Raw genomic sequence first — 72,089 nt, 5'->3', positions numbered from 1 at the left:
AGAACGTGCATATATACTATGGTGGTAAGATTCTAAGCTGACACCACATGATTTATTGCATATTTGATCAGCTATACACATCAAGTAACCGGCCATGTGTATGTGCAAATCAGTTTGCTTTTCTACATTGAATCATGCCTATGCAATTAACAAATTTCAAATACTAAGCTTCGACATTTACAGAAAAAATCTTGTTGAAACTTAACTACACCAAATCATTGTATGAAGATCCCTAAACATCTAAAATATTTCCAATACCAAGACATGTCGTGCATATATATACTATGGGACTAAGATTTTAAGTTCGGACACTATTTTATCAGCTACACGTACACCAACTAACTGGGCTTGTGTACGTCGAAATCAATTTGCTTTTCTACGATGAATCACGCATTTGCAGTTAGTGAATTGTGAATACCAAGCTTTGCCATCGAATAAAAAGCACCAAACAAAGCATATTTAAGTGAAAATCAAATCAACTTTGTACATCCAATGTAGGTGCCACCTAATGTGAAAACTGGAAGCAATTGAGCATGTCTTATGTACAACAAATCGTAGGTCTGCAATTAGTTAACTATCAGAACAACCACTTCAGTTAATTAATCGGTTCTTGTTTGGTGAACAATCCTGGAGCTTGTCTTGGAGCATGAAGGCGATCCACTATTGGCCAGAAATACTTCAGCTCGTACCCCAACTATCATCTCGTACATGTGCAGTAATTATTCCAAAACAAAATCTTCGTACTTGCAGATTTAAGGTAACTTTAATCGGATCTTTACTGGCCCCTCCCTCAACCTTGTTGCCAGTTTCCTCGCTGTATAAGTTGGGTTCTGATAGACTGAATCATGCATCTGCAGTTAGTAAATTATATGAATATCAAGCTTTGCCATCGAATGAAAAAGCACCGAAGAATTGAGCACGTGTAACTGAAAATCAAATCACTTTTCTACATCCAATCTCGGTGCCACCTAATGCGAGAAAAGCAAGCAATTGAGCAGTACAACAAATCATAAATCTACAATTAACTACCGGAACAACCACTATAGTTAATTAATGGGTTCTTGTTTGGTGAACAAACCTGGAGCTTGCGGGGAGCATGAAGGCAATGATACTATTGGCCAGAAATCCCTCAGATTGTTCCCCAATCATCATATCCTTACATGTGGTTGCGATTACTGATGAAATAACTAAATCTTCGTACTTTCAGATTTAAGGCAACTTTAAGTAGATCTTTTGTGGCCCCTCACTCAAGGCCTCAACCTTGTTGCCCCTTCCTTCACTGTAGAAGATGGGTTCTAGTTGTAGGTGTTTCCTCGTGCAGTACTAAGAATGTCGGCGTTCTGGGAACGGGGGTCCCCAGACTTGCCTGCTTGCGGCTCACGGCGTGGCTCTGCGAGCGGGCCCGTACGGCCCATCTTCACCAACAAGCATTCAAGACCCTCGCGAGGGGCCAAGCCTCGCGAGGCGGACAACACAAGACCTCCTCGGGAGCGGCCTCACCAGGTTGGCTCGCGAGGGGCGGAGAGATCAAGGCAAGGCAAACCTCGCAAGGTTCTCGTGACGTGAGCCATGACGATCAAGACCAGACAGGCGCCAGCGCGCACAGTGTCCTTGTTTCCTCTTTGGTGCTAAGGAAGCAAGCGCAGGCGAGCAGTACCGAGGCGTCAAGCGAATGTTTCCATATCGGTGCAACGAGACCAAGACCAGCAGGACGGCAAGACGGAGGTCACCATGGAGCCCAAGTCGGCGTCACCACTAGAGCCTTTTGCAGGCGAAGACTGCTTTTGTCAGGACAAGCTGTACTAGCTGCCCCTTTCAAATTGGCCGTTGTTGGATCCCTTCTCGCTCAATATTTGGGGAGAGGACCAGAGCCTCTATAAATAGGACTAGCCACCACAGTAGGAGGCAACTGATGTGATCTTTAGCCAACCCTTAGCCACACAATGAGCACAAGAACACCTCAACCTCAGGAGTCTGTTATTCCCCTTGTACTGTTCATCCATAGCCCAAGAGGCAATCCATCAATCACACATTGGAGTAGGGTATTACACCACAAGGGTGGCCCAAACCAGTATAAATCTTGTGTCCTTTGTGTTGCGAGTTCGTCGAGTTAGTCCTTGAGATCGTAGCAAGCTAGGACACGGATCGGTAGGGGGAGATCTTCGTGCGCACCCCAGAGTTCGAACCTAAAGGGTTTTGCCGGAACCCGTGACCCGACATTTGGCGCGCCAGGTAGGGGTGCGCGTAGCTTTCCTTCTGTCGATCTGCGCTCCGCCACCACCGCGCTCCACCCTCATGGCATGCGTCCCGCTCCCGGCTCCGATGGCTGACGCCGCCGACGGGGCCATGGGGTTCCGAGCCCTGGCCCCCGCTTGCGACAGGTGCAGTGGCCGCCCAAGTTCAAGCCGCAGATGCCGCCGCGCTACGACGGCGCGGCGGACCCGTCAGCTTTCCTGCTAGCATACGAGGAGGCTGTCCTCGAGGCTGGGGGTGACGACAAGGTCATGGCCAACTGGCTTCCCATGGCCCTCACTGGCGCGCCGCGCACCTGGCTGCTCAACCTCCCCGAATCCACGGTGGCATCTTGGGAGGAGCTGTGCGGCCTCTTCACTGCGCGCTACGCGGCACCGCCGCACCACGCAGTCACGGCCCTGCTAGGCGGCTCTCAAGCACCGCCTTTAGATCGCTATATCAAGCCGTTCCTTCGCCAGATCGGCGCCGCTTACAAGCGCTCGGGGGCTCCGCCGGGCCGGGCAACGCCCGAGGCCGACCTCACCTTCGACTCAGAAGACCACCACGTCACCACCGCCGGCTCGGGTATGCTCCCGATGCTTTGCACGCCCACCATTTGCAACGTGGCTCACCAAGACCCTCATCGACGGCGGCGCCGGCCTCAACGTGCTCTCCGTGGAGGCCTTCAGCCTTCTTCACGTACCGCTCGAGCGGCTCCGCCTCAGCAAGCCTTTCTCAGGAGTTGGCGGCGGCACCGCCCACCCCTTGGGGCAGATCTGCCTCCCTGTCACCTTCGGCACGCGTGACAACTACCGCACCGAGCTGGTCAACTTCGACATCGCCCGCATCGGCCTCCCGTACAACGCCATCCTCGGGTACCCAGCTCCGGCTCAGTTCATGGCAGCGACCCATCCGGCCTACAACCTCATGAAGATGCCTGGAAGCAAGGGCGTCCTCACCATCAAGGGGTACGCCAAGGAGGCCCTAGTGGCGCTCAAGCTTGCCCTCAAGACTGCCGCGGCGGCACAGCCCGTCGGCGCGGGCGCCTCCGAGGCCATGGGAGCCGCACCAGCCAAGAAGAAGCAGCTGTTCACCCAAGATAAGGCGGAAACCAAGCAGGTGCCGGTCGATGAGGACGGGTCCTCAGGAGCCACCTTTACCATAGATGCTGACCTCGACCCAGACCAAGAGGAAGCATTGGTGATGTTCTTGCGCGCAAACAAGGAGATATTCGCATCGGAACCCAAGCAGTTGGTGGGGGTCCCGAGAGAGGTGATTCAGCATCACTTAAGGGTGTGCCCCAATGTACGCCCTGTGAAGCAGCGAGCGAGACGGCAGTCCACGGAAAATCAGGCCTTCATTGTCCAAGAAACCCGCAAGTTAGAGGCGGCGGGTGCCATTCGCGAGGTTCGGTACCCCGAATGGCTGGCAAACCCCATCGTTGTGCCGAAGAAAGGCGGGAAGGAGCGAATGTGGACTTCACCAACCTCAACAAGGCCTGCCCCCAAGATCCGTTCCCGCTTCCACGCATCAACCAAATCGTCGACTCCACCACCGAGTGCGACCTGCTGTGCTTCCTGGATGCGTTCTCAGGGTATCAGCAGATCAAGATGGCGGTAGAAGATGTAGAGAAGACCACCTTCCTGACCCCGTGTGGGGTGTACTGCTACACGTGCATGCCTTTTGGACTACGTAACGCGGGCGCGACCTTTCAGCGGTTGATGCACATCGCCTTAGGGCGGCAGCTCAGGAGAAACGCGGAGGCCTACGTCGACGACATTGTGGTGAAGTCTCGAGAGGCGAGAACCTTGATCCAAGATCTGGAGGAGACTTTCGCGAGCCTGCGCCAGGTGAACTTGCGACTTAACCTGGAGAAGTGCGTGTTCCGTGTCCCTTCTGGCAAGCTGCTAGGTTTCCTCGTGTTCCACAGAGGGATTGAGGCGAACCTAGAAAAGATCAAGGCCATTGAAGACATGAGCCCACCACAGACCCTCAAGGAAATGCAGAAGCTGGCTGGCCGGGTGACTGCTTTGGGGCGCTTCATCTCCAAGCTGGGGGAGCGCGCCCTACCCTTCTTCATGCTGATCAAGAAGAAGGGCCCGTTCGAGTGGACCCCGGAGGCCGACCGAGCTTTTCAAGACCTCAAGAGATACCTGACCAACCCTCCGGTGATGGTGGCGCCACGCCCCTCGAGCCCCTAGTGCTTTATCGTGCCTCCACCCCGTACTCCGCCAGCGCGGCTCTGGTGGCGGTTCGGGAAGAGCGCCAAGCCAAAGGCGCGTCGCACCGAGCTACGTCGCCAGCCGAGATGACGCAAGATCAGGAAGGCGCCGCAAGAGCCGTAGCAGCAACAGAGGACCAAGCCCGGCAGGACGACGTCGCCGAGATCCCGACAAGCGATCAAGCGTCGGGAGTTCCACTACCTCAGGAGACGCCCCGACTTCCGCAAGACACGAGCCTCACCAACGCGCTAGCTCTCATCGAGCACCCGGTGTATTTCATCAGCACGGTGTTGCGGGACACAAGGGCATGATATCCCATGCCTCAGAAGCTCTTACCCGTGCTCTTGGTGGCCTCGCGTAAGTTGCGGCACTACTTCCAGGGCGACCCCATCAAGGTCGTCTCAGCCTACCCATTGGAGAGAGTGCTCAGGAGCCCCAATTCTGCTGGAAGGGTCGGTGAGTGGAACATCGAGTTGCAGGCATTCCAGTTGGAGTTCAGCACTACCAGGGTCATCAAGGGAGCCGCGCTCGCTGACTTCGTGGCAGAATGGACGGATGCCCCGACTCTTGAAGTAGGTGAGGACCAGTCCACCTCGCCGGGAAGTGAAGCGCCTGACGGCTGGGTCATGTATTTTGATGGCGCCTTCGCGCATCAGGGCGCGGGGGCTAGAGCAGTACTCATCTCGCCCACCCAAGACAAGCTCTACTATGCTGTGCAGCTCTGCTTTCAGCAGTGCGAGAAGGTCTGCAACAACATCGCAGAATACGAAGGCCTCATAGCTGGCCTGAAGGCTGCGGTAGCTCTGGGGGTGAAGCGCCTCACCGTTAGGGGCGACTCGCAGCTCCTCGTCAACTTCTCCAACAAGGTATACGAGCCAAAGGACGAGCACATGGAAGCATACCTCACGGAGGTGCGCAAGATGGAGAAGCAGTTCCTGTGCCTGGAGTTGCAGCACGTGCCCCGTGGCACCAACAAGGAAGCTGACGACATCGCCAGGAGGGCATCCAAGCGGCAGCCACAAGACCTGGCGTCTTTGAGGAGCAGCTCTTCAAGCCATCAGCGACACCACCACTTTCAAGGACAGCTCAGCCTCGGGAGGAACTTCCGTAGCCGCCTGCCACAGGAGCCCCGGCCTGTGGCCCGACTTCGAGAGCACGCCTACTCTTGGCGCTCGAGCCCCAGGAGGGATGCTAGACCAAGGAATTTAAGGAATACCTGATGCAAGGGGTGCTGCCGGAGAAGGAGGAGGATGCGGAGCGCGTGGCCCGGCAAGCCACGACATACTGCATTCGGGACGGTGAGTTGTACAGGAAGCGACCAAATGACGTTTCACTGCATTGCATCTCTAGGGATCAAGGGAAGGACTTGCCATCTAACATACACGCCGGGGATTGCGGGCACCACTCGTCATCACGGACCCTTGTCGGCAAGGCATTCCGCAGCGGATTCTACTGGCCCACAGCGCTCAACGACGCAACTGAGCTGGTGAAGTCCTGTGAAGCCTGCCAGTTCCACGCCAAGCAGATCCATCTGCCGGCTCAGGGCCTCCAGACCATCCCACTCACATGGACGTTCGCGGTTTGGTGCTGGATATCTTGGGCCCATTCCCTCGAGCACCTGGGGGCTACCGCTACCTCTACGTCACCATTGACAAGTTCACACCAAGTGGGCGGAGGTGGAAGCCGTCCGCACCACCCCAGCGGGCTCCGCCGCCAAGTTCATCAAGGGTCTCGTGAGCCGTTTCAGGGTCCCCAACCGCATCATCACTGATAACGGCTCACAATTCACTTGTAATCTCTTCAAGACATACTGTGCTAACCTTGGAACGCAGATCTGCTACGCTTCGGTGGCGCACCCAGGAGCAATGGTCAGGCCGAACGCGCCAACGCAGAGGTCCTGAGGGGCCTCAAGACCAGGACCTTCAAGAAGAAGCTTGAGGCCTGATGAAAGGGCTGGTACGACGAGCTCTAGTCCGTGCTGTGGTCCATCCGCACCACCGCCACCAAGCTAACGGGCAAGACCCCGTTCTTCCTCGTCTGCGGAGCAGAAGCGGTCCTCCCTCACGAGGTCAAGCATCGCTCCGCATGGGTCCTGGCGTTTGATGAAGCACAGTAGGACGCCACGCGGGGGATGGACCTCGTGCGGGAGGAGGAACGCCGCCGCGAAGCCGCACTGCGGGCAGCAAGGTATCAGTAGGCGATGCGGCCATACCACTGCCGCAACATCCTTTCCAGGACGCTCGAGGCGGGTGACCTCGTCCTGAGGCAGGTCCTCTCCAAGGAAGGGCTGCATAAGCTCTCACCCATGTGGGAGGGCCCGTTCAAGGTCGTCCATGTCTCCAGGCCTGGCGCCGTGCGCCGGGAGACATAGGACGGGGTACCCATCCAGAACGCCTGGAACATCCAGCACCTCCGGAAGTTCTACCCATGAAGAAAGGCCCAGTGCCTATGAAGAAGGCCCGGTGCCTGTGAAGAAGGCCCAGTGCCCGTGAAGAAGGCCCAGTGCATGTGAAGAAGGCCCAGTGCCTGTGAAGAAAGGCCCAGTGCCTGTGAAGAAGGCCCAATGCCTGTGAAGATCGCCGCCCGTGACACTCTCACGTAATAACGAGTGGGGCTGTACACGCCCCGGAGTCTCAGGAGTGCCGCCCTCGGGCCTCGGGGCTCCCTCCCACGTCCTAGTGGCAGCACTTAGCTCCGCGCTGGTGAGAAGACTTGAAGACTAGACTAGGTGCCGGACGCGGCTTCTCATTTGCTTTCCGCAGTTGGCTCGCCTCCTTTTAATTGAAGTTTGCTTCTGTTGTTCCTTGCTGATTTGGTTCCGCCTCCTTTTGCTGTTGTTCCCGACTCCAGTTTAACCTGTTCTCTCTCTCGCATACCTCGCGAGGAGGCTAGGCAGGTGCGCTCGCGAGCGTTTTTCCTTTTCTCTGCCTTCCGTCTGCCTTTTCGTGAGGCACCATCGTTCGAGCCCACAAGCTGGCCCATCTCCCTTAATCCGTGCCCCTCGGGTACCGCGATATGGAGCACTGGGTCAAGGCTCGGGAGAACAATAAGTCTCCTAGCGATCTTCCTAACGAATTTTTTGCAGTTCCTAAGCGCCCACTAAGTCAAGGAAGGCCTTGACAGGCACCTGGAAACAAGTGCCTCGTGAAGAGGAAGCTACCCCGAAAGTGCCAAGCTAAGTTGTCTCTACACAAAACAACGGCACAACACAGAAATGATAAGCATAACATAGTGATTAAGGAATCATGGTTCGATACACGCCCCTCCAGGGCCCATACTGGTTTCTTTTTTGATATAGGAAGGAAAGGAAGAACAAGATAAAAGCAACGCCTGCCCCTGCAGTGGTTCACGGGGGCGGGCTCTTGGCGTCGTCCTGGGCTCAGCCAGACCCCTCCTTGCGCTTCACGAAGGCGCGGCGACAAGACGACGCGCTACCACCTTCGAAGCGGGTGCGGCGGTGTGGCGGCTGGTCGTAGCCACCACTCCTGGAGCTGTCACTGGGGGAAGAGCCACCGTAGCTGGACGAGACGCGGTCGGCACCAAAGGCGGGTTCGCCCTCATCCTCGTCTCGACGGTCGCCAAGGACGAGCACCTCCTCACCGTCGTTCACCTCGGGGTAGCACCCGGCGCGGCGACCATCTTCCCCAAACACCCTCACGTAGAGGGTCGCATCACCGTCATACTTGAAATGGAGGGTGCACCGCCTGCCTAGGCCACGCGCGCGGGCGAATGTCTGCCAACCGCGGGCCAGAGCTATGTTGCCCGCGACGGAGACCTCGACTGTAACCCAAGAAGCCCTTCTATAGCAACCGTCGGCTTGCAGCCAGAGCCCACCTGGACCGGAGGCTGGCAGCTCGTCGGCGAAGAAGCGCGGGAGCTGAAGCTAGTTGCTCGCTGGGTTCTCCGACCAGACGACGAACTCCGGTAGCACCTCCGCCGAGTGGAAGCGCGGCCGGGGAGGCCATGCAACCATGGCACGTCTCCCTTCATCGACATGGCTGCCATGACTGGAACGACCCCTACCACACGCAGCGGCGCCACTGCAGGAACGAGGGGGGCGCGGCGGGGGTCACGGTGTGCTTGCGGGGACGGCAACGTCCATGCTTGGTAGCCGGGGAGCCGGGCCCCTCGCGAGGGGCCTTCCCCTTCACCGCAGCAGAGAACCTCCTCGACGGCGCCATTGGTGTCGCTGCCGGCAATGGAGCAAAGGGAAGAAGCAAGCGGAATGGGAAGAGATGGGCGACGGGGGCTCCGCCCCCTCCCCTTTTATAGCAGGAGAAGGCCAACCAGCGCCCCCCCACGATCACAGGTAATGATGGCTTTTGCCTTACATGTCGCAGGGACTTGTCAAGTCGGGCAGTTGCCGAGGCAGCGTGGGGAAGCGGAGACGCCCATGTCCAATCAATCGCCATGCATCGACCAAGGCCGCAGGTTATTGGGGCCCGCGACGCTCCCCACTTGACCTTTGGCTTCGCCTCGAAGCAAAGCCCGAGCACGCCTTGGGCCTGGGGGCTACTGTCGGCGTTCTGGGAACGGGGGTCCCCAGACTTGCCTGCCTGCGGCCCATGGCATGGCTCTGCGAGCGGGCCCGTACGGCCCATCTTCACCAACAAACATTCAAGACCCTCGCGAGGGGCCAAGCCTCGCGAGGCGGACGACACAAGACCTCCTCGGGAGCGGCCTCACCAGGTTGGCTCGCGAGGGGCGGAGAGATCAAGGCAAGGCAAACCTCGCAAGGTTCTCATGACGTGAGCCATGACGATCGAGACCAGGCGGGCGCCAGGCCGGCACCAGCGCACACAGTGTCCTTGTTTCCTCTTTGGATCTAAGGAAGCAAGCGCAGGAGAGGAGTACCGAGGCGTCAAGAAAAGGTTTCCATATCGGTGCAACGAGACCAAGACCAGCAGGACGGCAAGACGGAGGTCACCATGGAGCCCAAGGCGGGGTCACCACCATAGCCTTTTGCAGGCGAAAACTGCTTTTTTTAGGATAAGCTGTACTAGTTGTCCCCTTTCAAATTGGCCGTTGTTGGCTCCCTTCCCGCTCAATATTTGGGGAGAGGACCAGGGCCTCTATAAATAGGACGAGCCACCACAGTAGGAGGCAACTGATCTGATCTTTAGCCAATTCTTAGCCACACACCGAGCACAAGAACACCTCAACCTCAGGAGGCTGTTCTTCCCCTTGTAATGTTCATCCATAGCCCTAGAGGCAATCCATCCACCACACACTAGAGTAGGGTATTACACCACAAGGGTGGCCCGAACTAGTATAAATCTTGCGTCCTTTGTGTTGCGAGTTCGTCGAGTTAGTCCGTGAGATTGTAGCAAGCTAGGACGCGGATCGGTAGGGGGAGATCTTTGTGCGCACCCCAGAGTTCCAACCTAAAGGGTTTTGCCGCAACCCGTGATCCGACAAAGAAGCCCTCTCCTTTTGTTATTGGAGTGCCGCACCCTACGAGTGGAACTCCATGAGGAAGATTCTTGGCATGCCCAACTTAAGAGCTCTGGTGCTGAAGGAGGACTATGGAGAGGTGAGACCCGTGGCTTCATGAAGCACAAGGGAGGGAGGCAGTCCATGAGGAAGCTGCGAGGTTGGCCGACGGCTGGTGTGAGATCCAACCTCACGAGTCACACATACGGGAGATAGAACGGTTGGAAACATGATTGTTCTTTTTAGGGTTTTTCTCCTCTTAGGTTTTTTCTAGAGAGATAAAAGAAACCATAAGGCTAGAGAGAAGTATGTCTCCTAATGGCAGTGGTGGGTAATTTTTTAAATAATCTAACTATTACGTGGATCCAATGGTGGTTATTTTATAATCAGTTAAATGAATGGTTGGATATATATAATTTTTATGGTAATTTCTAGTATATTTCTCTTTTTCTGGTGAGCCCGTAAATTACTTTTTATATATAAATAGATGTTTTGCATCTTTCATTTCAATAAAAATGTCAAGTATAGCCTTTACCATGCTTATTTTGCAAGTCTACATGTTGCTGTTTGAAAACAGAAAGTTTTCTATAATTGTATGAATTGTTCTGGAAAGTCAGAACCTGATAAAATCTTGAATTTTTTACACAATATGCTATGATAAATTTTCTACAGTATGGTAATTTTTCATAATTGTTGGAGTTAGAGAAGTATGAATCTTCTTGCATTCTTTACAGAGTGTCATGTTAGACAGACTGCTGTTATGTTTGCATTGTCTGCATATGTTTGCTTGTTTAATGATTCTATTTGAGGATAGGAGTATTAAATATGCAGAGGCATTTAGTATGCAATATTAAATAATAATTTTAGTGACTTGTTACACTAGAGAATATGATAAGGTTTTGCATTGGTTTATACTAACTTATCTCACGAGTTCTTGTTGAGTTTTGTGTAAAAGTTTTCAAGATTTACTGAAATCGTGATATAAAATGAATTTAGGAGACACAAAAGCTCAAGCTTTGGGATGCCCAATGCATCCGAAAATAATATTTCAAGAAGTCTCAAGCATCTAAGCTTGGGGATGTGTACCGCCTTTCTTCATCAACAATTATCGGTTAGTATCGGTTGAGCCTAAGTTTTTTCTTCTTCACATGATCTGTGCTATTGTTGGAATGTCATTTTGTTTTGTTTTGCTTGATTTTTTAATAAAATAATTATGATCTGAAAATTTTTAATTGAGAGAGAGAGAGAGAGTCCTCAAATAGCTAGCTATGTATTTAACTACTCATTTGATCTTCACATATATCTTGTTGGAGAAGTTTGTCCAACACTCTCATGCTTCACTTATATTATTTTGAGAGTTGATAATAGTGATGACAATTTGCACAAGCTATTAAATTTGTACCAAAGTGATGGATGTTCAAGAAGGATATAATAAAACTTTCATGTGGATCATTAGATATGAGAAGTTTGATTCCTTGTAATAGTTTTGCAATATGGAGATAATAATATGTGAGTCATGTTGGTGAGTAATTATTCTTTAGTAAGAATATTGGTGTTAAGGTTTGTGATTCCCTATGCAAGCACGAAAGTCAATAGTTATGCAATGAAATTACATCCTAGTGGTGCATTATTCGGTGTTAGTTATGCTTAATGCTCGTTTATGAGAATTCTTATTTCTTGGTTGGTTGCTTCTCAATCTATTTGCTAGCCTTCATTTGTACTAAGTTGGAATACTACTTGTGAATACAAAATCCTTAAACCCAGTTTTGCCATATGAGTCCACCATACCTTCCAATATGCGGTATTTCCGTGTCATTCCAAGTAAATTTGTATGTGCCAACTCTAATTTTCAAAAGAAATTTTCTTTTTGTGTGCCTGTACCGCTCATGAAGCGGCATGGGGTGGCCAATATTTCTCGTGCTAGATGCGTTATTCTCAAGATGAGTGTTTATTCACTTGTCATTGCACGAGAGTGTGGCAAAGGTAATAGGGATGGCCAGTCCTGAAATGCAAAAAAAATTATTTATGTTGTTTAATAATAAATTCCTTGGAAATTGTTGGTATGGAAGGCACTCGTGGATATGGCTAGCCATGGATTGTGAAAGAATGGTGGAAAAAGGAATAAACTTTATTTTCTGTTTGGGAACCACCTATGATGTATCTAGCATGGAAAGTGTTGGGATTTCTCGGTCGTTTTCGTTGACGGGAAAAGTATGCCTCTCAAAACATTTTATCATTCAATTTAAGCTTTGAGCTCTGGAACCTCTACAAATCTCTGCTTCCCTCTGTGAAGGGCCTACCTATTTACTTTATGCAATTTTTAGTTTTATTTGACTCTCCATCTTCTCTTATAAATCACCAACTATGGAGCACTATGATCATACCTATGCATTGGATATAGCTAATATTCGAGTGTGTTTCATGAATGGATCAATGATTGAGCATAATGGGGTAGGGATAGCTTTGTTTAGCATTGATATTTTGAAAGACATGGTTGATTGATAGTATGCTAGAGTATTGATGACTTCATGTTAAATTATAGACTATTTCTTTGAATCATTCAAGTCCAAATGTCCATGCTACAAAAGAAAGAGTATCTGATGAATATGATAGGTAGCATTCCAGAAAAAATATATTTTCAATTGCTACTTTATCATGATGAGTTTTATGAGAAAGAGTTGCTGTTATGATGCTAGGAAAAGTGATTGAAATTATCATTGATCAAACTTATGCACTTTGCTAGTATTCACACTTCATAAATTATTTCTTCTATCATTTACCTACTTGAGGACGGGTAGGAATTAAGCTTGGGGATGCTGATACGTCTCCTACGCATCTATAATTTATGAAGTGTTCATGCCATGTTGACAACAATTTTATATAGTTTTGGTATGATTTGAATGGAACTATCCCAGACTCACGCTATTTTCAGCAGAACTACCGTGGTGTTGTTTTTTGTGCAGAAATAAAAGTTCTCATAATGCAACGAAACTTTTTGATGATTTTTTTGGAACAAAAGAGGCACTAGAAGCTTCGTGGCAGGACCAGAAGGTGAAGGAGGTTAGAACAACCCACCAGGGCGCGCTTGTGAGCTTGCCCGTGTGCAGGTGGGTTGTGGTCACCTCGAGTCCCATCTTCATGTGAAACCGACGCCAAAAGATCCTATAAATACAGAAAACCCCAGAAATAACCCTACATCAGAAGTTCCGCCACCGCAAGGCTCTGTAGCCATGAAAAACCAATCTATACCCAGTTCCGGCACCCTGCCGGAGGGGCAACTCATCACTGGTGGCCATCTTCATCATCCCGGCGGCCACCATGATGAGGAGGGAGTAGTCCACCCTCGGGGCTGAGGGTTTGTACCAGTAGCTATGTATTTAATCTCTCTCTCTCCCTCTCACGTGTTCTTGAGATGTCATGATCTTGATGTATCGCAGGCTTTGTTAATAGAGTTGGATCACATGGTGTTTTCCCCTCTCTATCTTGTGGTGAATTGAGTTTTCCCTTTGTGATTTCGTTCTTATCAGATTGAATACTTTTATGGATTTGAGAACACTTTATGTATGTCTTGCTATGAATACCCGTGGTGACAACGGGGTATCATATTGATTCACTTGATATATGTTTTGGCACTCAACTCGCGGATTCCCGAGGTGACATTGGGGTAATCTATGCATAGGGGTTGATGCACGTTCTTGTATTTCTTTCTTCGGTAGAAATCTTGGGGCACTCTTTGAGGTTCTTTGTGTTGGATTGAGAGTTATGAATCTGAAATTATTTGGTGTTATCTTAGTATGAACTCTTGATAGATTGATCAGAAAGGATAACCTGGTGTTATTTTAGTATGAACTCAGGATAGATCGATCAGAAAGGATAACTTGGTGTTATTTTAGTACGAACTCTTAGATAGATCGGTCGGAAAGAATAGCTTCGATGTGGTTTCATACCTGATACGTCTCCAACGTATCTATAATTTTTGATTGTTCCATGCTGTTATATTATCACTCTTGGAAGTTTTATAATCATTTTATATAATTTTTTGGTACTAACCTATTGACATAGTGCCAAGTGCTAGTTGCTGTTTTTTGCATGTTTTTTACATCGCGGGAAATCAATACCAAACAAAGTCCAAACACAGCGAAATTTTTTGTGGATTTTTTTGGACCAGAAGACAACCAATGGGCCGAAGAAGCGCCTAGGGGTTGCTCCGAGGGGAGCACAACCCACCAGGACGTCCCAGGAAGCCCAGGCGCACCCTGGTGGGTTGTGCCCACCTAGGGTGCCCCCTGGACCGCCTCTTTACTCTATAAATACCCCAATATTCCAGAAACCCTAGGGGAGTTGACGAAAATTAATTCCAGCCACCGCAGAGTCCAGAACCACCAGATCCAATCTAGACACCATGACAGAGGGGTTCACCACTTCCATTGGTGCCTCTCCGATGATGCGTGAGTAGTTCTTTGTAGATCTTCGGGTCCGTAGTTAGTAGCTAGATGGCTTCCTCTCTCTCGTTTGATTCTGAATACAATGGTCTCTTGGAGATCCATATGATGTAACTCATTTTGCGATGTGTTTGTTGGGATCGGATGAACTTCGAGTTTATGATTAGAGCTATCTTTTTATCCATGAAAGTTATTTGAATCTTCTTTGATCTCTTATATTCATGATTGCTTATAGCCTCGTAATTCTTCTCCTATATTTGGGTTTTGTTTGGCCAACTCGATCTATTTATCTTGCAATGGGAAGGGGTGCTTTGTAGTGGATTCGATCTTACGGTGCTTGATCCCAGTGACAGAAGGGGAACCGACACATATGTATCGTTGCTACTAAGCATAAAACGATGGGGTCTATTTCTACATAAATAAATCTTGTCTACATCATGTCATCGTTCTTATTGCATAACTCCGTTTCTCCATGAACTTAATACACGAGATGCATGCTGGATAGCGGTCAATGTGTGGAGTAATAGTAGTAGATGTAGGCAGGAGTCGGTCTACTAATCTTGGACGTGATGCCTATGTAATGATCATTGCCTGGATATCGTCATGATTATTTGAAGTTCTATCAATTGCCCAACAGTAATTTATTTACCCACTGTTTGCTATTTTTCTCGAGAGAAGCCACTAGTGAAACTTACGGCCCCTGGGTCTCGCCTTTGCGATCTATTCTCCCTTGCTTTTATTTTCAGATCTATTAAACCAAAAATACAAATATATCTTGCTGCACTTTATTTTATTTGGCGTTCGATCTATCAATCTACTACAATTTATTCACATCCGTTTGCCAATTTCTGCCGCCATTACCCGAAAGGGATTGACAACCCCTTTAATACGTCGGGTTGTGAGTATTTTTTATTGTGTGTAGGTGTCGTTTACATATTGTTGCTTGGTTCTCCTACTGGTCCGATAACCTTGGTCTCATCACTGAGGGAAATACCTACCGCCATTGTGCTGCATCATCCCTTCCTCTTTGGGGAAATACCAATGTATCTTCAAGCCGCATCAAAAGGAATTTATGCTGCTGTTGCCGGGGAGGATCTTCAACATATACCAGGTTCCTAATCACAAACCTTATCTCCTTGCAATTGACCTTATTTTCCATTTGCCTCTGGTTTTCCTCTCCCCCACTTCACAAAAATTTGCTGTTTTATTCGCCCTCTTTTTCGTTCCCCGTTTTCTTGCCAGATCTGTTTTTGAGTGCAATCTTGTTGCGTAGTCATCATGACTCAAGAGAACACCAAGTTGTGTGATTTCTCAAATACCAACAACAATGATTTTATTGGCACTCTGATTTCTCCTCCCGCCACTAGTGCGGAGTCTTGTGATATCAATACTGCTTTGCTAAATCTTGTTATGAAAGATCAATTTTCCGGTACTCCTAATGAGGATGCCGCATCCCATCTTCATACCTTCATGGAATTATGCGATCTGCAAAAGAAAAAAGATGTGGATGTTGGATGTGGGGTTCCGGCAAACCCTTAAGGTTCGAACACTAGGGTGCACGCGAAGTCTCTCCCTCTTACCGATCTTCGCTCTAGCTCGCTAAGATCTCGCGGATGAACTCGACGAACTCGCAACACAGAAAGACACGGGGTTTATACTGGTTCGGGCCACCGTTGTGGTGTAATACCGTACTCTAGTGTGGTGGTGGTGGATTGCCTCTTGGGCTGATGATGAACAGTACAAGGGAAGAACAGCCTCCCGAGGTTGAGGTGTTCTTGTGCTTGTGTAGTTGAGGATGATCTGAACTAGTTCGGGATTAGTTGCCTCTTACTGTGGTGGCTAGTCCTATTTATAGAGGCCCTGGTGCTCTTCCCAAATATCGAGTGGGAAGGGAGCCAACAACGGCGGGAAAATTTAAAGGGGGACAGCTAGTACAAGCTATCCTGACAAAAGCGGTCTTCGCCTGCGCTGGCCTCCTTAGCACCAAAGAGGAAATAAGGACGTTGCGCGCACCGGCGCCCGCCTGGTACCGTTCGTCATGGCTCACGTCACGAGAGCCTCGTGTGGTTTGCCTTGCCTTGATATCTCCGCTCCTCGTGAGCCTGCCTGGCTAGGCCACTCCAGAGGAGGTCTTGCGTCGTTCGCCTCACGAGGCTTGGACCCTCGCGAGGGTCTTGGGTGCCTTGTTGACGAAGATGGGCCGCACGGCCTGCTGCTTGGCCATGCTGTGGGCCGCAGGCAGGCAAGTCTGGGGACCCCCGTTCCCAGAACGCCGACAGTAGCCCCCGGGCCCAAGGTGTGCTCGGGCTTGGCTTCGCAGCGAAGCCAAGGGTCATGTTCGGAGCACCGCGGGCCCTAAAAGCCTGCGGCCTCGATCGACGCGTGGCGGCTGATTGGACATGGGCGTCTCCGCTTCCCCACGCTGCCTCGGAACTACTTGCCCTGACAGAGGCTGGCGCGGGCAGTTCTTTCCTTCATTGCTTCTTCCTTGCCTCTCTCCAGATCCCCTTTCTCGCTCTTTGCCGCCGCTATCTCCAGATCTGCTCCATCCTCGCTCTGCAACTGCCGCCCATGGCGCCGCGCAAGGTCAAGACTTCCTCAGCACCAGCTTGGTATGAGCCGGCCCTCGAGGTGCCCACCGTCACGGAGAAGAGCCTCGCCTCCGTGCGCCTGCTGACAGAGGGCGAGGGCAATGAGTGGGGGAAGACGGAACTCCAGCTCGCGTCCGACGAGCCAGAGCCTGAGGGGAGCACCTTCTTCCCCTTCTTCTCGAGCAGCGTTGCCATCGGGTTGGTTCCTCCCTTCTCTGATTTCTTTTATGAAGTCCTCGACCACTACGGGCTGCAGGCGTTGCATCTCCATCCCAAGTCTGTCCTCCTCCTGTCCATCCTTGCCTACTACTGTGAGGCGTACCTGGGCGTTATGCCATCCGTGGCGCTCCTTCGCCATTTCTTCTTCCTCCGCGTCAGCGGCGAGCACACCTCCGGGTGCGCTAATTTCATTACATGCGGCAAGGCTAACTCGATCTCGAGCACCGGGAAGAGGGCCGACAACATCCGATCCAAATTGGTCATGATGGATGCCTAGCGCGCCGACCCGCGTCTGGCGTTGCCGACAGCGGCGCCTCCTCCCAACGGGGGGTGTCCCAAGGCGGAGCTTGTCGATGAGCGGGCATCGTTGGTGTTGGGGAAGATGATGACCGACCGGAGGCCAGGCAACGCGAGGGCGGCCGAGGTAATGGGGGCGGTGCTCCTGAGGGAGTTCCTGACGCTGCGGATTGCCCCACTCCAGGCGCGCGCGCCCCCTCTGGGAGCTTGAAGAAGAGGAGAACAAGACCTGCCTGAGGCTAGCGGACCTGCCTGGCGATGAATGGGACGCCGTCTTGCGCCTCATAGTCGGGGACAACCAGGAGTACCCGCCTAGCGCTTTCGTTCCCCTATTCCAACACAGGGACCAGGAGGAATTTGTCGCCTCAGGCCGACCTTTGATGCACGCGGGCTGGTGCCGCCAACGCCTCCGGGAGTTCCTACGGCGCAGAAACCGGTGGAGGTGTTTTCTGGTGAGTCCCGCGGAGAGGGAGAAGAGGAGGAGGACTCGGAGAAGACTCTGGAAGAGGTGGGGGAGACTTCCCCCCCGAGCAAGGCCGAGATTCTCCGCGCCCTTCCTAATGATGCCGAGGCCGACGCCTTCCAAAGGGAGAGAGAGCAACGCCTCATCCCGATGAAGGGTAGGTCGTCGCTGGTAGCCCGTTGTGCCACCCCTGTCCTGGCGCCTCCTAGGGCGGGCTCCGGTTCTGTCTCTACTCCGCCTGGCGCTGCCGGAGCCCGAACGCCTGCTGCTCAGGTCCCGAAGCTGTCAGGCATCAAGCTTCCCAAGCGGTCGGTGGAATACATCGCAGTGGATCAGTAAGTGTCTTAAGCTTCGCCTTGTGCTTGTTTGTACTCGTTGTTTCCTAATGCTCGCCCCTGGTTGATCAAGCCGACATCTTCGGCGAAGAGGAGGAAGGAAGACGCAGCGGCCGTGCCTCCCACGGAGAAAGGAGGCAACAACGCCCGCATCTCCCTGGCCCAATCGTCCTCGCGGGGCCAAGAGGAGCATCGCCGCGTGGAGTCAGCCCCCATGGCCCCGCTGGCTCCGGAGGTGCCGGTACTTGGCGCGGCTGACGAGGTCCCAGCTACTCTGGAACCCGCGGTCTCCCAAGCCCTGGTGATGATGTCGCTTCCTCCCACTGCTGCATCTCCACTCCCTAGTCCTTCTGCTCTTGCTGCTATCTTGGAGCGTGCCCTTTCGGAGATGACCCAGCTGCAGGCGGATGTCCTGAGCGCGGACCCGCACCTAGTGGCTGGGCATCTGGAGCTGGCCTCTGGCTGGCTTCACTCCGACCTGGCAGTTCGCGCAGCGCTGGGCCATGCTGCTGCGGCTTCCGAGAAGGAGAAGCAAGGAGCCGCCAATGCTTTAGCCGATCGTGAGGCGGCGGTAAAGCACACCAAGGCCGCCCGTGACCACTGCCAAGTGTAGGAGGGCGAGCTGCAGAGCCTGCGCGACAAGTACGCCAAAGAGGTGCACTGCCGCCAAGCGAAAGAGGATGAGATGAAGGCTCGGGAAGAAGCCGTCAAGAACCGTGGTGCTGAGTTGGCGGAGCTGGGGAAGAAGCAGGCCGCGAAGCGCAACCGGTTGGAAGAGTTGGAGCTGAAGATGGGGACGAGGGTGGCCGATCTTGATGCCAAGGCGCGAGTCCTGGCGGAAGACCGCGTGGCCTTTGCCAATCTCGAGAAGATGTCTCGCAAGGCACTGAAGACGCTCTACGAGCACGGCCTGGAGAAGCCTCTGGACACCAACGAGGACGGCCCCGCCCAGCTGCTTCCTCTCGTGGTGAAGGCGCTTGAGGAGGTGGTTGATGGTCTCGGTCCCATGGCGGAGGAAGAGGCTCGCGTCCTGTCTTCAGCCGCGCTGACTCGCGTCTTTAGCCACCTGCACCTTCGCGACCCTAATGCTTGCCTTGACGAGCTGCTGGAGCCTGTAGCTAAAGATCAATACGAGGTGGCTGCCGCGGCCGTGCAGGATCAGGTGGGGGCCTTGCTGAGGAGGTTCCACGGCTTCGTCTCCGCTCCTTTGTCTAGCGTCGTCGACCTTGCGGCTGGTGGTGAAGACAAAACCGCTCACGAGGGAGCGCCTTCCGCAGGCGACGGCGACGTCTAGAGGTGACCCACGGCCATTCTTCCCATTCCATTCCCGCGACATGTATCAGGCTTTTTAATTTGGTACTGTGAGGACAATATGCTTGTAATATTTGCTTCGAGATTTCGTGATTTCCCTCCTATTTGCTTTGCGTTTTGCGTTGGCAGAGCCCGGCCCCGCGCATACGTCAACCGCCATTGGGCCGACCAGAGACCAGGACAAACCAAGGAGTGAGGGGCTACGTGACCAGTTAGGCTCCTGAGTCGCGATGCTCAGGAGTCCCCCTTGACGCGCAAACAGCATATAGGGAGAGTTCGTGGGGGTAGATTAATGTTTACGTCGGCAGGGCCCGGCCCCGCGCATACCTCAACCGCCATTGGGCCGACCGGAGACCAGGACGGACCAAGGAGTGAGGGGCTACGTGACCAGTTAGGCTCCTGCGCCGCGATGCTCAGGAGTCCCCCTTGACGTGCAAACAATTCCCATACCTGCCCTCGCCGAGGCCTCGGGAGGGGCGCGCGATGCCCAGGTCCGGGGGACCTGGTTAGATGGCGTGCGCTTGGGCGTGACCCGAGCGCAGCCCCCGTGCCCAGCCCCCATGCGCGGCTTTCCCGAGGGGAGGCGTTGCGGTAAGGCTGGGCGCTGAGCTCTGGGCTCCCTGAGGTTGGCACGACCGTGGGGTCGCCCTCAGTTGTTTATCACCAGCGCAGAGCATAGTGCTTCCGCTTGTGCATGGGCATAGCTGCTCCTCGGCAGTGTCGACAGCCAGTGCGGAGCATGGTGCTTCCACATGGGCGTGGGATGGGGGGCCCCTCCGGGAGGAGCCCCCGGGGCGTATACAGCCCCACCCTGACACGTGGCTTGCACGGCAGGGCTGCGAGGTGTATCTGGGCACTCGTGAGCCAGCGCGGGACTCACGAGGCCCTACCTCAAGGCGGGTTGCGCCTGGTCTTGATTCCTTGTGACTGTGTGTTCCTGCAAGGCAGTTAGATGCAAGCACTCTACGTCCTCAGGTCCCGGCCCTCGAGCGAGCTCAGCCGCCGCTGGTATGCCAGGTCGCGATGCCGTGGTCAAGGCCAGGGGTGAGGGCTGGAGAGCCAGTAAGAGCTCCTGAGACGCGATGCTCAGGAGCCCCCCTTTTAACGTGCAAGCGAATTTCATAGGACGAACAGGCCCGTGGCGGGCGGCAATCGAGGAGGCGATAGCCGTTGGCAGGTTAAGCATGAAGAGCAGATCGACTTGGATAAATGCAGGAAGATACACGCCACCAGGTCTGGCCCGAGCAGCTTAGGGATGATGCAGCCTGAGGGGCGCCCCCAACAAGGTAAGTTAAAGACTTAAGCAAAAGGGATACATGCCACAGGGACGGACCCATGTGGCCAGGGAATAATGCGGCCCGAGGGGTGCTCCTAGCTTAAACGAACTTGGAAGATGTCACCTGGTTCTGTAGATGAAGTAGAGTTGGTGCAGCTTAAGCCGCGCGTTGAAGGAATGGCTCCTCATGAGCCACCGGGACCCTGAGGCTCGGGAGGCTCTGGGGGTTCAGGAGGTTCCCTGAAGACCGTCTCCATCTCCTCCAGGATGGCGTGGAACCTGGCCTCCTGAGCCGCCAGGACTTGCCGCACGTTGCGCTGATAGGCCGACGCCACTCTTGGCAAGCCGGAGGGCATGCGAACGTAGCTGTGTGGTGGGCCCTCACAGCAGCCCACACGCGATGGCCAGAAGCGCTCCTGAGATGCGACCCTGTTGAGCCCTGGGATGTCGATGCAGACACGCAGCCCGGCATCCTCGCCTGGATGGGGAGCTGCGCCTTGTGAGCGGCTGTGGCCGCGCATGGCTCTTGCTTCTTGCAGTTCCTGGGTGGTCTTGGTGATGAACTCCTGGGTGGTGGGCACTCCTTGCCTTGTGCTCTCCCGAGGAAGGTGTGCCGTGAGGCACTCTTCCAAGTGGTGCCCAAGCGCCTCCCTCGTGAGGTTGGCAAGGTCTGAGGCTCTCCAGAAGAGAGCCCCCGAGCCCTGCCTGAGGAGGGCGCCGGGCGCGCTTTCCTATGTGGTGGAGGGAGGCGCCCCTGGAGCGGGCGCTGATCCTGACGAGGCTCGTGCCGCGACGCCATCTTCTTGGGGTCCTGTGCGGCGCGACAACTTCTTCTTGGGGATGGTCTTCGGAGGGCCTTCACTTCTGCTGTCGGGGTTGCCGATTGCTGCGGCTTGAAAGGCGCGCTCAAGGGAGCACACCGCATCCCTTTCTTCACACGGGACTGTGATGATTCCTCCGCTTCCTGGCATCTTGAGAACGTTGTAGCCGTGATGAGTGACTGCCATGAACTTGGCCAGGGTTGGATACCCGAGGATGGCATTGTACGGCAGGCGGATGTGCGCGACATCGAAGTCGATGAGCTCAGTGCGATAGTTCTTGCGCTCCCCGAAGGTGACAAGCAGGCGGACCTGCCCTATCGGTGCGGTGGAACCATCAGTCACTCCTGAGAAAGGCTTGGTTGGCTGGAGCTGCTCATATGGCACTTGGAGGTTGTCGAACATGTCGACGGATAGGACGTTGAGCCCTGCGCCGCCGTCGTTGGGAGTCTTGGTGACTTGCACATTGCTGATGACTAGGGAGCATAGCATAGGGAGGGCGCCAGCGGTGGCTGCGCACTTGAGCTGGTCTGCCGAGTTGAAGGTGATGTCACATTGGGATCACCTGAGCAGGCGCATGGCCTCGAGCTTGGGGAGCACCGCGTTCACCTCGCGAGCGAACTATTTGAAAATGCGCTGAGAGGCTGGGGCCTGGGCACCGAATGCAGGCGATCGCACGCGGCTCCTGGAAGCCCCCAGCCCCCTCGTCCTGGTGGTGGTCGTCGTTCCTTCTTGGTGGCGGCAGCGGGGGAAGACCGGCGTTACCCTGGGGGCGATCCTCACGAGGCGGGTCCCTCCAGGCGCCCTCACGAGGTTGGTCCTGCCAGCGGTGCTCACGAGGCCGGTCGCGCCACTCCTGGCGCGGTCCATGGTCATCCGAGCGTCCACCTCCGCGTCCTCCTCCGCGGCCGTAGCCCCGGTCGTTGCGCTTGGGGCGTCGACCGTAGCGTCCTTCCCATATGGCTCTGAGCTCTTGGCAGTCACTGGTGTTGTGGGTGTTCAGGTTGTGGAAGGCGCAAAACGGTCGACCGTTCTTGGATGACACGGGCTGATCTCTGCCTCGCTTGGTATCGGGCTCCGCTGCGAGCACCACTGCCTCTTTGCGCTTCACGTCCTTGGCCTTGGCCCCTCCTCAGCTCTTGCACACTTGGTCGCAAGGTTGAACAGCTCCTGAGATGTGCAAAGCTCCTCGCGGATAGCGAGCTCTTCCTTCATTTTGACGTCACGGACGCCGTCCGAGAACGCGGAGATGATGGCTTTGTCCGTGACCTTGGGAATCTTGAGGCGGGTGTTCTTGAAGCGCTGGATGTACTTCTGGAGGGTCTCTCCTGGCTGTTGCTTGATGCGGCATAGATCACCCGCGGCCGGTGGGCGGTTGCGAGTGCCCTGGAAGTTGGCAACGAAGTGGTCGCGCATCTCGTCCCAGGAGGAGATCAAGCCGTGCTACAGGTTCAGGAGCCAGGAGCGGGCCCCATCCTTGAGAGCCTTGGGAAACCAGTTCGCCATGTCTTTTTCATCGCCGTTGGCCGCTTTGATGCTCAGCTCATAGAGCTGCAGGAACTCCGCGGGGTCGGCGGTGCCGTCGTAGCGAGGAGGCAGATCTCGCTTGAACTTGCCTGGCCAGGCGATGCTACGTAGTTCGGGGGTGAAGGCGCGGCAGCCGGCCGTGGTCGCCGGGGCCCGCTTCTGAGGTGGAGCTCGGTCTTGGCGAGGTCCGCGCTGCGCCACTGCAGGCGGCACGCGGTCTTGACGAGGTGGCGCAGGGAGCGCCGATGCAGCTTCTCGCGGCCGCGGGATTTCTTGGCAGCTTCTTTCTTCACGCGCGGGCGCCGGGCACGGTGGATCACGCCGCGGAGGCGCGCGCCTTGGTGCCAAGGCACCGTTTTGGGGTTGAGGTGGTGGAGGCATGCCATGAGCCCCGTCGCCCGCGGCTGGTTGAGGGGGAGGCAGAGAGTGGGACGGTGCCGGAGAGACCCCTGCGGCGCGGACGAGCTCGGCGACGCGGTCGAGCCACTCCTCATAGAGGTCGTCGACGGGGTGGTAACGCAGGAGCTCATTCGCCGTGATGGGCGCGGCCCGTGCATCCATGGGAGCGCGGTGCGCGTGAGACGAAGAACCGGCAGGGGTAAGTGATGGAGTAGCGGTGCGGCTGTCTTGCCGCACCGAAGGATGCCTGCTGCTCATTCCCCGCCGGGCCGATGGCAGCGTTGGCGGCGGGAGACGGAGAACGACGAGGTGGCCTGCCTACGGGAGCCGTCTGAGCGACGCGGGCGGAGAGGGCAGCCCGACGCTCAGCTCGGGCACGGCGAGCATCCGCCATGGAAACGACGGAGCGATGGAGCAACGAATTGATGGAAGGGAAACTACGGCGCACCCCTACCTGGCGCGCCAAATGTCTGATGTGGCGTTCCGGCAAACCATTAAGGTTCGAACACTGGGGTGCGCGTGAAGTCTCTCCCTCCTACCGATCTACGCTCTAGCTCGCTAAGATCTCGCGGATGAACTCGACGAACTCGCAACACAGAAAGACATGGGGTTTATACTGGTTCGGACCACCGTTGTGGTGTAATACCCTACTCCAGTGTGGTGGTGGTGGATTGCCTCTTGGGCTGATGATGAACAGTACAAGGGAAGAACAGCCTCCTGAGGTTGAGGTGTTCTTGTGCTTGTGTAGTTGAGGATGATCTGAACTAGTTCGGGATCAGTTGCCTCCTACTGTGGTGGCTAGTCCTATTTATAGAGGCCCTGGTCCTCTTCCCAAATATCGAGCGGGAAGGGAGCCAACAACGGCGGGCAAATTTAAAGGAGGACAACTAGTACAAGCTATCCTGACAAAAGCGGTCTTCGCCTGCGAAAAGCCCTGGGGTGACGCCGTCTTGGGCTCCACGATGACCTTCGCCTTGCCGTCCTCCTGGTCTTGGTCTCGTTGCACCAATATGGCAGCCTTTGCCTGATGCCTCGGTACTCTTCGCCTGCGCTGGCCTCCTTAACACCAAAGAGGAAATAAGGAAGCTGCGCGCACCGGCGCCCGCCTGGTACCGTTCGGCATGGCTCACGTCACAAGAGCCTCGTGAGGTTTGCCTTGCCTTGATATCTCCGCTCCTCGTGAGCCTGCCTGGCTAGCCACTCCAGAGGAGGTCTTGCATCGTCCGCCTCGCGAGGCTTGGACCCTCGCGAGGGTCTTGGGTGCATTGTTGACGAAGATGGGCCGCACGGCCTGCTGCTTGGCCATGCTGTGGGCCGCAGGCAGGCAAGTCTGGGGACCCCCGTTCCCAGAACGCCAATAGTGGACAATGATGTTGTGAAGATGAAATTATTTCTGTTTTCTTTGCATGATTCTGCAAAAATTTGGTTCTCTTCTTTGCCTCACAATAGTATCGATTCTTGGAATAAGTGCAAAGATTCTTTTAGCACCAAGTATTTTTTGGCCACAAAAATTATTTTCCTTAGAACCCAGATCATGATTTTCAAGCAACATTGAACCATGTGTTATGAAACAGAAAAACCCTCGAGGTGGGTAGATATTTTGTAGGGATGCAGGCGAGAATGGGAACAAGAAACATCGCACACGGTCCGGAGATAACAACCGTGTGTTATGAACCAGAAAAACCCTCGAGGCGGGCATATATTTTTGAGAGGGGAAGCCTCGTGGAGCCCAATGTACTTTGCGGATGTGTGCGTGACAGGTGCACCGGCGTGGCACACGGTTAGTTTGAGTGAACCGTGTCAGTTGCGTCATCCGACTTGTCCAATTTTCATAAATTTGGCGAAAAATGACGCGGGAGAGGGTCAGAACACGAACACACTTGCATGTGGACCAAATTTATGTATCAAAAGGGTGGTTTGATTTTCAAATACCAAATGCAACTTCGATGTGGCACCTATCTCGCAAAGCGCACGGTATTTCTTGCCCCCACCCCCCTCGTGTCGGCACAAAGGGAATCCTAAGCCATGAATGCATGCCCCCTCCCCCCCAAGCGAGGTTCACCTAGAAAAGTGCGAAGTAGCTAGCAGCCCCCCTCCTCCCTCGTGTCGGCACGAAGGGAATCCTAAGCTATGAATGCATGCCCCCCAACCGAGGTTCATTCACCTAGCAAAGTGCAAAGTAGCTAGCAGCCCCCTCCCTCGTGTCGGCATGAAGGGAATCCTAAGCTAGGAATGCATGCCCCCCTCAACCGAGGTTCACCCTAGCAAAGTGCGAAGTAGCTAGCAGCCCCCCTCCCTCGTGTCGGCACGAAGGGAATCCTAAGCTATGAATGCATGCCCCCCAACCGAGGTTCACCTAGCAAAGTGCGAAGTAGCTAGCAGCCCCCCTCCCTCGTGTCGGCACGAAGGGATTCCTAAGCCATGAATGCATGCCCCCCAACCGAGGTTCACCTAGCAAAGTGCGAAGTAGCTAGCAGCCCCCCTCCCTCGTGTCGGCACGATGGGAATACTAAGCTATGAATGCATGCCCTCCCCCCCACGACCGAGGTTCACCCTAGCAAAGTGCGAAGTAGCTAGCAGCCACCCCTCCCTTGTGTCGGCACGAAGGGAATCCTAAGCTATGAATGGATGCCCCCCAACCGAGGTTCACCTAGCAAAGTGCGAAGTAGCTAGCAGCCCCCTCGTGTCGGCACGAAGGGAATCCTAAGCTATGAATGCATGCCCCCTCCCCCCAACTGAGGTTCACCTAGCAAAGTGCGAAGTAGCTAACAGCCCCCACCCCTAGTGTCGCCACGAAGGGAATCCTAAGCTATGAATGCATGCCCCCCCCAACCGAGGTTCACCTAGCAAAGTGCGAAGTAGCACCCCCCACACACACTTTCAGTCAGCGGGCCAGAGAGGCATATATCTCACCATGATGGATCGTAAAACGGACCAAGAATAATCCACCTTGGTCGTACAACCTCTCTCTTGTTGTTGGTCAAAGTGATGGCCGTCCATGCGACCCCGGAGATGGGCTAGCTCGCCAATAATCATGCATGTAGCTAGCCCCCAAAGACAACCACTGCATGCATGTCGCCCAAACATATATATGGATAGGTGTGTTTTTGAGTAACAATGGAACAACTTTGATGTGGCACCATGATTTCGAACTAGAAATCCCCACACTGAGTGAGGGTTTGGTTGACGATGCATATGTATGTTACACCACACTTCAAGCCAACGACAGGGATTCATGCATGCATGAGTGCATAGTATATGCGCTCAAACTTGATTAGGTCTGAATCTCACTGCTACCACTTGAGCATGCGTTGGTTTTCACTTGAAGAGGAAAGGGTGATGCAGCAAAGTAGCGTAAGTATTTCCCTCAGTTTTTGAGAACCAAGGTATCAATCCAGTAGGAGACTACACGCAAATCCCTAGTACCTGCACAAACAATCAAGAACCTTGCAACCAACGCGATAAAGGGGTTGTCAATCCCCTCACGGCCATTTGCAAAAGTGAGATCTGATAAAGATAACAAGATAAATATTTTTAGTATTTTTGTTGTATAGATTGAAAAGTAAAGATTGCAAAATAAATGGCTACATAAATAGCTAGTTTGCAGCAGATTAATATGACGGAAGATAGACCCGGGGGCCACAGGTTTCACTAGTGGCTTCTCTCAAGATAGCAAATTCTACAGTGGGTGAACAAATTACTGTCGAGCAATTGATAGAAAAGCACATAGTTATGAGAATATCTAGGCATGATAGTGAACATAGGCATCACGCTTGTGACAAGTAGACCGAAACGATTCTGCATCTACTACTATGACTCCACACATCGACCGCTATCCAGCATGCATCTAGAGTATTAACTTCATAGGAACAGAGTAACACATTAGGCAAGATGACATGATGTAGAGGGATAAACTCAAGAAATATGATATAAACCCCATCTTTTTATCCTCAATGGCAACAATACAATACGTGCCTTGCTGCCCCTGCTGTCACTGGGAAAGGACAACGCAAGATTGAACACAAAGCTAAGCACTTCTCCCATTGCAAGAAAGATCAATCTAGTTGGCCAAACCAAACTGATAATTCGAAGAGACTTGCAAAGATATTAAATCATGCATATAAGAATTCAGAGAAGAATCAAATATTTTTCATAGATAATCTTGATCATAAACCCACAATTCATCTGATCTCGACAAACACACCGCAAAAAGAATTACATTGAATAGATCTCCAAGAGAATCGAGGAGAACTTTGTATTGAGATCCAAAGAGAGAGAAGAAGCCATCTAGCTAATAACTATGGACCCGAAGGTCTGTGGTAAACTACTCACACATCACCGGAGAGGCTATGGTGTTGATGCAGAAGCCCTCCGTGATCGATTCCCCCTCCGGCGGAGCGCCGGAAAAGGCCCCAAGATGGGATCTCACGGGTAGAGAAGGTTGCGGCGGTGGAAATAGGGTTTCGTGGTGCTCCTGGATGTTTTCAGGGTATATGAGTATATATAGGCGACAGAAGTAGGTCGGTGGAGCCACAAGGGGCCCACAAGGGTGGGGGGCGTGCCTACCCCCTGGGAGCGCCCTCCTACCTCGTGGCTGCCTCGTTGCTTCCTTGATGTCCACTCCAAGTCTCGTGGATTGCGTTTGTTCCAAAAACGATCCTCGCGAAGGTTTCATTCCGTTTGGATTCCGTTTGATATTCCTTTTCTGCGAAACACTGAAATAGGCAAAAAATAGCAATTTGCACCGGGCCTTCGGTTAATAGGTTAGTCCCAAAAATAATATAAAAGTGCATGATAAAGACCATTAAACATCCAAGACAGATAATATAATAGCATGGAACAATAAAAAATTATAGATACGTTGGAGACGTATCAAGCATCCCGAAGCTTAATTCCTGCTCGTCCTCGAGTAGGTAAATGATAAAAACAGAATTTTTGATGTGGAATGCTACCTAACATAATTTTCTAAGTATTTCTCTTTATGGTGGCATGAATGTTCAGATCCGAAAGATTCAAGATAAAAGTTTAATATTGAAAAAAAAAATAATACTTCAAGCATACTAACCATGCAATTATGTCTTCTCAAAATAACCTGGCCAAAGAAAGCTTATCCCTACAAAATCATATAGTTTGGCTATGCTTCATTTTCGTCACACAAAAATGCTCTCATCATGCACAACCCCGATGACAAGTCAAGCAATTGTTTCATACTTTAGTAATCTCAAACCTTTTCAACTTTCACGCAATACATGAGCGTGAGCCATGGACATAGCACTTTGGGTGGAATAGAATATAATGATGGGGGTTGTGTGGAGAAGACAAAAAAGGAGAAAGTCTCACATTGATGGGGCTAATCAATGGGCTAGGGAGATGCCCATCAATTGATGTCAATGCAAGGAGTAGGGATTCCCATGCAACGGATGCACTAGAGCTATAAATGTATGAAAGCTCAACAAAAGAAACTAAGTGGGTGTACATCCAACTTGCTTGCTCACGAAGACCTAGGGAATTTGAGGAAGCCCATTGTTGGAATATACAAGCCAAGTTCTATAATGAAAAATTCCCAGTAGTATATGAAAGTGACAAAATAAGAGACTCTCTATCATGAAAATCATGGTGCTACTTTGAAGCACAAGTGTGGAAAAAAAGGATAGTAGCATTGTCCTTTTTATTTCTTTTCTCTTTTTTTGTCCTTTCTGTTTTTTTATTCTGGACAATGCTCTATTAATGATGATCATCACACTTCTATTTATTTACAGCTCAATGATTACACCTCGATACTAGAACAAAATATGACTCTATATGAGTGCCTCCGGCGGTGTACAGGGATAGGCAATGAATCAAGAGTGACATGTATATAAATTATGCATGGTGGCTTTGCCACAAATACGATGTCAACTACATGATCATGCAAGGCAATATGACAATGATGAAGCGTGTCATAATAAATGAAACGATGGAAAGTTTCATGGCAATATATCTCGGAATGGCTATGGAAATGCCAAATAGGGAGGTATGGTGGCTGTTTTGAGGAAGATATAAGGAGGTTTATGTGTGCTAAAGCATATCATATCACGGGGGTTGGATGCACAGGCGAAGTTTGCACCAACTCTCAAGGTGAGAAAGGGCAATGCACGGTACCGAAGAGGCTAGCAATGATGGAAAGGTGAGAGTGCGTATAATCCATGGACTCAACATTAGTCATAAAGAACTCACATACTTATTGCAAAAATCTACAAGTCATAAAAAAACAAGCACTACGTGCATGCTCCTAGGGGGATAGATTTGTAGGAAAAGACCATCGCTTGTCCCCGACCGCCACTCATAAGGAGGACAATCAAAGAAACACCTCATGCTTCAAATTTGTCACACAACGTTTACCATACGTGCACGCTACGAGACTTGCAAACTCCAACACAAGTATTCCTCAAATTCATAATTACTCAACTAGCATGACTCTAATATTACCATCTTCATATCTCAAAACAATCATCAAGTATCAAACTTCTCATAGTATTCAATGCACTCTATATGGAAGTTTTTATTATACCCATCTTGGATGCCAATCATATTAGGACTAATTTTATAGCCAAAGCAAATTACCATGCTGTTCTAAAGGACTATCAAAATAATATAAGTGAAGCATGAGAGATCAATAATTTCTATAAAATAAAACCACCACCGTGCTCTAAAAAGGTATAGGTGAAGTACTAGAGCAAAACTCTCTAGCTCAAAACATGTGACACCCGGATAATTAGGCTACAGTAATCCCACGTTAACGATGCCACTTCACCTCGGTTTCTGTTGCTAATCTCGCGTTGGATCAAAACTGTTCAAATTCAAATTTGAATTTTTGTCAAACCTCAAAAATTTTCAAACATTAAAACCAAAATGTACGGAGTGTGCCAATTAATGCCTAGGTATTTATTGTGAAAGAACCACATTTTTACAGAATGCCTAAATATTTTAAAATGAATTAAAACGGAAAAGGAAATAAATAAAAAGGAAAAGACAAAACAGAAAACTAAACTAACAATAAAATGAAAAGAAAAACCCTCCCCCCCAACTTGGCCAACCGGCCCAGCTGCTAGCCACGCCAGGCCGAACCGGCCGCCCCCTCACTCCCTTATCCCCCCGCACCCAAAACCCTAACCCAACCGCCCCACTTCCCCCACTCCTCCCTCTGCTCCCCACGATACAGATCGGATCGGGCACTCACGGCGCCCCTCGCCACGACGACCGCGTTGCCCACGCCGCCCCGCCGCTCGGCGCCGGAGCCACCTCGCCGGAATGCCTCCCCGTCTCCGATGCCTCACCCCGTCCTCCTCCCCGCACCCCACTGCCCTGTTCCCTGCGATCCATCATGAGCCCCGACCTCTCCTCTCCTCCTCTCTCGCACGCCGACCACCGCGACCTCGCTCGGCCAGCCACTGCCGTGCCCGCGCCGTCGCCCGCTGATGCTACTGCTCGCCGCCCCCCATGCGCATTGCCGCGCCCTGCTTGCCCCGCTCCGGCGACGTCCGCGTGGCCCATGGTTGCCTGTTGCCACTGCTTGCGCCGCCAGCGCGTGTGGTCACTGCCCTCCCCAACCATGCCTCCCCCCCGCTCTTTGCTGCTTCTGCTGTGCTGTGGCACTACCGCCACCACCACTACAGCCCCGCTGCTCGCCCGCCCCTGCTGCTGCCACCGCGCTCCGCCCTCGCCGTTGCCGCGCGCTGCTGCTTTGCTGCTAGCTCTGGCCGCCGGCGCCCAGCTGTGCCCGTTAACTCACCGCAGCTGCGCCTGACTCTGGACCCCTCCGTCGACTGCGACCCCGCTCCGGCCCGCTTTGCAGCTGCGTCCTACCCTCGCCTCGCCGCCCGCTCGACCCACTGGCAACGCCCCGCCTCCGGCCGCTGCACCGGCATGCAAGCCCTGAAACGCCCACGATGCTGCTATATCTCCCACGTGTCGAGGCACGACTTAGAGGCATAACCGCATGGTGGTTTTGTCACAAGAAGGGTCATCTTCACACAATCCCATGTAATGAACAAGAATGGGATAAAGAGTTGGCTTACAATCGCCACTTCACACAATACATAAATATGATCATACATCATCCAAAATACACACATATAGACCGACTACGGTCAAGATCCAAATGAAAATAAGACAACCCCAAATGCTAGATCCCCGATCGTCTCAACTAGGCTCCACTACTGATCATCAGGAAAAGACACATAGTAACGACCACGTTCCTCATCGAACTCCCACTTGAGATCGACCCCATCATCTGCACTGGCATCGTCTGCACCTGCAACTGTTTTGGTAGAATCTGTGAGTCACAGGGACTCAGCAATCTCACACCCGCGAGATCAAGACTATTTAAGCTTAAAGGGAAGGATGGTGTAATGAGGTGGAGCTACAGCGGCAATAAGCATATATGGTGGCTAACATACGCAAAAGAGAGCGAGAAGAGAAGCAACGGAACGGTCGTCATCTAGTAATGACGAAGAAGTGATCCTGAACTCCTACTTACATCATTCATAACTCAGACCGTGTTCACTTCCCGGACTCCGCCGAGAAGAGACCATCACGGCTACACACGCATTTGATGTATTTTAATTGGGTCAAGTGACAAGTTCTCTACAACCGGACAGTAACAAATTCCCATCCGCTCATAACCGCGGGCACGGCTTTCGAAAGATAATACCCTGCAGGGGTGTCCCAACTTAGCCCATCATAAGCTCTCACGGTCAACGAAGGATAAAACTTCTCCCGGAAAGACCCGATCAGTCTTGGAATCCTGGTTTACAAGACATTTCGACAATGGTAAAACAAGACCAGCAAAGCCGCCCGAATGTGCCGACAAATCCCGATAGGAGCTGCACATATCTCGTTCTCAGGGCACACCGGATGAACACTACGTACAGCTAAAACCAATCCTCGGGCTTCCCCAAGGTGGCGCTGCAAGTGGCTCTAGTTTGGACCAGCACTCAGAGGAACACTGGCCCGAGGGTTTAAATAAAGATGACCCTCGGGCTCGTGAAAACCCGAGGGAAAAGGCTTAGGCGGCAAATGGTAAAACCGAGGTTGGGCCTTGCTGGAGGAGTTTTATTCAAGGCGAACTATCAAGGGGGTCCCACAAATCACCCGACCGCGTAAGGAACGCAAACTCAGGGAACATAATCCCGGTATGACAGAAACTAGGGCGGCAAGAGTGGAACAAAACACCAGGCATAAGGCCGAGCCTTCCACCGAAACTACGCCCACATAACGGTGACGGGACGGGGTGTGGCTACAGTGCGGCCCACTACCCCCGAATCCCGAGGCAGGCGTGGCCACAGGACGCCGTACGGGTCGGCCATCTCCCGTCCGGTTCGGCCCTGTAGCCATGCTGGCCTGAACGTCATCCACGACAGATGCCAGTACGGCCCCCGGGCGGCGGGCCCCTTTAGCCAGAGAGAGACACGAAGGCGGCCCGGCCTCCCCCAGTCGGCCAGGGGTGTAGGCGGCCCCCGGAAGCCGGCTACTCCCCTCCCTCGAAGAACAGGCCACATTAAGGAGACAAGACAAGGTAAGGCTACAGTGAGAGCCCTTGAGGTGGCACACTGTAGCCAAGCTTACCTCGACGAAGCCCCCGTCATCAAGGGCAAGGCTACAGTAAACGGCCGCCGACAGGACCCCCTGGCGGTGGGGCCGGCCTGTCGACCAAGAGGCCGGCAGCCGGCGGGCCCCAATGGCCGGCGGAGAAGCCGGCGAGCACCGACCCTGACGATTGGGACCCGCGCCCAGCCGGATTACAATTGTACCCCCGGGGGGTAGGCCTATATAAACCCCCCGGGGCACCCATGCAAAGGGTTGGCTTCTTAGAGTTACACACACACCATATAGAGAGGGAAGTGAGAGCTAGCCTTGCTCTTCTTCTCCCTTGAACCCGACAGCTCTAGGAGCATTTGTAGCTACTCTTTCTGATCTAGTGATCATGCGGAGACCCCGCAGAGCAGGACTAGGGGTGTTATCTCCACGGAGATCCCCGAACCTGGGTAAGATTCGCCGGCGTGCATGTCTTCGCCTCATCCCGTTTCCAGGCACCGGCGACGTCTTACTGGCTCCCACCATGATAAGCCACCCGTTGGCATATGTCGCACCTACCACCCGACATTTGGCGCCCACCGTGGGGCCAGGTGCACCGTCGTCCGGAGACCTGTTCTGGACGGGAACCCTTTTCGTCCCCCGCGAGCGCAGTCAGCCTGCTGCGCCCGATGGCGTTTGCCCCGACGCGCTGCAAGGCGTCGACGACGCCTGCGCAGCAAGCTGCCTCGCCGATCTGCTCGGCGAGGCTCGCATCTCCGACGAGCCCGCATCCGACGCAGGCACGGACTACCCCGAGAGCTGCCTCATCAGCCTCCTCGACCAACTTCACGTCTCCAGCGACCCTGCTGCAGACTTGGAGTCGGTCGGCTGCACCGACCCGATGCTCATCGATTCCGACATGGCATCGCTCGACGCCTACCCCTCCGACGTGGTGGTCTTCGACGATCCTCTCCCTCGAGCTGACAGTGGCAGCAGCGCTGTCACCGAAGTGTTGGTCATCAGCCACGTCGCCAACTCGGGCGAGAACGCCCACGACGCCCTGCAAGCGGCGATGCACGACCTATCCATCCCCATCCCGGCCGACGCCGACGCCGAGACCCTGGAGGCACGCCGCCTCGCCCTCGTCGCGGAAGGCCAGAAGATAGCCTCCATGAGACGCCTCACCGAGGGCCACCAGCGCGAAGTCGACCGCGCCGCCTTCGGCACGCCGCCGCCTAGCGGGCCGAGCTGAGCCGGCTTCGTCCAGAAGCGCGGCGCGGCTATCGCCAGCATGCTGGGGGCAGATCGCCCCGTCTACGCCACCCCGCTCGAGAATCTACGAGCCGCCCAGGCGGCCGCTGAAGAGCGAAATGGGCTGGGAGCCGATGAGCTCCCCTACATGAGAAGGCGGATCCAGCAACTGATCGACGCGGCTACAGAACGGCATGAAGCCGGCGCCCGTGCTGATAGTCATCCCCCGCGCCGGGAGCACGCCGCGACGTCCCGCTCGCCGACTGCGAGCGGCGCCCGCCAGAGGAAAGACAAGGAGCCGGCTGCTAGCCGCAGCCGAACTCGTATCACCATCGAGCGCGACACGGAAGGCCGCCCTCGAGCGGTGGAGTGCCAAGGAAATCCGCCTCCTCCCCCGCCTCGAAGGGAGAGACGTCTCACCCCGCCGCCCGTCACGCACCCGACTCTTGGTGACCGACTAGGCCGCCGAGAAGGAGTCGGCGAGAACGACGCCCGCCACCGGATCGACCGCCTTGCTCGATCCCTGGCGCTAGAAGAAGAAGACGATGTCGGCCCGCCATGCTTTGGCCCCTGCATCCGCGACGAGCCCTTCCCCAAAGGGTTCTCGCTCCCCAGAGACAAGCCCAAGTACAACGGCTCTGTGAAGCCGGAAGATTGGCTCATCGACTACTCCACTGCTGTCAGCATAGCCAACGGCAATCGGCGCGTGGCCATGAAGTACGTCCCCCTCATGCTGCAAGGCACGGCGCGCACCTGGCTCAACAGCCTCAAGCCCTACAGCATCAACAGCTGGCTGGACTTCACGGAAGTCTTCGTCCGCAACTTCACCAGCACGTACAAGCGGCCTCCCAAGCCTCGCCAGCTCTCCCTGTGCGTCCAAGGGCCCAATGAGTCGACCCGGGACTACCTCACGCGGTGGGCCGAGCTCCGCAACTCCTGTGAGGGGGTACACGAGGTTCAGGCCATCGAGTACTTCACCGCCGGGTGCCGAGAGGGCACCCTCCTCAAGCATCGACTCCTCTGCGACGAGCCGGCTACCCTCGACGAACTGCTGCTCATCGCGGATAAGTACGCCACGGCCGACTCCTCGATGAAGACCGAGCTCCGAGTGGACGCCTCTGGGAAGGTGCTCGCTCCAGCTCCAAAGACGTCGGCTGGCGACGCCAATCGGCGCCCCTACCAAAACGATCAGAAGCGCATGCACCCATGCCGCCTTCCACCAGTTGGCAGGTGGCCACAGTTGAAGATGAGCAGCCCGAAGAGCGGCCCGCTCCGAAGAAGAAGGGTGGCAGGCTGGCTTGGCAGCCGGCTTTCTCTTACGAGCAGACTCTCGACGCCCCCTGCAAGTTCCACTGCGGCGCAAAGCCGTCCAACCACACGCCCCGAAAATGCCACTGGCTCACGCGAATCTCCAAGGGCGAAGGGCTGGTGCCGCCTCCGCCTCCCGGCCCGCCGCCTCCAGCCCCTCAGCGGCCGGCGGCTCGGCTGGCAGTCAGAACCATTCAAGATAAGTTCCCTGAAGAGCACGCCGCCTACGTCGGCTTCACCAGCCAAGCCGAAGACAAGCGTAGTCGACGCCGTCAGCATCAAGAGGTCAACGCAATCGCCTCTAGCGCCCCCGAGTTCATGCACTGGTCAGAGAAGCCGATCAACTGGAGCCAGGCCGACCACCCAGAGGTGATGCCATCCCCTGGCTCCTATGCACTAGTGTTGGATGTCACCCTCGCGACGGAGAGGCAAGCCGCCCGATTCTCCCGTGTCCTGATAGATGGCGGAAGCAGTATCAATATACTGTACCGCGATACCATGGAGAAGCTGAACATCAAGGCGAAGCAGCTTATGCCAAGCCGAACCATGTTCCATGGTGTCGTCCCCGGCTTGTCTTGCTCCCCAATCGGCAAGATCAAGATGGATGTTCTCTTCGGAGACAAGGATCATTTTCGCCGAGAAGCGATCTGGTTTGAGGTAGTGGATCTGGAGAGCCCATACCATGCTTTGCTTGGCCGACCTGCTCTGGCCAAATTCATGGCTGTGCCCCACTATGCCTACCTGAAGATGAAGATGCCGAGCTCGAAGGGGATCATCACGATAGCCGGCGACTACAAGAAGTCCATCGAGTGCGCCATGGCCAGTAGCCGGTTGGCTGAGTCCCTCGTAGTAGCAGAAGAGAAGAAGATGCTGGAGCGGGTTGTGGCCATGGCCGGCAAGCAGCCGGCCCTGTCCCCCAACCCCAAAGATTGTGATGCGCAGGGCTCCTTCCAGCCGGCCAAAGAGACGAACAAGATACCTCTGGACCCGGAGAATCCGGAAAGGTTTGCTGTTATTGGGGCAAACCTGGACAGTAAATAGGAAGGTGAGCTCATCGACTTCCTCCGTGAGAATCGAGACATTTTTGCATGGTCCCCAAAAGACATGCCGGGTGTCCCGAAGGATTTCGCCGAGCACAAATTGCACGTCCGAGCCGACGCGAAGCCGGTCAAGCAGCCCCTTCGCCGACTGTCAGAAGAAAAGCGAAGAATCGTAGGAGAAGAGATAGCCCGGCTCCTCGCCGCTGGCTTTATCATGGAAGTATTTTTTCCAGAGTGGCTTGCCAACCCAGTCTTGGTATCGAAGAAGCACAACAAGTGGCGCATGTGTATAGACTACACCAGCCTCAACAAGTCCTGCCCCAAGGATCCATTTGTTTTGCCAGGGATTGACCAAGTGATAGACTCCACAGCCGGATGCGAGTTGTTGAGCTTTTTGGACGCCTACTCAGGGTACCATCAAATCAAGTTGGACCCAGCAGACCGCCTGAAGACTGCCTTCATCACACCATTCGGAGCTTTCTGTTACCTAACTATCACATTCGGCTTAAGAAATGCCGGTGCCACTTTTCAGTGTTGCATGCAGAAATGCCTCCTCAAGCAACTCGGCAGAAATGCCCACGTCTACGTAGACGACATTGTGGTGAAGACAGAGAAGCGCGGCACCCTGCTGGAAGACCTCAAAGAAACATTCGCCAACTTGCGCCGATTCCAAATCAAGCTCAACCCCGAGAAATGCGTGTTCGGAGTACCAGCCGGCCAGCTGCTGGGCTTTTTGGTCTCTGAACGCGGCATCGAGTGCAACCCTATGACGATCAAGGCCATCGAAAGGATGGAGATTCCCACCAAATTGCGAGATGTGCAGAAGTTCACCGGGTGCTTGGCCTCCCTAAACCGCTTTATCAGCCGGCTAGGAGAGAAGGCTCTCCCCCTGTACTGACTCATGAAGAAGTCCACTCACTTCGAGTGGAATGACCAAGCCGACCAAGCCTTCCATGAGCTGAAGAAGATGCTGACCACTCCACCTGTCCTGGCGGCACCGACTGAGAAGGAACCCATGCTCCTTTACATTGCCGCGACTAGCCGACTGGTCAGTACTGTTGTTGTGGTCCAGCACCCGGAAGAAGGCCGAGCCCAGCTAGTCCAGAGGCCGGTGTATTATCTAAGCGAAGTGCTATCTAGCTCAAAGCAGAACTACCCGCACTACCAGAAGATGTGCTATGGGGTGTACTTCGCCGCCAAGAAGCTGAAGCCTTACTTCCAAGAGCATCCCATCACGGTCGTGTGCACAGCCCCGCTGGCCGAGATCATAGGCAGCCGGGATGCATCCGGCCGGGTGGCTAAATGGGCCATTGCATTGGCACCATACACAATCTTCTACCAGCCCCGCACCGCCATCAAGTCCCAAGCACTGGCCGACTTCCTCGTCGACTGGGCCGAGACCCAGTACCTACCGCCGGCTCCCGACTCTACCCATTGGCGGATGCACTTCGACGGGTCCAAGATGCGCACCGGCTTGGGAGCCGGCATCGTCCTCACCTCTCCCAAAGGCGACAAACTCAGATACACGCTGCAAATCCACTTCGCCGCCTCCAACAACGTGGCCGAGTACGAGGCACTCATACATGGGCTCCGGCTAGCCAAAGAGCTCGGCATACGCCGGATCCTGTGTTATGGCGACTCAGACTTGGTGGTCCAGCAGTTGTCTGGCGACTGGGACGCCAAGGACGCAAACATGGCGAGCTATCGATTCCTCGTCCAGCAAATCAGTGGGTACTTCGAAGGGTGCGAGTTCCTTCACGTGCCAAGGGCCGACAACGACCAAGCAGATGCCCTGGCATGGATCGGCTCCACCCGACAGGCTATACCGACCGGCGTCTCCCTCCAGCGCCTCCTCAAGCCGTCCATCAAGCCGTCTCCAGAGTCAGACTCTATCTTCGTACCGCCTGTGCCTGATACAACCGGATCCGACTGGATGAACCCCGCAGGCGACACGGGGACTTCGACAACTGGCCCGAGAACTACCGTAGTCGCACCCAGCCCGGGGACTTCAGAACCCGGCCCGGGGACTGCAGCAGTCGGCCCGGGGACTGCAGCAACACAAGAAGCGGTGGCCGACTCCAACTCCACGCCACCCGACTCACCCACCCGAGTCATGGTGGCCGCATTAACAGAAGAAGAAGTCACTGCTCCATCATGGGCCCAGCCCATCCTCAAATTCCTAGTCAGCAGAGAGCTGCCAGCTGATGAGATCTCAGCAAGACTAGTCCAACGACGAGCCGGAGCATATGCAATAATCAACAGAGAGCTTGTCAAGCGCAGCGTCACTGGGGTCTTCCAGCGCTGTGTCGAGCCAGAAAAAGGAGTGGCAATCCTCAAGGATATCCATCATGGCGAATGCGGCCACCACGCAGCCTCAAGATCACTTGTGGCCAAAGCTTTCCGCCGCGGTTTCTTTTGGCCGACTGCTTTGGAAGACGCCAAAGAGATAGTCAAGAGCTGCAGAGGATGCCAAGTCTTCAGTTCCAAGCAACACCTGCCGGCTTCTGCACTCAAGACCATTCCCCTCACCTGGCCCTTTGCCGTCTGGGGACTGGACATGGTGGGCCCTTTCAAGACAGCCTGTGGCGGCTTGACACATCTGCTTGTCGCCGTGGACAAGTTCACAAAGTGGATCGAAGCGAAGCCAATCAAGAAGCTGAACGGGCCGACTGCCGTAACATTCATCACCGACATCAGTACTCGGTACGGCGTGCCGCACAACATCATCACCGACAACGGCACGAACTTTGCCAACGGAGCATTGGCACGTTTCTGCGTGACGCAGGGTATCCGACTGGACTTAGCGTCCGTTGCCCACCCGCAGTTAAACGGCCAGGTCGAGCGAGCAAATGGACTCATCCTTTCCGGCATCAAGCCCCGACTGGTTGTGCCACTGGAGCGATCGGCCGGCTGCTGGCTCGATGAGCTGCCGGCTGTCCTCTGGAGTCTGCGTACTACCCCCAACAAGTCAACCGGCTTCACTCCGTTCTTCCTTGTATATGGCGCCGAGGCTGTCATCCCAACTGACATCGAGTTCGACTCGCCTCGGGTCACCATGTACACGGAGGCGGAGGCCAAGGAAGCAAGAGAAGACGGTGTCAACCTACTAGAAGAAGGCCGGCTGTTAGCACTCAGCCGGTCTGCCATCTACCAGCAGGGGTTGCGCCGTTATCACAACCGCAAGGTCAAGCCAAGATCCTTCCAAGAGGGCGACCTTGTGCTCCGGCTGATCTAGCGAACAGCTGGCCAGCACAAGCTCTCGGCCCCTTGGGAAGGCCCCTTCGTCATCAGCAAGGCACTAGGCAACGACTCCTACTACCTGATCGACGCGCAAAAACCAAGAGCACGCAAGAGGGACGACTCCGGCAAGGAGTCGGAGCGACCATGGAACGCAAACCTCCTGAGAAGATTTTACAGTTGAAAGCAGTATGTATCATGCTACCCTTTTGTATTAAGTATGAAACAACAGGCCCCCCGAGGAGCACTCGGGGACTGCCTTTATTTTTCTATGAGTGACAAGTGTCATATCCATGAATGTATTATTACATTTGATTTCTTGTCTGGCACCGGGTTCGACTAATCGGCCCGGGGACTGGCCGCCTTAAGCTATATTAAAAGTTCTACCTGAAGTCAGACAAGTAGTGTGCCGGCTCCCGAGTCCTCTCTTGTTGAAAGTCGTAGCTCGAAGAACCGACTGTCCGACTAGCAAGAGACAAGGCAGAAAGGACGCCCACACGAAAAACGGCTAAGGACTAATGAACTCATATAGCGAAAAGACGGCCTCCAACCACGCTTGCCGGCTGTCAGAACAGCCGGCTGGCCGCCTTCCCAAACACTTAGCTATAATCCAACAAAGCTAGAGTACTTGCCCTCCCAATTGGCCAAGCACTTCTCCAGCCACAGATTGCAGAGCAACTGTCTGACTGGGGAGGCAGCAACCAAGGGAGGGCGGCAAAGGAAACAACAGAAGGATGAAAAGCAAAGAACGAGGAAAAGCCAAACGTATGCATAGTCATATATACATATAAAGCCCCCAACAGGCCGGCAATCGACATAGTTCGAATACACCCCCAGTGGGTGGAATAGTGTAAACTTAACAGAATATTGTTCCAAAAGTGACAAGACAGGAAAACAAAAGATAGCAGACTAGACTAAAGGTGCGACATGGGAGCCGGGTTGGTCGGTGGAGACGACGTCGCCGGCTGAAGGAGTGGCCGGTTGGCGGGTCTCAGCTTGATCACCACCAGTGGCAGGCGACGCACCCGCGCGTGACGTGATGCTCGAGGCACGGTCAGGCTGAGGCTGGCCGGCCGCCCCCCCATCCGGCCCGGCGTCTTCACCCTCCTCCTCCTCCTCTTCGCCCTCGTCGCTGGAGTCGATCTCCTCCGCCGAGTCTTCACCGTCTGCCGGGTTCAGCCCGAACCACTCCTCCGGCTGGGCAACACCGTTGTCATCTACCTCATGGGCGAAGGCGCTGGTGTCGGTGTAGTCGGCGATCGCCGAAGCCCGCCGGATGATAGCCGGCCGCGCCGGCTCCAGCTCCATGTCGGCCTGCTGCCGCCGGGTAGCTAGCTGATCCAGACTCAGGCCGGGATACCAGGCCTTGACGAACTCCAGCGCCCGCCTGGCACCGGACCGAGCCGCCGAAGCCTTCCAGGCTTCAAAGCGTCCGACCGCCACCTCCAGCCAGTCGGCAGTCCGACAGGGGGTGCGGGGAACCACTTCGCCAGGCCAGAGGGCGGCCAGCACCTGTGCCCCGGCACGTTGAAGACGGCGGAGCAGTCGATGAGCTGGCTGGAGGCGGGCCTGGATTGCCAAGAGCTGCTCCTCCGGCGACCGTCTAGCATTTGGCGCAATCTCAGCGCCAGCCTGCCTCCGTGCCTCGCGGCGGGCCTCGATGATCTGGTTGGCGGCGGTAGAGTAGCCAGGGAAGTACTCTGCGCAAGAAAGAAAGAGAAAGAAGAGAAAACACCAAGTCAGAAAATGAGCCAAAAGCGGCAGGCGACAAGAAAGGATGAAGAAGTAGGCGGCTTACCGTCAACCAAATCTTCGATCTGGCCATAGCCATTAATCAGAGTCTGCTTTGCTTCGGCCCAGCCAGCCGCCTCTGTCTCGTACTCGTCCTGGAGGGCGGCTTCGCTGTCCTGCACCGCCTTCAGAGCCGCCTTGTGGCTCTCTTCCTGGTCGGCCAACCTCTTGGCCAGGCGGTCACGTTCCTGCACCAAGGCGGCGAACTCGGCCTCCTTGGCACGAAGGGTAGCCTGAGAACCTCCCAGCTGCACCCTCAGGCTGGCGTTGGCTGTTGCAAGGACGGCAGAAAAAGAAGAAGCAATAAGAGGAAGTCGTCAAGGAAGATCCGACCCGACTGCTCAGCAGTCGGCCCGAATCTCGGGGACTACACCCAGTGGGTGCGCTGACGCGCCCCCACGTGAGATAAAGCACGACGCACTTACCCCGACTCTCAGTTAGGTCGGCTTTTTTCTGGGTCAGCTCCCGAGCCTGGGAGTTGAAGGCAGCTGCGCGAAGATTGTGGTAGTCCTGCAAGACAGTCAGAAGAGCAAAGTAAGAACAAGAATAGCAAAACTAGATCCACTAAGAAGTTCCAAGCCGCCTGCTCAGCAGCCGACTCGGAACTCGGGGACTACACCCAGTGGGTGCGCTGACGTGCCCCCACGGAAGAAACCAAGATCAAAAAGAAGCAAGATAAGAAGACTAACCCGGATGGCCGCCCGCGTCGCAAGGAACTCGTCGTTGTATCGCCTCAGCGCTGTACCCTGGGCCTGGAGCCGGGTCCGGATGTCCTGCGCGGCCACGTTCATCACGGCCGTCCCTCCGCCCGGCGTCCACCCCGAGGTGGCGCTGGCCGCCTCCACATCTTGGGTCGATGAGCTGGAGCCCGCGGCCGGCTGCGGCTCCGACGCAGCCTTCCCCACGCGCTGGCTCGGCGGCGTCCGGACCGCCAGCTCAGTCCTCACGGCTGGCTCGCCCCCCGCCGACTGCGCAGGCGGCAGATCAGGCCGGCCGCCTTGAGCCGCCCCAGTCGGCGGGGTCGGTACCGCCGCCCTCTCCAGGATGACGACGTCGTCGTCCCTCTCCAGCCCCGGCTGGTCACCGCCGGCTTCTCCTGGCGGGGGCTCCGGGGCCCCAGGCGCCGCGACGCGCAGTGGGGTGACCAGCAAGGCCCCCTCCTCCATCGCCACAGCCGCAGCCTCTGCTTGGGCCTTGGCCGCGGCGTCAGCACGCGCCTTCACCGCCTCCTCCTCCTGCGCCGCCTTGGCGGCGGCCGCCCTCAACGCCTCCGCCTCCCGCGCCTCCCGCGCGTTCCGCTCCGTCGTCGCCAGAAGATCGGCACGGGGGTCCACGCGGCGAGTGGTGCTCCCAGATCCTCCCGGCAACCCAACGACGGAGGCGGCAGCCGCCTGCTCGAGCGATAATGGAGCTCTGGTTGTTTGGAGAAAAAGACAAGGATTCAGGAGCCACTAGAGAAAGGAAAAGAGAATGCACGAAGGAGAGTGTACTTACGCCGACACCGTCTGCGGCTGCTTCACCGGCTTGCGAAAGCGAGCCGCCTTCGCGGCTACCTCCTCCCGCCTGGTCGCCGCTGCCCCGCCTCTGGGCTTCTTCGGCCGACTGCCGAATAGGCCCGGCGCGACACGACGCTTTTGCCCACCGCCCCGAGCAGGCGGCGCAGCGGAGGCACCCGCGCCGTCGCCAGACGCCGGCTGACGGCGTGGGACGACTTCAGCCTCGTCGTCGTCCGGCCAGTCGTCGAAGCTGACTCCAAGCCCGGAGCCGCCTGCTTCGCCGCCGGCTTGGCCACCGCCCACCTCGGTGTTGTCGTCCATAGTGGCCACCCCCAAGTCAGGGTCCTCTAGATCATGCTCCGTCCGGTCGGGGACGAATCGGCGCTCTGCGTCCGACCCGCCTGCAGGCCGAAGAAGAGGGCTCTGTCGAGACAAGCCGACTAGTCAGAGTCGGCCAAAAGGAACTCGGCGACAAAACTGAGAGAAGAGGAAGAGACAAGGAGAACATACCGTGGGCGGTGGATGGGCTCGGCAATATGGCTCCTTGCTGAACTGCCACTCTGCGGAGAGGTTGCAGTTCGCAAGGTAGTTCACCATATAGGCCACCTCGTCATGCGGCATGTCCTTGGTACACATCCGGCTTGGATCGAGCTGGCCGCTCATCTGACAGATCAGATGAGGGCGGCTTTGGAGCGGGAGTACCCGGCGCGTGACGAAGGCGGCCAGGAGGTCGGGCCCCGCCAAGCCCTCCGACTGGATCATCGCTCGCACTCGGGCGACGGCAGCGGTTCCAGCCGGCGTCAGCGTCACGGCCCGGTAGGACCACTGGGGCCACCTGCCTACCGGTGGGCCGGCTATGTAAGCCGGCAGATTGACGTAGTCGCCCTGCGGGGCGACGTTCTTCACGTAGACGTATGACTTCTGCCATAACTTCACCGACTGGATCAGCGTGATGACGGGGAAGGGGTTGTCGGCAGCCACCCTCCGCATCGCGATGAAGGCGCCACTCTGAGCCGGCACGCCCTGCATGCGCGTGCCCAGCTTGGACTGGAAGAACTCCTCGCAGAGCTCGAGGGTGGGGAGGACGCCGAGGTAGCCTTCGCACAAGGTGACGAAGGCAGACAACAGCACCACCGTGTTCGGGGTGAGGTGGTGCGGCTGGAGTTGGTAGAACTCGAGAAAGGAGCGGAAGAAGGCGCTCACGGGCAAGCCGATGCCGCGCAAGAAATGCGAGCGGAAGACTACCCGCTCGCCTTCCTCCGGCTCCAGCGTGATCTCCTTCGCCGGCGCAAGGCGGACCTCCACCATGTCCGCGCCAGGCAGCCGCCGCGTCTTGCCGAGGAACTCGACGTGATCCTCGTGGACGTTGGAGCCGTCCCAATCCCCGCCATACTGCATCGTGGCATGGGGCTGGCGAGAACGAGCGCGGCGGCGGAGGATCGAGCGGCGGAGCAGTGCGGCAGCGAGGCGCTGTTGCAAGAAAGGGCAGAAGGAAGAAGATGGCGGAAAGGGAAGGGGCGTGCGAGCGCCTGCCGCTCTCCCCCTCCCCCTACTTATAGCTTCGCGCAATGAAGTCGGGGAGGCGGGGCGTGGGGCGAGACGTGGGATTAACTGCACCCACTCCCCCACGCCTCACGATTATTACGCCCTAAAGACGTGCCAAAACCGTCGCAGGAAGGCGTGCGGGCGGTTTTGGGCCGCAAAGAATCCGCGCCTGGGCCCGGGCGTAGGCGTGGCGGGCCCCCGACCTGCAGCGACGTCCCATCGCGCGCGTGGGCTGGCAGGGTTTTTAGCCAAGAGAGACCACGTGGTTCACAGGCGGCAAGTGGCCGGCCCGCGACCCGGTGCACGCGCCGGCAGGCTCCCGCCCTCCGACTCCGAAATTTTTCGCCGAAACAGCGCACCCAACCGAAGCCGGCTCCCAGCTGCCGGCTCGTCAAGATATGAAGCTAATCGAGCTTCTCGACTCCCACCCAACCTCGAAGCTCAATCAGCTTCGGGGACTATTGTCGGAGTAAATGGCCACGGGTATCCTAACCGACTACCCCTGGCTCTTCAGAAATTATCAGACCATTCGACCCAGCTTCAGCAACCTCCCCCAAGATAGTTACGAGATGGCCGACTCCAGGAAGCCGGCCGTAGAGAAGGCCGACTCCCCAGAGCCGGCCATGAAGAGCGCCGACTCCAAGAAGCCGGCCAAGGCTGCACCCACCGAAACTACGCCCACATAACGGTGACGGGACGGGGTGTGGCTACAGTGCGGCCCACTACCCCCGAATCCCGAGGCAGGCGTGGCCACAGGACGCCGTACGGGTCGGCCATCTCCCGTCCGGTTCGGCCCTGTCGCCATGCTGGCCTGAACGTCATCCACGACAGACGCCAGTACGGCCCCCGGGCAGCGGGCCCCTTTAGCTAGAGAGAGAAACGAAGGCGGCCCGGCCTCCCCCAGTCGGCCAGGGGTGTAGCCGGCCCCCGGAAGCCGGCTACTCCCCTCCCTCGAAGCACGAGCCACATTAAGGAGACAAGACAAGGTAAGGCTACAGTGAGAGCCCTCGAGGCGGCACACTGTAGCCACGCTTACCTTGACGAAGCCCCCGTCATCAAGGGCAAGGCTATAGTAAACGGCCGCCGACAGGACCCCCTGGCGGTGGGGCCGGCCTGTCGACCAAGAGGCCGGCAGCCGGCGGGACCCACCAGTCGGCGGGCCCCAATGGCCGGCGGAGAAGCCGGTGAGCACCGACGCTGACGACTGGGACCCGCGCCCAGCCGGATTACAATTGTACCCCCGGGGGGTAGGCCTACATAAACCCCCCGGGGCACCGATGCAAAGGGTTGGCTTCTTAGAGTTACACACACACCATATAGAGAGGGAAGTGAGAGCTAGCCTTGCTCTCCTTCTCCCTTGAACCCGACAGCTCTAGGAGCATTTGTAGCTACTCTTTCTGATCTAGTGATCATGCGGAGACCCCGCAGAGCAGGACTAGGGGTGTTATCTCCACGGAGAGCCCCGAACAAGGGTAAGATTTGCGGGCGTGCATGTCTTCGCCTCATCCCGTTTCCAGGCACCGACGACGTCTTACTGGCTCCCACCATGATAAGCCACCCGTTGGCATATGTCGCACCTACCACCCGACACAAAGCAAAGATAGAAGTGATTTCGAGGGGTGGTCATCTTGCCTGCAAGGTTCTAAGAGTTGTCGAAAGCTTGATCCTCGTAAGCGTACTCAACAGGTTCCTCGTTCACGAACTCGTCTCCCGGCTCTACCCAAGACAAGAACACAAGCAACGGAACCACAATCAATCACGAGGAATGCACGAGCAACATGATGCAAAACATGTATGATATGCGAGATATGATATGCGATGCATATGCGTGCTCCGGAAGGAAAAAGATGAACAAGGAAGTAACTTGGCAATCCAAGCATGCCACTGGAATGATGAGATGATTTCGGTTGAAATCGATATAAAGATCACCGGAAACGGATGCACGGTTTGCAAATGGCAAGCAAAACAAGAATGGCAAGAATCTGCGATTAACACCAACATAGCACATAAAATGCAACAAGTAGCAATGCTACAGCACTCCAACATAGCAACAAAGCATATGGTAATAATCTACAGGAGATGCTTAACAAAAGATGAACACTGAGCTACGGCTAGTTCACAACATAACAAGCTCAAACAAGTATGGCAAAAGTGCAAAAGATAACAGGTTCACAGACTTGGGTGAAATTACTGGACATGGCAGAAAACAGCATCAGGTAGCAATGTTCAGAGCACGAAATCAACATGCTACAGGAAGTTAACATGGCAAAACAAGGCATGGAAGTATTCTACTAAATGCATATGACAAAAGTCCTTTACTGACCATAAGCCAAAAAGGAACAGAAGATATGATGGCAAGCATGTAAACATAGCAAGTTTCGTTAACAGGTTTCAGACTTCGCACAAAACAGAGCATGGCAGAAATAATAATATGAAGGCATGTTGGTGAGCTTGATGCACTCACCACAAAGCAATGCATGACAAAACAAGCACACCTACAGCAAGATGGCATGTTTATGAAGCTAACCATGGCAAGATCAAGAGCATATCATGTATGTATCAACTACAATAAGCTTGGCAAAATTGCATATCATGTTAAGAATCTGCCAGAAATATTTTATAGCAAAAGTAGAGCAAGATTAAGTCATGCTATGGCACTCTATAATTGCAAAAAAGGGCAGAAATGGATCAATTACAACAATATCTACAAAACATCCTTACTGAACATCTACAAAATATGCATGGATCTCTCTGTATCATCAAGTTTACATGGCAACAAAATAACAGCAGACAAAGACTTGGAGAAATCACCAAGTCCCTGAAATCAGAAACATTACGGGGCCTAGTTTGCATGCTTGTGCTAGTCACCACAGAGATCACAAAAATATATGGCATACACCCTTGGAAAGATGGCATGGCATACAACAAACCACATGTAGAGCTCATGCCCATAAGATGCACAGATTTAATGATACAAAAATGACAAATCTCCAAGTTCTGCTAAGAACCAGCAGATAACAGCAACTAGCCCTCTTGCAACAGAGATTTGGGCATCAAGATGGACTCTAATGAACATGGTGCAATTGAAAAAAATGTAGAGCATCACGAGACGAACAATTTGACATATTACACGTGCGAAACAGAGCTATGCACAGTGAGTTATGCAATGATGAACATGGGCAAATGCTGTAAAATATCCAAGACTTTAAATTCGGGGGGGGGGGGGGGGGGGGTCTCGGGTCAACCTCGCGTTAACCCAGATCGGATCGAGGCCGGTGTCGTCGGGCTCGTCTCCGGCGACGGGAGGAGAGGGGCGACGCGGCCGGCGGTCGGAGGAGATGAAGGAGAGGCGCGGGCGGCGCTGGGCTCGGCGGCGACGGCGAACGGCGGCGGGTCGGGCGACACGTGGCGGCCCCCGATTCGTCGGGCGGAGGCGGCGGACACGTCCGGCGGCGGGGAAAATTGTCCGGGCGCGAGGTGGAAGAAGGCTGGGGTTTGATCTGCGTGCGTTTTTCGGGAGGGTCACATATAAATAGGTAGAGGGAGCTAGGAGAGTCCAAATGAGGTGCGGTTTTCGCCCACATGATCGTGATCGAACGACCTACAGCTTGGAAGAGAGTTTGGTGGGTCTTGGGCTGGTTTTGAGGGGGGTTTTGCTGCAACACACAAATGGACTTTGCGGATGCCCGGTTAACCGTTGGAGTACCAAACGACCTCCAAATGGAAGGAAACTTGACCGGTGGTCTCCGGGTGGTATACTAAGGCCACTTGACAAGCCTCGGTCCATTCCGAGAACATTTGACACCCGCTCACGAAAGAAAACAAGAGGGGTGCACCGGAGGAGATAGGAGCGCCGGATTGCAAAACGGACAACGGGGAAACTGCTCGGATACATGAGACGAACACGTATGCAAATGCAATGCACATGATGACATGATATGAAATGCATGACATGAACAAAATACAAAACGAAAGACAAAACCCGACCAAGGAGGGAATATCATAACACATAGCCGAAAATGGCAATAGTCGGAGTTACAAATACGGAAAGTTACATGCGGGGTGTTACAACACTCCACCACTACGAGAGGATCTCGTCCCGAGATCTAGGACTGAAAGAACTCCGGATATTCGGAACGGAGATGATCCTCGCGTTCCCAGGTGGCTTCCCGGTCGGAATGGTGCGACCACTTCACTTTCAGGAATTTGATTGACTTGTTGCGAGTCTTGCGCTCAGTTTCTTCAAGAATAGCAACGGGGTGCTCATGATAAGACAAATCTTCTTGGAGGTCAATCTCTTCGAAGTTGATGGTGCGCTCAGGCGTCTTGAAGCACTTGTGGAGCTGTGAGACGTGGAACACGTCGTGCACGTTCGTGAAGTTGGAAGGAAGCTCAAGTTGATAGGCGAGGTCGCCTCTTTTCCCAATGATCTTGAAAGGACCCACGTATCTAGGGGCAAGCTTCCCTTTGATACCGAAGCGACGAGTGCCTTTCATTGGAGAGACGCGGAGGTAGACATGGTCTCCGATCTCGAAAGCCAAATCACGGTGCTTACTATCATAGTAACTCTTCTGGCGCGATTGCGCGGCTTTGAGATTATCACGGATGACTTTACACATTTCTTCAGCTTCAGTGATTAAGTCATTGCCATGAAGTTGGCGTTCACCAGTCTCTGACCAATTAAGAGGAGTACGGCACTTTCTGCCATAGAGAATCTCGAATGGGGCCTTGCCCGAACTTCCTTGGAAGCTGTTGTTGTAGGAGAATTCGGCATATGGAAGACAATCTTCCCATTTCATGCCAAAGGAAATGACACAAGCCCTGAGCATATCTTCAAGAATTTGATTGACTCGCTCGACTTGGCCACTAGTTTGAGGATGGAAAGCTGTGCTGAAGCGAATGTTTGTGCCCATGGCCTTCTGGAAGGAGTCCCAAAACTTAGAGGCGAAGATGCTTCCATGATCTGAAGAAATCAATTGTGGAATGCCTTGCAAAGAGACAATTCTGGAGGTGTATAGCTCTGCCAGCTGAGCTGTTGTGATGGATTCTTTGATTGCAAGGAAATGAGCCACTTTAGAAAGCTTGTCGATGACAACGAAGATAGCATCATTTCCGCGCTTGGACTTTGGAAATCCAGTCACGAAGTCCATTTCGATATGATCAAACTTCCATTCTGGGATAGCAAGAGGTTGGAGGAGACCAGCTGGTCGTTGGTGTTCTGCTTTCACTCTTCGACAGACATCACATTCATTCATGAACTGAGCAATTTCTCACTTCATTCGAGTCCACCAATACGACTGCTTGAGGTCATGGTACATCTTCGTACTTCCAGGATGAATGGAAAGAAGAGAATTGTGCGCCTCGTTCATAATGACTTTCCTTAGATCACCTTTAGGAACCACAATCCGGTCCTCGAAGAATAAAGTGTCTCTGTCATCAATGCGATAGCACTTGTATTTGGAAAGACCCTTGTCGATACCACGTTTCACCTTCTTCACCATGGCATCAAGGAGTTGTGCCTCATGAATTTGATCTTCCAAAGTAGGAGATACTATGAGGTTTGCAAGAAAGCCTTGAGGAACAACTTGGAGATTCAGCTTGCGGAAAGCTTCACAAAGATCCGGTTGGAAAGGCTTGAGAATTAAGCTTTTGCAATAAGCCTTCCTACTTAAAGCATCTGCAATGACATTGGCCTTGCCTGGAGTATATTCAATACTCGGATTGTACTCTTGAATCATTTCGACCCATCGAGTCTGCCTGAGATTGAGGTTGGGCTGAGTGAAGATGTACTTGAGACTCTTGTGATCGGTGAAAATGTCCACTTGTCTTCCCAACAAGAGATGTCTCCATGTTATTAATGCATGGACAACTGCCGCCAACTCAAGATCGTGAGTGGGGTAATTCTTCTCATTGGGCTTCAACTGACGAGAGGTATAGGCCACAACTTTCTTCTCTTGCATTAACACAGCACCGAGACCTTGGAGAGAAGCATCACAGAAAACTTCAAATGGCTTGGATTCATCAGGAGGAGTTAAGACAGGAGCTGTGACAAGTTTCTCTTTGAGAGTGTTGAAAGAAACATCACACTCAGGAGACCAGACATACTTCACATGCTTCTGGAGGAGGTTGGAAAGAGGCTTTGCAATCTTAGAGAAATTCTCAACAAATCTTCGGCAATAGCTTGCAAGACCAATAAAACTGCGGAGCTGCTTGACATTCTGAGGAGGTTCCCAATTCACAATTGTGGACACCTTCTCGGGGTTAACAGCGATGCCCTTGGCAGAGATGATGTGACCAAGGAAAAGAACTTCATCAAGCCAAAACTCACATTTAGAGAACTTCGCATAGATTTGATACTCTCTGAGCTTGTCGAGCACCAATCGCAAATGTTTGGCATGATCCTTCTTATTCTTGGAGAAGACCAATATATCATCGAGATACACCAGGACGAATTCATTGGTATAGGGGTTGAAGATGAAATTCATCATCCGAGAGAACACTGGAGGAGCATTGACAAGACCGAAAGACACGACAGTATATTTATAAGAACCAAAGCTTGTTCTGAATGCTGTCTTGGGAATATCTTCTTCACGAATGCGAATCTGATGATAACCCATACGAAGGTAAAGCTTGGAGAATACTTTAGCACCTTTGAGTTGCTCGAAAAGTTCATTGATGTTGGGAAGTGGATACTTGTTCTTGATTGTCTTCTTGTTCAATGGACGGTAGTCGACACAAAGTCGGTCCGTGCCATCCTTCTTCTTGACAAAAAGAACACCACAACCCCATGGAGATGAACTCGGTCTGATCAAACCCAGACGCTCTTGTTCATCGAGCTGTTTCTTCAATTCCTTCAGCTCGTTGGGTCCAAGCTTGTATGGACGCTTGCAAACGGGTTCGATGCCAGGCTCTAGTTCGATAACGAACTCAACTGGCCGATGAGGAGGCATACCCGGAAGCTCTTCTGGAAAGACATCTTGGTACTCACAAACGACTGGAATTTGAGAGATGGCATTCAATTCACCCTTCTCATTGAGAGAAAATAACCGAATGGTTTCATCACGAGCGGCATAAATGATAACATCCTCAGAAGAGTGTGTCAATTGAATCTCCCTGGCAGCACAATCAAGTTGAGCCTTGTGCTTAGAAAGCCAGTCCATCCCGAGAATAAGATCAATATCCGAGTCACCAAGAACAACTGGAGAAGACAGAAATTTATAGTTGCCCATCTAGATGGAAACATCCGGGACACAATTATTAGATGTCATTTGCTTGCCCGGAGACACAACCTTCAACGGGATAGGAATCTTTTCCGTCACAAACTCATGCTTGGCAACAAAAGGTCTTGAAATGAAAGAAAGCGATGCACCAGTATCAAAAAGAACTTTTGCGGGAATATCATTAACAGGAAGATTACCCATTATCACATCAGTAGATTCCTCTGCTTGATCTGCATTCATCATGTTCACCTTTGCAAACTTTGGATTATGCTTGACCACTGCATTGCTGGAAGATCTGACAGGAGGAGGAGGCGGAAGACGCCTTTGGTTGAAGCACTTGTTAGCATAGTGACCTTTCTGCTGACATTTGTTGCAAGTCACCTCTGAGAGTGGATGGTGATAAGGAGCATTGGACTTTGGAGCTTGATTTTGAGACTTGTTCTGATAGCCAGAGTTGGAAGAGTTTGAAGAACCATGGCCACCTTTGTTCTTCTGCTGGTAAGGCTAACGAAACGGAGGAGGAGGAGGCAACCAGAACTTCTGTTGCTTAGCTGCCACAAGTGAGGAAGAAGAAGACTGAACTGCGTCTCTGACTCTCTTCTTAGAAGCCTCACACTTGAGCTGAGCAGCCTCTTGCTTCAGTTCCATATTATAGAATTGATCAAACTGAGTAGGCTCAACAAGAACGAGAGCTAACTGCAGATCCTCTCTAAGGCCACCTCTGAAGTGATAGATCATGCTCTTTTCATCAGGAACGTCTTGTTTAGCGAAGCGAGCAAGTTTCTGAAACTGGATGTTGAATTGATACACAGACATGTTGCCTTGCTTGAGATTGCGGAACTCCTCACGCTTGCTCTCAACAACACTTTGTGGAATGTGGTGCGCTTTGAAGTCCCGACAGAAGTCAGTCCAAGTGATCACACGACCTCCTCTGGAATCTTTGTATTGCTGAAACCAATCAGCAGCTTGGTCCTTGAGCTGAAAAGAAGCGAACTTGACATAGTCCTCAGACCTGACATTGCTACATTCGAAATGCTTGTTGATTTCCATGAGCCAATCATCGGCATCCGTGGCCTCGGCACAGTAGCTGAAAGACTTGGGCTGATTTGCGAGAAACTGGTTGAGAGTAGCAAAGTGAGGCTGATTGTTGCCTTGACCTTGATTGCCTTGCCCTTGGGTGCGTTCTTGCAAGAGTTGCAGAATCATCTGAGCATTGGCGTTGGTGGCTGCCATGATAGATTGCCATGCCTCCGGAGGCGGAGGTGGTGGCGGAGGGTTCGCTTGACTCCCTTCATTGCGATCCGGATTCTGACGCGTTGGCGGAGCCATCCTGAAGAGGGTGACATCCGTTAGCATCTTGATAGATAAATAGATAAGTAGAATCAACGGATAGAAATTGCAACATATAGTCTTCACAATAAACATTCGAACGAGGATGAACGAATGAATTCTGTAGTAAATCATCACACTTCCATATGTTGAGAAGCCACCTGAAAAAGATATGGAATCAACATATGACTTCGAAGCAACTCGAATACCAGAATACAAAACAAAATAAAGTATTGGCTTGCAGAATAAGCTGGAACAAACATATGATAGAGGTTTCGTCCGAAGTTCTTGTGGTGGGGCCCACACGGGCTCAATCGTACAGCACCATCATGTACAAGGCTGTGCACATGACATACGAAGCGTCCCCGAGTCGGCATAGCCAAGGACTCTTTAAGACACTACGAGACCACTGTAAAATCAACCGTGTACAGGCGGACCCCAATCTCATATCATGCGTCTGTCGGAAAGATATCCTAAGGCTACTCGAATTCCCACTTATAAACTCCCGAAACTTTCTGGTTATGCAATCTGGTGTTGGGGATACAGGGGACACAAAATATATCACCCAAACTAGGAATCCCTAGATCCAGCTGTATCCATCCGTCAACACATAACCAAGAAACCTTCGGAAATCGTTTACCTCAACCTTCGAAAAGCATCCGTTATACAAGTTATGGCAATACTCCCGAACTCCCGCCCCAGTATTGGGTGGCGTCGAGGTGATCTCACCAACAACTGCATAAAAGAGATTTCGATGTCGGCGAAACTCAGGTATTCCAGAACTGCAATGATAAAATTGTGACGACAACACCTCGGAGCTCAACTCCCCGGGACACTGCCATAACAACTAAATGTCAGGAGGCACCAAGAACAATGTTCTCGTCACAAAACCATCGGAACGATTCCAAGATACCCGCGTGATCCTAAATTTTTTTTAGTGAAATTTGAGGAGAGAAGAGTCAAAACTTCTACGTCAGGAGACCTCACCAGAGCGACGAAGGGACTAAGGAGTAAAAAGAATCCTACTCTCCGATATATATAATCCTAAGACTCAAAACATTTTTGTTCTAGACTCAACAACGCCAGCGATTCGATCAAGCAGGGGGCTCCTATGTCGGGGATGGCTCTGATTACCAACCTGAAACGCCCACGATGCGGCTATATCTCCCACGTGTCGAGGCACGACTTAGAGGCATTACCGCATAGTGGTTTTGTCGCAAGAAGGGTCATCTTCACACAATCCCATGTAATGAACAAGAATGGAATAAAGAGTTGGCTTACAATCGCCACTTCACACAATACATAAATATGATCATACATCATCCAAAATACACACATATAGACCGACTACGGTCAAGATCCAAATGAAAATAAGACAACCCCAAATGCTAGATCCCCGATCGTCCCACTGGGCTCCACTACTGATCATCAGGAAAAGACACATAGTAACGACCACGTTCCTCATCGAACTCCCACTTGAGATCGACCCCATCATCTGCACTGGCATCGTCGGCACCTGCAACTGTTTTGGTAGAATTTGTGAGTCACGGGGACTCAGCAATCTCACACCCGCGAGATCAAGACTATTTAAGCTTAAAGGGAAGGATGGTGTAATGAGGTGGAGTTGCAGCGGCAATAAGCATATATGGTGGCTAACATACGCAAAAGAGAGAGAGAAGAGAAGCAACGGAACGGTCGTCATCTAGTAATGACCAAGAAATGATCCTGAACTCCTACTTACGTCATTCATAACTCACACCGTGTTCACTTCCCGGACTCCGCCGAGAAGAGACCATCACAGCTACACACGCAGTTGATGTATTTTAATTGGGTCAAGTGACAAGTTCTCTACAACCGGACATTAACAAATTCCCATCTACCTCATAACCGCGGGCACGGCTTTCGAAAGATAATACCCTGCAGGGGTGTCCCAACTTAGCCCATCATAAGCTCTCACCATCAATGAAGGATAAACCTTCTCCCGGAAAGACCCGATCAGTCTCGGAATCCCGGTTTACAAGACATTTCGACAATGGTAAAACAAGACCAGCAAAGCCGCCCGAATGTGCCGACAAATCCCGATAGGAGCTGCACATATCTCGTTCTCAGGGCACACCGGATGAACACTACGTACAGCTAAAACCAATCCTCGGGCTTCCCCAAGGTGGCGCTGCAAGTGGCTCTAGTTTGAACCAGCACTCAGAGGAACACTGGCCCGGGGGTTTAAATAAAGATGACCCTCGGGCTCGCGAAAACCCGGGGGAAAAGGCTTAGGCGGCAAATGGTAAAACCAAGGTTGGGCCTTGCTGGAGGAGTTTTATTGAAGGTGAACTGTCAAGGGGGTCCCATAAATCACTCGACCGCGTAAGGACGCAAACTCAGGGAACATAATCCCGGTATGACAGAAACTAGGGCGGCAAGAGTGGAACAAAACACTAGGCATAAGGCCGAGCCTTCCACCCTTTACCAAAAATATATAGATGCGTTAATTAAATAAGAGATATTGTGATATCCCAACATATCCATGTTCCGACATGGAACATACTTCAACTTCACCTGCAACTAGCAACGCTATAAGAGGGGCTGAGTAAAAGCGGTAACTTAGCCAAACAACGGTTTGCTAGGAAAGGATGGTTAGAGGCTGACATGGCAATATGGGAGACATGATATAACAAGTGATAGGTAACGCAGCATGGCAATAGAACGAACAACTAGCAAAGCAAAGATAGAAGTGATTTCGAGGGGTGGTCATCTTGCCTGCAAGGTTCTAAGAGTTGTCGAAAGCTTGATCCTCGTAAGCGTACTCAACAGGTTCCTCGTTCACGAACTCGTCTCCCGGCTCTACCCACGACAAGAACACAAGCAACGGAACCACGAGGAATGCACGAGCAACATGGTGCAAAACATGTATGATATGCGAGATATGATATGCGATGCATATGCGTGCTCCAGAAGGAAAAAGATGAACAAGGCAGTAACTTAGCAAACCAAGCATGCCACTGAAAAGATGAGATGATTTCGGTTGAAATCGATATAAAGATCACCGGAAACGGATGCACGGTTTGCAAATGGCAAGCAAAACAAGAATGACAAGAATCTGCGATTAACAGCAAGATAGCACTTAAAATGCAACAATTAGCAATGCTACAGCACTCCAACATAGCAACAAAGCATATGGCAATAATCTACAGGAGATGCTTAACAAAATATGAACACTGAGCTACGGCTAGTTCACAACATAACAAGCTCAAACAAGCATGGCAAAAGTGCAAAAGATAACAGGTTCACAGACTTGGCAGAAAACAGCATCAGGTAGCAATGTTCAGAGCACGAAATCAACATGCTACAGGAAGTTAACATGGCAAAACAAGGCATGGAAGTATTCTACTAAATGCATATGACAAAAGTCCTTTACTGACCATAAGCCAAAAAGGAACAGAAGATATGATGGCAAGCATGTAAACATAGCAAGTTTCGTTAACAGGTTTCAGACTTCGCACAAAACAGAGCATGGCAGAAATAATAATATGAAGGCATGTTGGTGAGCTTGATGCACTCACCACAAAGCAATACATGACAAAACAAGCACACCTACAGCAACATGGCATGTTTATGAAGCTAACCATGACAAGAGCAAGAGCATAACATGTATGGATCAACTACAATAAGCTTGGCAAAATTGCATATCATGTTAAGAATCTGCCAGAAATATTTATAGCAAAAGTAGAGTAAGATTAAGTCATGCTATGGCACTCCATAATTGCAAACAAGGGCAGAAATGGATCAATTACAGCAATATCTACAAAACAACCTTACTGAACATCTCCAAAATATGCACAGATATCTTTGTAGCATCAATTTTACATGGCAACAAAATAACAGCAGACAAAGACATGGAGAAATCACCAAGTCCCTGAAATCAGAAACATTACGGGGCCTAGTTTGCATGCTTGTGCTAGTCACCACAGAGATCACAAAAATACATGTCATACACCCTTGGAAAGATGGCATGGCATACAACAAAACACATGTAGAGCTCATGCCCATAAGATGCACAGATTTAATGATACAAAAATGACAAATCTCCAAGTTCTGTTAAGAACCAGCAGATAACAGCAACTAGCCCTCTTGCAACAGAGATTTGGGCATCAAGATGGACTCTAATGAACATGGTGCAATTGAAAAAAATGTAGAGCCTCATGAGGCGAACAATTTGACATATTACAAGTGCGAAATGGAGCTATGCACGGTAAGTTATGCAATGATGAACATGGGCAAATGCTGTAAAATATCCAAGACTTCAAATTCCGGGGGGGGGGGGGTCTCGGGTCAACCTCGCGTTGACCCAGATCGGATCGAGGCCGGGGTCGTCGGGCTCGTCTCCGGCGACGGGAGGAGAGGGGCGACGCCGCCGGCGGTCGGAGGAGATGAAGGAGAGGCGCGGGGCGGCGCCAGTGGCGGCGCACGGCGCGGCGGGCAGCACCGCCGACGGCCGTAGGCGAGGGGCGGCGGTGGCACGGCGGCCGGCGGCGGCGAGGCCGGGGAGGCGCGTGGGAGCGGCGACGGAGGGAGCCGGCGGGCGGCGCGGGAGCGGGCCGAGCCGCGGGTGGCAGGCGGCGGCGAACGGGCCCCGCGGGCCCGCACCGGCCTCGGCGGGCCTCGGCGGCGACGGCGAACGGCGGCGGGTCCGGCGACACGTGGCGGCCCCCGATTCGTCGGGCGGAGGCGGCAGACACGTCCGGCGGCGGGGAAAATTGCCCGGGCGCGAGGTGGAAGAGGGCTAGGGTTTGATCTGCGTGCGTTTTTCGGGAGGGTCACATATAAATAGGTAGAGGGAGCTAGGAGAGTCCAAATGAGGTGTGGTTTTCGCCCACACGATCGTGATCGAACGACCTACAGCATGGAAGAGAGTTTGGTGGGTTTGGGGCTGGTTTTGAGGGGGCTTTTGCTGCAACACACAAATGGACTTTGCGGATGCCCGGTTAACCGTTGGAGTACCAAACGACCTCCAAATGGAACGAAACTTGACCGGTGGTCTCCGGGTGGTATACTAAGGCCACTTGACAAGCCTCGGTCCATTCCGAGAACGTTTGACACCCGCTCACGAAAGAAAACAAGAGGGGTGCACCGGAGGAGATAGGAGCGCCGGATTGCAAAACGGACAATGGGGAAAATGCTCGAATGCATGAGACGAACACGTATGCAAATGCAATGCACATGATGACATGATATGAAATGCATGACATGAACAAAATACAAAACGAAAGACAAAACCCGACCACGGAGGGAATATCATAACACATAGCCGAAAATGGCAAGAGTCGGAGTTACAAATACGGAAAGTTACATGCGGGGTGTTACACGCTCGCCGCTGTTGGCCGGGACGACGCCCTACTCCCCGGCCTGCGCGGCTCGTCGCCGCACAGTCCACGGCCTCCTGCCGCCCGCTCCCCCACGGGTTGCCCGCGGCGCCCGGCTGCCTCGTCCCACTCGGGCGTGCTATGCCCGCTCCCCGTGTGCTCCCACCCGTTAGCACCGTGCCCGTTAAGGCCCCCGGGCCTATGACAAGGGGGCCCACCCCAGAACGTTTTTATTAAAATAATAATAATAATAATAATAATAATAATAAATAAATAAAAATATTAATTAATTAACTAAATTAATTGTGTTTAATTTAACTAATAACTAATTAACCTAATTAACTAATGTTAGTTAACTTAACTAATCTCTTAACTAAACTATTTAACCTGGTTAGTTAGTTAGCAGGCAATGACATGCGGGACCCACACGTGAGCGACCCAGTCAACACCTCTGTTGACTGCTGACATCATGCTGACGTCGTGCTGATGCAATAATGCTATTTTCAAAATAATTTAATAATAATAATTTAAAATTTGACTAAATCTTTTAAAATTAATATAAAATAAACCGTAGCTCGGATTGAAAAACTTTGTACATGAAAGTTGCTCAGAACAACGAGACGAATCCGGATACGTAGCTCGTTCATCCGCCACTCATCCCTAGCATAGCGAACACACAACTTTCCCCCTCCGGTTCATTTGTCCGAAAACGCGAAACACCGGGGATACTTTCCCGGATGTTTGCCCCCTTATGCCGGTATCACCTCCTACTGCATTAGGGCACACCTGGCACCGTTACTTGTCATGTCATGCATCGATATGCATTTGTTTGCATTGTATTCATTGTTTCTTCCCGCTCTTCTCTCTGGTAGACTACAAGACTGATGCCGCTGCTGCTGCCCCGATCGACTACGTTGTTGACGACCCCTCCTTGCCAGAACAACCAGGCAAGCCCCCCCTTGATCACCAGATATCGCCTATTCCTTCTCTCTACTGCTTGCATTAAAGTAGTGTAGCATGTTACTGCTTTCGGTTAATCCTATTCTACTGCATAGCCTGTCATTGTTCCTACAGTTGTTACCCTTACCTACAATCCTAAATGCTTAGTATAGGATGCTAGTATTCCATCAGTGGCCCAACATTCTTGTCCGTCTGCCATGATATACTACCGGGCCGTGATCACACGGGAGGTAATCACGGGTATATACTTACATACATATTATATGATACATGTGGTTACTAAAGTCAGGTCGGCTCGTAGAGTACCCGGAAGTGATTCCGATGTGGGGGTTGAAAGGACAGGTGGTTCCATCCCGGTAGTGGTGGGCCTGGGTTCTCGACGGCCCCCGACTGTTACTTTGTGGCAGAGCGACAGGGCAGGATGTGACCACCTAGGTGAGAGGTGAGCCTGTCCCTGGTCGGCGTCCGTGGTTCCTTCAAAATAACATGCTTAACGAGATCTTGGTATTTGATCTGCCTCTGGCCACTGGCCTATACGCACTAACCAACTACGCGGGAACAGTTATGGGCACTCGACGTCGTGGTATCAGCCGAAGCCTTCTTAACGTCAGCGACTGAGCGGCGCGCGCCGGGTTGGACTGGAACGCCTGCTCCTGTATAAGGGAGGCTAGGTCTGCTCACCGGCCGCGTACGCAGGTGTGCAATGGGCGATGGGCCCAAACCCCTGCGCGCATAGGATTTAGACCGGCGTGCTGACCTCTCTGTTGTGCCTAGGTAGGGCTGTGACGTGTCGATCTTCCGAGGCCGGGCATGACCCAGGAAAGTGTGTCCGGCCAAAGGGGATCGAGCGTGTTGGGTAATGTGGTGCACCCCTGCAGGGAAGTTTATCTATTCGAATAGCCGTGATCCTCGGTAACAGGACGACCCGTGGTTTTACCTTGACCTTGTGACAACTAGAACCGGATACTTAATAAAATACACCCTTCCAAGTGTCAGATATAACCTGGTGATCACTCTCACACAGGGCGACGAGGGGAGGACCGTCGTGTAGGATTATGCTATGCGATGATACTTGGTGAACTTACCATCTACTCTCTTCTACATGCTGCAAGATGGAGGCTAACAGAAGCGTAGTCATCGACAGGACTAGCTATCCCCCCTTATTCTGGCATTCTGCAATTCAGTCCACCGATATTGCCCCTTTACACAGATACCCATGCATATGTAGTGTAGATCCTATCTTGCGAGTACTTTGGATGAGTACTCACGGTTGCATTGCCCCCCCTTTTCCCCTTTCCTTTCTTCTCGGTTGCCGCAACCAGATGCTGGAGCTCAGGAGCCAGACGCCATCGTCGACGACAACTCCTACTACACCGAGGGTGCCTACTACTACATGCAAGCCGCCGTCGACGACCAGGAGTAGTTTAGGAGGATCCCAGGCAAGAGGGCTGCGCCTCTTTCGATCTGTATCCCAGTTTGTTCTAGCCATCTTATGGCAACTTGTTTTACTTATGTCTGTACTAAGATATTGTTGCTTCCGCTGACTCGTCCATGATCGAGCACTTGTATTCAAGCCCTCGAGGCCCCTGGCTTGTATTATGATGCTGGTATGACTTATTTTATTTTAGAGTTGTGTTGTGATATCTTCCCGTGAGTCCCTAATCTTGATCATACACGTTTGCGTGTATGGATAGTGTACGATTGAATCGGGGGCGTCACAAGTTGGTATCAGCGCCGACTGCCTGTAGCAGGGTTGTCCCTGTGTTTCAGGAGGCCCTAGGCGAATTTGCGGACATGGGCCCCTAAGTCCTAAGACCATATATATTTATGCGTGCGTGTGATACATAAACATATATCTATAACTTCATTTGCATAAAACTAAGAGTAATCTTTCAACCACACATCTTTATTTTTAGATTTGACTATAACAATTGTTGGCAATGTCGTATTATGACAGAAATACTAAAAGATAGCAAAATGAAATCAACATGACATGATTACCTCAAATAAAAACCAAATTCGACTGACTCCATCGACAACAATAATACTTCAGTGCTTCATAAAAAGTTCCTTTAGGCGTTTCTTGATGCAAAGTCATTAAGGATAATATTAAGAAAAGGTTTCTCCTTTTTTCAACACCCAACAAATGCTTCTTAGGCAGCATGCTAGGCTAATGTCCTAAAATTTTAAATAAAAGAGAATATTAGAAATTGATACATCAGATGATCAGAACCCTAAACATGTACACAGTATGCCAAAGTATTAGGATGGTTGAATACATACTACATGAAAAATCTAAAACTTCATGCACAACGAAATTGAGTATGGTGGGATGGATCATGGATGAATACTAGAATACGTACTAAAGAAACTACTGAATCATGGATCAGGAACATGGATATGTAGTGTCCTGCGCTCGCATACATATATTTTTAATGCCGGATGGCTAGGTTGCCGGCATGGCCGCATGGCGCAACAGCAGGATCCTGGACTACTGCACGCAGCGGCGGCGACAACGAGCGCCCGAGGCGCCGAGAGCGCAAGCAACAGCCAACCAGACAACGAAGGCACAAGCGAAACGATGAGAATGAGATCTCCCAATTGATTTGTTTCACATGCGTACGTGTGCGCCTTGCGGCTGTGCCTTCCGTCTCGCGCGACGCTTCGCTACCTAGCTCTCTGATGGGCCTTTTTTTTCTTACCTAGTTTTCTCTGGGCTGTACTATATATTTATACTGCATTATAGGCCCCTCTCTGGCCTGGGCCCTGGGCCGTCGCCCCTTTGGCCATACCCTAGGGCCGGCCCTGGCATGTAGGAATCCCCCTTCCACACTCTTTGGCCGAAGTTGAGTCTAGTCGATGAAAACTGTTTTACTAACATGGTTGTGCGGCCCATGGGCCCACGTCGCCATTGGGTGGTATTAGGATCTTTTATTCCTCGTCTATACTATGGGACTCCGATCTCTCTTCTATTCTGTTTAAATGAATTTATTAAATCTAACATTAGGATCTCGTGATCACTTTCACCCGGAGAGCACCTTATTACCGATGGTCGTCTGCTGCACCAGAAGATTCCAAGGAAACTCTATGATGTTCTCTCGAGACTTTGTGCCATCTCTTTTGCAATTCCCATCCATCGATAAACCTTTATGGATAACCACGTACACTTGCCATTCATACAATTATTCCCCCTTGATCTTGTTATTATAAGATACCTCGAAATTCTCTCTATTGTTCCGAGAATACTTTGTGCCTACTGCCTTGCAGTTCTTTGCCACATGAATACCCCTATGGATAATTCCTCGCACTTACCAAGTATCCGCTCATCCCCAGTTGTTCAGGTGTTTCACAATAGTCTTCGAAATACTATTCGATCCTCCAAAAATCCTTATCAGCTTTATTGCTCTGCAAATACTTGTCTGCTTGCATTATGGATGCTTCCCATATGTCTGGAAATATTCATTAGTCTTCTTTGACGCCGTCATTTTGATCCTATTGGTCCAACATGAGTGCGAATGCACGCAATCATCGGTTGATCCTTTTAAATTATCTTTCCGGCTTAGATGTCATTTTGAACATGTGCTGGTTATCGACCAATCAAATTGCCGTCGATTATACCCCTAAGTCTATTCAACTTGTCCATTCTTAATCAGAGCGTTTGCTTCTGATCCCTTTATTTGGAAATCATAATTCCTTTGCATTTGAGCTTTTAATTAGACAGTTGTTTCTATAATCTGGTCTCCTTGTATTCTTTCTTTCTCTGGTTGAGTTCTGATGCTCACATCAGATCCCTCGAGGACCACCGGATCCTTTGTTGGATTTTATCCGACAGCGTCCTTCATATTCAATCACTTTGGAAGTTCTTTCCCTGATACATAATGCCATTAGTAAATCCTATTCTCTGATTTGACCAACCATGCTCTACTTTTGAGCTGGTGATATTTACTCTTGAAGCTCGTGGTTGAACTATGCCTTCCTTAATCTGTGTCAACCCGAAAGTTTTCACGGTTCATACTCCTCTGGTTATTCACCACATAGGTTTTCACACTCAAATCATTTTTAATAGAGCAGTGAATGAATGGTCATGCATTGGAGAAGTGGGAGTCGACCTTGAACTTTGTGTTCATGCCCATGGACACGATGTAGATCATATCAGGAAAGATTTTCTTAAATTAATTATTCCCTTGGTATAAGTTCATCTTATATCTGGGATCTGGCCTTTTGCAATCATGGTTCCGACCATATTGATATTCTTTGATTCCTTTTCTCGGAAAGGTTAAAGTACTTGTCTTCTGCAAATCAATACACCTGTCCAACCTTTATTTTGGAATCTTGATAATATCACAGAATCATGTTGCTTAATTATGAGCCTTCATCAAGTACTAATTACCACTGATTCCAATTTTCTTGGGCTCTGAGTTATGAAACACTCAAAGACACCGATAACTGAACCGAGTCCGCACTACTGTTCAACAACTCTTAGTAATCTTCTTTACGTACGAGTTTGTACCCGATCACGCCATTCCTAGCCTGTTTGGCTATATCATTGTCGTGGTGATTTTAACTGTGCTGCCTGGTCCTTATTCCCGGAGCACCACTTTCGACGATGAGCTAAGCTTACGCCGATTTTCCTCATCATATCATTTCGCCTTGAATAGCAAGCTTGATTTTGAGTTTGTGTCGTACCCATGGTTCCAATAACCTTTTGCTTCATAATTCCTTTGACTTGATGTTATCGCCAATCAATTACATCTTCATGAAATCTCTCGACAAATGTGTCGTGATCATCATCAGCATTCTGAGCTCTTCCACGATATCAATTGAATTCATGGTGAGAAATACCAGCCTTGCCCTTGATGATTTGTGTTATCATCGACCACATCCTTGTCTTCCGTCAACACAAAACGTGTTCATGTTTTGGATTGAATCTTGAGTTCCTTGCTATCCAGCATCTGTTCTTCTTCACCTTGGAGTATTACCATCTTTTATGTCAAGAAGGTCATGAGAATTGCTCCGCCTTTTAAAATTTCTTGGTATAGTGATACTTCTCACCATCACCATTCTTTCTTGGTCCCAATGTTGATTCTAACCGGAATGCCAACAAGTGAACGGTGCTGCTTGGATTCTGTACTCCTAGCAACCCTATTGCTTTGGAGTTAATGGTCGACAGTTCATTCTTAGACTATTGGATAACGAATCACCATTCTAACATTGATCATGCTATCTAATCCCACATTTCGGGTGCACCTTTCAACCAGTGTTTAATTATGCATGTTTTCCTTGAGCACACACCATTATATCATTTTCTTTGACTAATGTTATCTCCTTGTTCACATAATTGTGGAAATCCATGAATTATTTATTACTAAAAGGAACAAAAAGCAAGAAACAAAAATAAAATTGGGTTGCTTCCCAACAAGCGCTATCGTTTAACGCCCCTAGCTAGGCATAAAAGCAAGAATAGATGTAGGTATGGCCATAATGATAGGGCAAATCGTGAAAACTCATCTCATACTCCCTACGTTCAGCTGCGAGCTTTCTTTGCGGCAGGCAAAAATAATCAAAAGGGCTAGATTTAATACGACAAAAGTCCCCAAGATCAATCTCGGGAGGTATTGGTTCCTCCTTTGGCCCCTTATATTGCACTACCAATTCATCATTATAAGCATTCTTTTGGCAAAAAGTCATGAGCCTTTGTTCAAGAGAAAAACCTAACCCATTGTTCCGAATAGCAAAATCATCATTGAGTTCAGAAATTCTATAAACTAGAACATCGGTAGGAACCTTCTTTCTAAGGTTTTCATTGTAAGCAACATGATCTAAACATCGTAAACGCATTAAGTCTTCTTGATTAAAAAGGATAGCTTCTATGGGAGGACGACCATCGTCCACCCTATAATGCGCAAAAATTTCATTGGCCTCTTTCATTATAAATCTGAACTCATGTGCCAAAAACATAGTATCTGCTCGCTTAACAGGAGAATGCTCGATATTGGGAAACTCTAGAAAAATCCTTTGTATGAAAGGATGCAATGAATAAATTGTCTTTCAAGTTCAACTACGAGCAAAGATATAGCATCCGTAAGACTACTAGTTCTATGAAGAATAGACCCACCCATAGTGGGCAGGGTACCGGCACAAGTAGTGAAATCTTGAATAACTCCTTTTTCAATAATATTACCACTACCAATCCGAAACTTTTTAGTGTGTAAAATAGTAGGTTCTTCATGAGGATCATCAAAAGCATCAAAGTTTTCCATGTTATTACCACTATCCTTATCAATGATAACCTCACCAGTTTCAGACATGATGGCAGCAAATCGCACAAAGAGCGAGCACACAAAAAGTAAGCAAAAAGAGACGAACGAAAAAGGGTGAACAAAACGGCAAAGGTGAAGTGGGGGTGAGGAAAACGAGAGGAAAATGGCAAATAATGTAATGCGAGTGAGAAGAGTTTGTGATGGGTACTTGGTATGTCTTGACTTGTGTGTAGATCTCCCCGGCAACAGCGCCAGAAATCCTTCTTGCTACCTCTTGAGCATGCGTTGGTTTTCCCTTGAAGAGGAAAGGGTGATGCAATAAAGTAGCGTAAGTATTTCCCTCAGTTTTTGAGAACCAAGGTATCAATCCAGTAGGAGACTACACGCAAATCCCTAGTACCTGCACAAACAATCAAGAACCTTGCAACCAACGCGATAAAAGGGCTGTCATTCCCTTCACGGCCACTTGCAAAAGTGAGATCTGATAAAGATAATAAGATAAATATTTTTGGTATTTTTGTTGTATAGATTGAAAATTAACATTGCAAAATAAACGGCTACAGAAATAGCTAGATTGCGAGAGATTAATATGATGGAAGATAGACCCGGGGGCCATAGGTTTCACTAGTGGCTTCTCTCAAGATAGCAAATTCTACGGTGGGTGAACAAATTACTATCGAGCAATTGATAGAAAAGCGCATAGTTATGAGAATATCTAGGCATGATCATGAACATAGGCATCACGTCCGTGACGAGTAGACCGAAACGATTCTGCATCTACTACTATTACTTCACACATCGACCGCTATCCAGCATGCATCTAGAGTATTATCTTCATAAGAACAGAGTAACGCATTAGGCAAGATGACATGATGTAGAGGATAAACTCAAGCAATATGATATAAGCCACATCTTTTTATCCTCGATGGCAACAATACAATACGTGCCTTGCTGCCCTTGCTGGCACTGGGAAAGGACACCGTAAGATTGAACCCAAAGCTGTCACGACCGGTTTTTCAATAAAATAATTATTGAGAGACCAATCCCTTTTACGGACCAGCGAAGAAGAATTCCTTCTCACTGGTAGACAATAATCTTGGTCACAGAAGAAAAATACCAGGAGTACTAAATATAACACAAGGTTGAGCAGAGACTGCCCAACAATTTATTACAGGCACGCCGATAAAACAATACGGCGGAAAGGGTGGCAAACTTCTAACTCACAGTAATAACGGTGGTGGAAATATCATCGCGAAGCGAGTGATATGATTCCAGAATACTACAACTCATCGAGCGTGAGGCTCGAGAAGACTTATTGCGGGTGGCGGAAGCGTATACAATACAAGTGACCAATATCCGGGATCGCGCAGGACTGACTGGGACTCCTCTAGGCATCGGACACGCTATCAAACTCTTCATCCAAGAGATCACCTTCGTCAACATCTGGCCAAAACAACAAGCTAGGTGAGTACTATGAAAGTACTCGCAAGTCAGTTCGGACATAAGGTATAACAAATGTAAACATGAAGCACATGAATAAGTTAACCAGTGCGATTTGACATAAATAAATACTGGGTGCCAAGCGAGGGTCTGAATGACGCCTCGAGCGGAAACTGCAGAATAGTAATACTGGTGCCAAACGAGTGTCTGAAAGACTCCTCGAGCGGAAAATGCGAAATAATAATGCGGGTGCCAAACGAGTGTCTGAAAGACTCCTCGAGCGGAAAATGCGGAATAATAATGCGGGTGCCAAACGAGTGTCTGAAAGACTCCTCGAGAGGTAAATGCAGAATAATAATGCCACAGTCGGGCGTCAGGGCGACACCACATAAAGGGCTTATAACAGAAAGTAAAGACAGTGCATGCCGCAGTCGGACGTCTGAGCGACATCACATAAAGGGCTTATATCAAAAGTGAGAAACGAGTACACGCCACAGTCGGACGTCTGCGCGACGTCACCTAAAGGGCTTATATCACATCTCATTATTACAACAGTTCGAAGACATAAATTATCACAAGCATGAGACACAAAATAAAGTTAGTCCATCCACTGGAATAACAATAAATCTGAAGTTTTACCACTTGAGCTTGTTCACCGGGGACAAGTTTTTCACACGGATAGATATGGATATAATGTTTACACTACTGATCATGGATACGATGATTTGGAAGGAATTGACTCTGCAGAGTTTGTACTTAACCACAGCCAATGGATTTCAGTAGTCACGGGGACTAGTTCCGTCTGCGGTGTTTTGGAGGAAACACGTCTAACCAGTACACACCCAATTCAACCATCCAAAGCCAGGGATCACCCTCGGCGACGTTCAAGAAAAACCTTGAGATGGGGAGGCTACAACCTCGCGTAGCATGGGATCAAATTTATATACACGCGCTCTAAGGGGGTGCCCCCCTCTCGGTCCCAACCGGAAACACCCATGCCCCCTGACCGAATGACTGGCTTTAATCCTGGGCCAAGGTACCATCATCCCGGCCTCTCTGTTTGGTGTGTACACGGAAAGAGGTTACCAACTTACTAAACCGCATCCTGGCAATGAGACATGTGGTAGCACGGAAAGGGGAAGGGACGGTAACACGGCTCCAACCATGTTAACGTCGGAAAAGTCGGATGACGCAAGGCTGGCATGCTACAACAGTACCACCTTGCTGCCCTTCATGTCACCACATGATTAGGCCATCTCTCATCAGAGATCATCGCAACTTTGGAACATGCAGGAAAAGATCGATAACGTGGCTCCAACCACGTTAACGTCGAAGATAGTCGGATGGCGCAAGGCTGGCATGCTACAATAGTACCACCTTGCTGCCCTTCATGTCACCACATGATTTGGCCACCTCTCAACCGAGGTCATCGCAACTTTGGGACAACCGGGTCGTTGCCGTACAAGCAACGAGGTATTTATCGACACTCACATGCCACGCACGAACTTTCACATGAACATGCAAAACATCTGCCATATCAAATGTTCAAACATGCTTGCCTGGTTCGGAGAAGTCGGAATCTAGCTCGGCGAAGTTCGCGGCTCCGTCACCTCTCCCGGAACCTACGGCAAATCACGAAATGGGCACTAACGTGAAAACCAACACATACACAGAAACTTTTCCAATTATTTTTCAAATAAATCCCATAAAAAGCTAGACAAAATTTGAAGATTGTCACAAAAAGAATCACTCAAAAATACCTTTTTATTAAAAAGTTATAAAGGTTTCTGTCCAGGGACTTATCTGTAATGAAACAGAAAAGTTCCAGGGTTTTAACTGAGAAAACAGAAAACGCTTCGGCTGGGAATGCGCAAGCGCAAAGGAGGAAATGTATTTTGCCCGAAGGCGCCAACAAAAAACGGTTCGCGAATAAAAGAACAGAGGCTGACATGCGGGGTCCACATGTCAGGTTTGAAAAGCTCGCCGGCGCCCGAAGACTGCGGTGGACGCCGGCGTCGAACCACGGCGAGTTAGGAGAAACGGAGGGTACCAAGAGCTTCAGCGTCCTCTTCCGCGTCAGAGGGTGGTGGACTCGTCCAACGGGGAGCACTATGTCGACGGCGACACTTTCTCCGGCGGACGGTGGCTCGGGTGAGGATGGGGAACTCCGGTGGAGGGCTGCAAGCTTCAAATTGAAGTGCGGGTCAGAAAGAGGGATGCAAGGTGAGGCTACTGGCACGAGAATGGAGGCGGAGGGGCACACACGGGGGCGAATCGGGCTGGATCCCGTGGCGGGTCGCGGCGGCCGGAGTCGAGGAAGGAGACCTCCTCGGGGCTCTTCCAGTGGCTAGGCATGCTCTAGGGGGAGTGCAGGGCTGGTGGGTGCTCGAGTTGAAGCTCGGGGCCCCTATTTATAGGCAGATCGACGGGATGGCCGTGAACGGTGAATCTCCGGCGAGCGATTACGGCGGAGCAGTGGGTTGGCAGGGGGTTTGAGCGGTCGGGCAGCATCAGTGGATGTTACTGGACTCGATTTGCAGCTAAACGGGGTCGGTCTTGGCGTAATGGCGTCGGTCCACGGTGAGGTGACCGCACGGGCTCAACGGCGGCAGAGAGCGCACTCCGCGCCCTGCGGTTCACGACGAGAGCGGCAGCGCGTTCGGGGGAGTGGAAGGCCACGCGGCGAGCTCCGGTGGTTTGGGCGGCGCTGGGTGGCGTCGTCGGCGCCGTGTCTCCCGCTGGCGCCCGCAAAGCCGCCGCCGGCGTTGGTCACGGGGTGGCGCACCTTCTGCTGCTCGTCGCCGATGCCCGCAAGGTGCCAGGCACTCGTGCGGTGAAGGAACAAGGGGGCGAGGACGAGGAGCAAGGCGACGCGGTGGCACTGGCGAGATCGATGTCCATCTCTGAAGAAAACGACAGTGAGCACTGAACTGAATCTCTGAACTTTCTGAACTTTGACAAAGATAGTGCACTGCAGGTGTTCGACAGAAGGTTTTGGCTATGAGATAAATTTTTCTGGAGCTGTAACTTGGTGAGATGATCACTCAAAGCACCCAGGGGCTGCCTGAATTTACTTGTAATTTTTGGAGAAGGTTTTGAATGAATTTCACCAAATTTGCCAAATCTGGTCCAAACTTGCAGCAGGTGTAGTTTGAAATTTTTGAACTGAAGACTAGTGGATCTTCATGGTTCCAGGTTGAGGGTTCAAAGGACTAGGAGGGGAAAGAAGTTTGGTGGTAAAAGTCCAAACAGAAAATGGAGTTCCTTTGTAAATCCCCAAGTGGTAGAATAGAAGGCAGAAATTTGTTTGAATGAAATTTGGATGGGAATTATCACATGGGGAGGTTCAACTTGCTGGATTAGGTGTAAAACATGATCCAAAGATGAGGGAAGGATTTGGGGAGAGGATTTGCACAAATGTCATGGTAAGAAGGGAAAGTTGAAAGTGGTGAGGGACTTTCCAAAAGCCATAGTGCAAATTCAAAAAGATTTTCAGGAGTTATTTTCCCAAATGAAAAACATTTTGTTTTGAGTCCAAATGAAAAGGAAGAACTTCCAAGACCCAAACAAAACTTTTGCCATAAGGAAAAATATATGAGAGGGAGAGTTCTCTTAAAGAAAAATTTAAATTGCTCCCCTCAAGTCAAAATAGAAATCTTTTTTGAAAAATCCAAATAAAAACTTGGGTGTCACAACACCTACCCCCTTAGGAAAAATCTCGTCCTCGAGATTTCGGCTGATCCTCAAATAGATAGGATACTCTGCTCGGAGGAAATTTTCCCTCTCCCATGTGGCTTCATCCTCAGTGTGGTTGCTCCACTGAACCCTGAAAAATCTTGTCGTTTTCTGACGGGTCCTCCGTTTAGACTCTTCTAAAACCTTTACTGGCCTTTCTCTGTAGGTGAGATCTGGTTGCATATCAATGTCCTCATGAGGTACATGTTTTTCTGGATTGCTCACACATTTTCTTAACTGTGAGACGTGGAACACGTCATGGACGTCTGACAGCTCCTTGGGGAGGTCTAGTTGGTAGGCCACCGTGCCTCTTCGTGCCTTTACACAAAATGGTCCAATACACCTTGGGGCTAGCTTCCCCTTAATTTTGAACCGTTGCAGACCCCTCATAGGAGATACTCGGAGGTATACGGAATCACCGGGTTCAAAGCTGACCTCACGGTGCTTCTGATCATAGTAGCTCTTTTGGAGGCTCTGTGCTGTCTTGAGTCTGTCCCTGATTTGCTTAACTTTCTCCTCGGCCTCTTTGAGCATGTCTGGGCCGAAGATACGGCTGTCACCGGTTTCTGACCAATTCAATGGGGTACGACACCTTCGCTCGTACAACGCTTCAAAGGGTGCCATTTTCAAGCTGGCTTGGTAACTGTTGTTGTAAGCAAATTCGGCATACGGCAAACTCTCTTCCCAACTGGATCCATAGGTGAGTACGCAGGCTCTTAGCATATCCTCTAGGATCTGGTTCACACATTCCGTCTGTCCATCAGTCTGAGGGTGGTATGCTGTACTGAAAGCTAGTTGCGTTCCCAGAGCTTGTTGTAGGTGATCCCAAAATTTGGAGACGAATTGGGTGCCTCGGTCTGATATTATAGTCTTTGGGACTCCGTGCAAGCAAACTATATGGGAGAGATAGAGTTTTGCCAGTCTTTGTGTGGAGTAGGTAGTCTTCACAGGAATGAAGTGAGCAACCTTGGTTAGTCGTTCTGTGATGACCCAGATG

The sequence above is a fragment of the Aegilops tauschii genome, chromosome 1, assembly GCF_002575655.3.
Source record: "Aegilops tauschii subsp. strangulata cultivar AL8/78 chromosome 1, Aet v6.0, whole genome shotgun sequence".
NCBI classification, from domain to species: domain Eukaryota; kingdom Viridiplantae; phylum Streptophyta; class Magnoliopsida; order Poales; family Poaceae; genus Aegilops; species Aegilops tauschii.
The sequence above is the reverse complement of the archived record's forward strand: the minus strand, read 5'-3'. Positions refer to the sequence as shown.